This window comes from Myotis lucifugus, unplaced genomic scaffold, assembly GCF_000147115.1.
Source record: "Myotis lucifugus unplaced genomic scaffold, Myoluc2.0 scaffold_198, whole genome shotgun sequence".
Lineage (NCBI taxonomy): Eukaryota > Metazoa > Chordata > Mammalia > Chiroptera > Vespertilionidae > Myotis > Myotis lucifugus.
The window spans coordinates 1,037,155-1,108,630 of NW_005871246.1; the positions used below are offsets into that span (position 1 = coordinate 1,037,155).

At 47.0% G+C, this 71,476-nt stretch overlaps 2 protein-coding genes across 20 annotated transcripts in view; one reads left to right on the forward strand and one right to left on the reverse strand.

Moving 5' to 3' along the window:
- Nucleotides 1–2,504: 2,504 nt before the first annotated feature.
- CA5A (carbonic anhydrase 5A) lies at nucleotides 2,505–33,566 on the reverse strand. Its single transcript, XM_006097333.3, has 7 exons — nucleotides 33,410–33,566; nucleotides 28,633–28,830; nucleotides 13,305–13,423; nucleotides 11,110–11,205; nucleotides 10,894–10,956; nucleotides 5,122–5,277; nucleotides 2,505–2,745 (listed from the first exon to the last, which is right to left on the reverse strand). Exons 1-7 carry the CDS (start codon nucleotides 33,564–33,566, stop codon nucleotides 2,602–2,604), a joined length of 933 nt encoding a protein of 310 aa, XP_006097395.1. The 3' UTR covers nucleotides 2,505–2,601.
- Nucleotides 33,567–45,680: 12,114 nt separating this feature from the next.
- BANP (BTG3 associated nuclear protein) overlaps nucleotides 45,681–71,476 on the forward strand; it is a 140,948-nt gene continuing 115,152 nt past the window's right edge. For 7 of the 19 annotated variants that reach the window (XM_023761080.1, XM_023761089.1, XM_023761091.1 and 4 more), the window contains exons 1-4: nucleotides 45,708–45,800; nucleotides 47,573–47,657; nucleotides 57,348–57,587; nucleotides 58,330–58,416. The gene's annotated coding sequence lies outside the window, so the exon portion shown is untranslated. Of the gene's footprint in view, nucleotides 45,801–46,489; nucleotides 46,792–47,557; nucleotides 47,658–57,347; nucleotides 57,588–58,329; nucleotides 58,417–71,476 lie in introns of those variants that run through there. The other 12 variants (XM_023761084.1, XM_023761086.1, XM_014463116.2 and 9 more) reach the window with 9 other exon arrangements.

Genomic DNA, 71,476 nt, shown 5'->3' on the forward strand with positions numbered 1-71,476 from the left:
AATTAAAGAATATATAAAAAATAAATAAATTTGAACTAATTAAAATTATGTACAATCAAACGTCAGCTTCTCAATCACACTGACCACATTTCAGGTGCTCAGTGGCCCCTGTGTACACCGAACAGTGCAGCTCTGGATCTTGCCACCCTCACAGAAAGTGCTGTGGGGCAGCAGAGCTCCGGGACACTCAATGCCTACCCACTCTGCCCGGCTTCTTGCACCTTTCCCAACCCCTCCCCTCCCCCTGCTGCGGAAGACACTGGCCTCGGGGCTGCTGCCTGCTGCTTGGCTGACGTGGCCGCAGGCTGGTCTTGCATGTACAGCCCACTGAGTCGAGGCCCAAGATGTTCACACCCTGAGCCCTGGGACCTGTGCGACCTGACCTGGCAGAGGGGCTTTGCAGGTGTGATTCCGGGAGTGACTTTGAGATGACAGAGTGTCCTGGGTGTCTGGTCGGTCCAATGTCATCACAGGGTCCTGGTAAGAGGGAGGGAGGTCATCACGTGTGGTCACCTGTTACAACAGCCAGAGGAAACTCTCCTTATAGGCGAAAGCCCACTTCACTAGCGACTCAAGAATGGCTACATCTTCTCAAAAGTCAAGAACTATTTTGGGGTCCAAACCAAACTAAAAAATATCTCCTTCCCTCCCGGACACCATACGTCTCTGGCGTTGAAGCAATCCACCCATCCAGAGCCTGACACCCGTGCCTCGACCCACCACCAATGCTCCCAAACTGTCTTGTTTTGTGGTGAAACAAAAATGATTCGGGGCCTTTGTAAACCGACATGAACGCCCGTGGTGCTGCATCTGCACAACGCACTGGAATAGGACGGGTGCTCGCGAGCACTGCACTCCTCCAGTGAAGCACGAACGTAAGGAAGTTGAGGACTGCCATCTCTGTAGTAGGTGCCGGAACACTGAGTAGCTCAAAGCCAGACTCTAAATTGTTGGTCCCATAAGAAGTTCTGTGATTCGGTGGGGGGGGGGGCGGGGGGGGGGGGGAGGCAATGTAAATCTCTGCCACAATAAACCACACTCATAACACAGGTCCTCTCTGATTTTAGGTGTTATCTGTGGACTGTAATGAGTGTATTTATTCTTTACCTCCCCCGACTGAGACGGAGTGTATCCCTGCCCCGTGGTAGACAGAACAGCCTTTGCTTATCTTCCTGTGCTGTTTCTCACTGTTTATCGGACTGTAAGGTAATGTTCCAAGAGAACCTGATTAGGTGTTTGCAGAGCTGCATCCCTACCAGAGGGGAATGTTTTAAATGTTCCAAAAATAAAAATACTTTTTTACCAATTAGGATGTTATTCAGACTTAAAAAGAAAAAGTAAGGACATCCTGACATACACTACGACGTGGATGAACTTGTAGACATTATGCTGAGTAAAATAAGCAGTCACAGAAGGACAAACACTGCGTCATTCCTGTCACATGGAAGCCTAGAGCATTCAGCATCGTGGGGACAGGGTTTCAGCTTTACACGGCGAGCAGAGCGATGGTGATGGTTGGCAGTGATAGCTGCACAACATTATGAATGCATTTAATGCCACTGAACTGTACACTTAAAAATGGTTAAGATGACAACTTAATGTGTATTTCACCATAATGAAAAACATAGAGAAACCATTACACACTTTCCAGAATGGTGGCATGTCCTGAACAACCAAACACTTTGGAGAAATCTTTGGCTTCGAAGATGGAGGAAGGGGCCTCAAGCCAAGGAACGCAGGCGCCTCGAGAAGCTGGAAAAGGCAAGGAAATGGGTTCTCCCCTGGAGCTTCCAGAGGAACCGCCCTGCCCGCACCTTAAATTTGGACTTCCAGCCTGCGGAACTGTGAGACAGTACACTTCTGTGGGGTTAGGCCCACAGTTTATGGTTGCTATGGGCTGAATTGTGTCACCCGCCCCGATTCATATGTTGAAGCCTTAACTTCCAGTATGTCTGTATTGGAGATGGGACTTTTAGAAGATAATTAAGGTTGAATGGGGTCATAAAGGTGGGGTCATAATTCGATAGGATTGGTGGCTTTATAAGAGGAAGAGAGAGAGGAAAGGCCCTGTGAGATGGTGCCTCCTGCAAGCCACGGAGAGAGGTCTCACCAGGCCCCGGCAGTGTCGGCACCTCGACCTCGGACTTGCAGTCTCAGAACTGTGGGAAAATATATTTCTGATGTTTAACCCCTCAGTTTGGGGTCATTTATTATAGGAGCCCCGGGACACTGACACATCGAGACTCTGTTGCCTGGGAACTATGGGAGGCCATGAGTGTGGAGAAACAGAGGACACCACCTGGGGAGGGGGCAGCATGGAGCTGAGAGGGGGCTGGGCGGATGACGTCAGTCGGGGGCTTGCTCGGCCCCGTGAGGCTGCCGTGACCTGCTGCGAGTCCCATGAGATCCTCCGGGTCCCGGCTATCCATTCCCTTTCTTTGAAGTGATTTTCATTGCAGCTGAAAAGTACATTGACTAAAACAATGATCTCTGTCTTTCTTTTTAATGTCAGGGCTTGCATATGATCAGACCATGAGGCTTGGGAAACAATACTTCCTCTCTTTACAGTTAGTTCAGCCCATTGACTTGGACGTAATGAATTTAGGATCTGGTGCCCCCTTCAGTGGCCTGGAAGGATGCACGGAGCTTCCGGTTCATCAGGGGTTGAAGTGGGCGGTAGTTGTTCACCATCGTCTTCTCTTCTTCACCAAGTGCCGTGAACAGGAGCGTGCGAAACGCGGCCAGCTGGAACAGAGAGCCACCAGTCACCTGGGTGCAGGGACAGTGAACAGCTCCCAGGGCCTGTGTAGTCCCCTCCCACCGTGAATCAGGGATGGCCTGTGTGGCCAATACTACATGGCAGAGGTGACTCCTGAGCGATGCCAGGAAAGGCATTGCAGCTTCCACCGGGGTCTCTGGGGACGCCAGCTGCCATGTTGTGAGGACACTGACACAGCCCGTGGAGAGGCCCACGGGCGTGCATTCTTGCAGGCTACTCGTGTGAGCCACTTTGGGCATGAATCCTCCAGCCCCCGGTGAGATTTCCGAAAACTGCAGCCCCAGCTGACACCTGACTGCAACTCCATCAGAGATCCCGGGCAGAACCACCCCAAATTCTGGCCCACAGTAACTCTGAGAGATAATAAATGATTTTTTTTTAAATCACTAAGTTTTTGAGCTATTTGTTACGCAGCAATAGAGACCTAATGCATAACCTTTGATTTACTTTTCACTCAAGGAACTAAAAGATTATTTTTTATGTATCATCTCATTTGTTCTCAGAATATACTTATGAGCTCTGTGAAAATAACTCACATGTTTAATTAATGCAGAAGTGACATTTTATCTATACTTACTGAGCAAGACAGATCTGTGTGGTTGATGAAGCGCCCGTGGAGTTCTGTGGAGCGTGGTGCACACAGTCTCCCAGGCATTCAAGCTCACTGCACGGTTTTTTTACTTTCTCAGAAATGCAGCCTCTCTCCTCTCCTCCACTTGGCCATCTCTACCCACTGCCCCGGGGGTGCACACACACCTCCCACTTCCACTGGTCAGGGTAAGGGGCTTCTGATCTGTATTTTTGAATAACACCCAACCCTGTTTTCATTTCCCTGCAGACAGCAGTTTGCAGAGACTGATATCATTGTTTTTGCACCACCCTCTCCTTTCCTACCCCTCTCCCACCCTCGCCTGCTCCAAACCTGACCCAGAATGGGTGCTTATTACATGTTTGTTGAGTGACAGAGGGGTCTTGGTGACAGGGGTCATTCTTCCACCAAGGCCGTCCTGATGTCTGCAATAGTTCTGGTTTGGGGGTAGGATGGGTGATCTGCAGCCTGCATCTCAAAGTTCAGACTCGCAAGGCAAAGGGCATCATTCCGTGACTTTTAAATAAGAGAATATTTTCAGACGTGTGAGGCTGGAAGTACCTCTAAGAGTGCATCTAGAGCCCTCAGAAAAGGACAGTTGAACCAGAGCTGATAAATACTGCTGAGATTGATCAGCGGTGTCTGCCTGAGGCAGGGGTGGGACAGTGACACCGTGCTTGCTGTGTAGTTATCATCCCTAAATCTAAACTGCCCTCAGCAGACGGACTTTCTCCTGATTCTAGATTTCCAAAGAAAAAGATACTGCAACTTAAAAAATATATATGTAATATCTACTTATTTTAGAACCATAGAATATTTAGATAAGGAAAAGGAAGAAAATAAAAACCACTGCAGATCTATGACCCTGGGATAATGAGTAGTAACTTTTTGGTGTGTATCTATGTGATAAACCGGGGTATTGTTCAGTAAATATTCACTCCCTTCCTCTCTGCCCCACTGACTTTGGCCTTGCCATTGTGACTTGCTTTGGCCAACAGGATGGGAATGGGTGTGATGCCAGCAGAAACCTTAAGTGTGCATGTGTCGTTTGGCTTGTTTTGTCATTTACCATGAGAACCAGCCCTTGGTAGTCACTGGTCCAAGGAGCATGAGAGACACTGGGTCCAACCCAACCACTGACCACCTTCAGTGAAGCCCAGTCATCTACAACCTAAAATAGAGCCTCCCTAGCTGACCAGTGATTCTCTCTCATCATTGATGTTTCTCTCTCTCTCTCTCTCTCCCTCTCCCTTCTTCTCTGAAATCAATAAAAATATATTTAAAAAGAAAAGAAAATCAATAAACCCACAAGCAGAAAAAAAAAACAAATGTTTGTTATAAGCCACTGAGTTTTGGGGAGGTTTGTTACACAGCATTATTGTAGCAATAGCTGACTAATACAATCCTTCTGGAATTTTATCTCAGCATATATAGTTCTGTAGCTTACTGTTCTATCACCCAAACAGTGGAACAAACTAAAATTTTCTCTTCCTCTACCCTTTCCTCCCCCCACTCCATCTCTGTCTCTGTCTCCCTCACACACTAATATCTCAAGGTCAAAGAGTTGTGATTTCAGGAATCTCTGTTCAGTCTCAACAAGCTTGTACTTCAACTGGAACTTTCTTCTGGTGCAGGAACATCCAAAATGCACCAAAAGGTAAAACTCCACGATGCTCACTTACAATATCTTAGTGACACTGCCACACAATTTCGTCAACACAGTCCCACTACACCAGCTGCAGGCACAGCTCACCTGGTTCGCGGCCACTTCAATGGGCTTCTTCTGGATGATCCAGGTGACAGACTCGGTCAGTGGGGGAGTGGTGAGGGAGCCCGGGTAGGTCCAGTAATCCCGGCAGGTGGGCAGCAGGCAGGAGGGCTCGAAGGGGCCCATGGCCACCCGTGCATCCTGAGAGACAGAGGCCACAGGCCGCATCAGGCGGAGGTGGGAGGGGCAGAGGCTCAGGGAGGAAGGCAGCGGCTCTATCTTCCTCTCAGAGACGTGGCTTCGCATGGCTAGGAGGGAAGTGTGTTCCCCGAGATAAAGGCTGTGAGGCCGCGGTTGTCACATTTGGAAGCAGTGACAAGAACATATGACCCTTGTCGCAGAGCATGAATCCTCACCCAATGCTTATATATTTTCTTTTAAAGTTATCTATTTTCCCATGCCCAGGCTGTGAAAATATTATACTTTAAAAAATGTGGTAAAATAACATGCATAACATAAAATTTACCATTTTCACCATTTTTAAGTCCTGTGGCAGTAAGTGCACCAACACTGCTATGCAACCATCACCCCCATCCATCTCCCGGACTTTCTCATCTTCCCAAACTGGAACTCTTTCCCCATTAAACACTAACTCCCCGTTCCCCTCTCCCAGTCCCTGGCACCCACCATCCCACGTTCTGTCCCTAGGAACCTGACTCCTCTAGGGACCTTGTATGAGAGGAATAATCCTGCACTATTTGTCCTTTTGTTACTGGCTTATCTCACTCAGCAAAACGTCCTCAAGGTACATGCGTGTTGTAGCATGTGTCAGGATTCCCCCCTTTTTAAGACCGACTAGTACACCACACCGCGTTTATCCATTCATTCGACAGTGGACACTGGAGAGCTTCCACTCCTTGGCTATTGTGAGTAATGTTGCCATGAACATGAACATACCACTATCCCTTTAAGACCCGGCTTTCAACTATGTTGCATATTACCCAGAAATGGAAATGCCAGATCCTATGGGAATTCTAAGTTTAGTTTTGAGGAACTGTCACACTGTTTCCACAGTGGCTGCCCCTTAAGACAGCTGAACTTCTCTCTAAAGCAGCCGTCCCTGAGTGTCAGGGCCGCGGTGATGACATACACTCAGGAGGGCGCCCTGTGGGGAGCATATGCCAGAATTGTCCTTCTCACGGGGAACGGGCAGGATTGGTGGACGTGGACAGCTGTTCTCGACCACGGTGTCCCCAGATTTCTGCGTTGCTCCCACAAGGGACTCCCATCAGCATGTCCTGCTTGGGAGCCCCGTGTTCAGAACTCACAGTTTGCTCGCTTTCTGTGCTTTATAAAAGGATAAGGAGAAACCTGCCTCTCTGCATTCCAGGGGACACCGATGGGATGTCACGGTTGATCCATTCATTTATTCACTCACTCACAGCTTTGCATTCAGCACCCATGGTAAACCCAATGCTATCTTAGACTCTGGGGTACAAAACCACCCACCTTCATGGAGCTCACCCTTTACCAGAGGAAAGCAGGCAGTACCCCAAATAATAAGTAGATTTCTAGCATTTGCACAGTGATGGAGGAAAATAAAGTAGGGAGTGGGGGTGGAGGGTGGGTAAGAAGGATGGTCACTGGGAAGGTGACATTTGGGCAAAGACATGCAGGTTCCGGGGGTGGACACAGGCAGTGCCAAGGCCCTGAGGTAGGGTGCGGCTTGATGGGCTAGAGCAGTGGTTCTCAACCTTGGCTGCACATTAGAATCACCTGGGAATCTTTTTAAAATCCTGATTTCTGGGCCTCATCCTCCGGAAATTCTGTTTCTTTGTCATGGGGGGGTGGGGGGGCCACAACATTAGTAACAAAGAAAGAGAATTTCCGGAGGATGAGGCCCAGAAATCAGGATTTAAAACGACTCCAGGTGATGCTAATGTGCAGCCAAGGCTGAGAACCACTGGGCTAGAGCACAGCAAAGTGACCACGTGGCCGGAATGAGTAAATGACACACAAAGGCAGGAAAAAGAGACAGGGTGGGGTCCTACAGAGGGGGACACCCTGCTTCTGTCCGGCTGAGGCCACGGAGAAAATCTACCAGCAGAGGCAGGAGAAGGGGCGCTACCTGGACGCTGCTCAGCACGGCGCCTGGGGTGGAAAGAGGAGGGAGGGCCTCTGCCAGTGTCTGCCTCCGTGTAAGGCAGAGGCATCCGACAGGCTTTTGCTCGGAGAGGAAATGATCCCTCGGGTCCCTCGGGTTGACGGCCCAGGATGGTGGGCTCCACCCTCTATAAATCGAGTGAGACTGAGAGGTAGGGACAGGCCCGCACGCAACGTAGCACATCCGGCCTCAACACCGGGCTGGGCACGAGGGAGGATTTAAGCACGAAGCAGACACCCTCTCATTCCCAAAGAAGAAGGATTCTGCACATCGAATCCTTCCACCCAGCCTTCAAAGGCACAGGCACGGGGCCCGGACCACCTGGCTTGTACCCTGGTTGCTGGCATTCATTCATCAGAAGTGGAGAGATGTTGGGTAAGCTGCCCACAAGAAGGAAATTGGGCCCTGGCCAGTTTGTCTCAGTGGATAGAGCATCGGCCTGCAGACCAAAGGGTCGATTCCAGTCAAGGGCACATACGTCGGTTTCAGGCTCCTCCCCAGCCTGGGTCTTGGTTAGGGCTGTGCAGGAGGCAACCAATTGATGTGTTTCTCTCACATCGATATTTCTGTCTTTCCCTCTCAAAAATCAATGGAGCCCTAGCAGGTTTGGCTCAGTGGATAGAGCATCAGCCTGCGGACTGAATAATCCCAGAGTCGATTCCAGTCAAGGGCACGTACCTCGGTTGCAGGCTCCATCACCAGCATCCCTGGTCAGTGCGTGTGCGGGAGGCAACCAATTGATGTGTCTCTCTCACATTGATGTTTCTCTCTCTCCCTTCCACCCTCTCTAAATATCAATGGAAAAATATCCTTGGGTGAGGATTAAAAAAAAAAAAGGAAGTTGGTTCACACCAATGGGCGATTATGAGGCGCCTTGCGTGAGCAGGTGTTGTTCCACTGTGTGATTAATTATCTAGGAGTGTCTTCAGGGCAGCGTGATTGAAATGTAATTCACATAGCGTAGAACTCACTGCTGTAAAGTGCCCAGATCTGTGGCTTTTAGGATATTCACAGACAGAGATGTGCAACCACCATCACAGTCAAGTTAGAACATTTTCACCTCAAAAGAAAGAACCCCAGTGAACCCTGCGGCTGTCACCTCCCTCACCGCTCCACCCTGCCGCCCCTGCCACAGGCCCCATCTGCTTTCAGTCCACATGCATTTGCCTACATGGACATTTCCTACAAATGGAACCACACAACATGCGGACTTGTGTGTCCGGCTTCTCTCAGCTTAATACCGTCAAGGCCCCTCCCGGCTGCTGTGTGTTGGTTGGTGCTTCTCTCCTTTTCATGCCGAATGACATTCCATGGTTTGGTCTGCATAACTCTTGAAGGAAACAGGTCACAGAGGTCGTGGGACAAAAAGCAAAACGTACCAGTGGGTTTGTGGTGACAGATACATCCCCTCCTGCTCCCCTTGTCCAGCCCCAAAGGCTGCCAGGCACCTTCTGAGACCATTACCTTGAATTTTTAGAATCACCCTTTAAGGGGTATGTTTATGTTATTGATGAAGACAGTAAACAGATATAAGTGACTCTCCCAGAACCACCAGTTAGACAGTGGCCAGACCCAGATGCTGGGAGGCCTGTCCTAACCCCCTCGGGGCTGCAGGGTGGGTGTGAGGCAGCGGGTCACACGGAGGAGCAGCTGGTGGGCTGCTACCACCCACTGCCAGGTACCTGCCAATTACAATTTTGAGAGGACATCTGTGTATTTCTAGCGATGTCCTCGGGAGCTCTGTGTCCTGCCCCTCAAGCACACCAGGGTTCAGAAAGCTGTTCCCCCTCGGAGCCCCTAAAGCGAGCTAAGGCCCCTTCCCTCTGTGTCTGTCAGCCCCGCTGGCTAGAGGATTAGCTGGGAACACACGCGGGTTTGCACCAGCGTGCAGCATGAATACGGACAAGCCGGCTCCTGTGGTGGGTGCCCACTCAGAAGTCTTCCCGTTCTCTCTTCTAACATGCACATCCCATTTGGGAAAGAGGGAAGGTAGTGGACAAAGGAAGCTCCATTCGGTACAACATGGGAGAATAAAATGGGAGAAAAGGCAAAACCATAGGGTTTGGAACAAATCAGTGGTCGCCCAGGCTTGGGGGCAGGGGCATGACTGTGTGAGGGCCACAGGATGGGACGTGCCGGGCGGGAACGGTTTTGTGTGGGCCTGGCTGGGTGACTCCACTGATGTGTCAAGACCGATAGAATGTACACCACAGAGATGACTAGTAACACTGCAAAATTTAAAAAATCTGCCAGAACCCAGGACGGAGTGCAGACTGTGACAAATGACTGATGGACGACACCTCCCATCCCATGGAGCACGGCTCCTGCCCACCGGGGCTGGGCCTTTTACCTCTAAGAGTCTCTTATGCTTCAGGTGAGGAAACTGAGGCCCAGAGATGATCCTCAGGACCAGACTGAGCCCAGGCAGCGTCTCCTGTCACCGCACGTCAGACACCATTCCTCCCTGGTGGTTGGCCCAGGAGACCCTGAGTTAGCTCATGTGAGTGTGTGAATGGGGGGGGGGGGGGGGGGAGAACTCTCCAGAGGGAAACACCCCCTGAGCAAACAGGACCTCACAGCCAGCTCCTTTCTTTCCCACCGGGAGGCGGAGGCCACCCCATGTAGGCGGTGGATGCTGGTGGGGAAAACATCCCAGGTTTACTCTGGCCGGAGACCAGCGAGGAAGAGGATGCTCCGAGCACCTTGTCCTTGTGGAGTTCCTGAGCTGGCAGCCATGGCGGCGGGGGGTGGGGAGGGTGATCTGGGCTCGGTCCCACGAGGCCCACGCAGAGGCCCACATCAAGGGGAAGGCACCACACAGATCAAAGGGCCCCCGTGAGCCAGCCAAGGAAGGGCTGACCCCCAGCCTTCCTGTGGGCCGAGCTCACCATTGTTAAGACAGGTGGGAGCCCCATCCGTCCAAGGACCACGTTCAAGGACCACAGCGACTCCTTCCCTCTCAGAATGCTTTTGTTTGGTCCCGAACAAATAAACTGCATTTCTTTGGAATGTCCACTTCTCCATCAAAGTCCTGTCTTAGCCGATGTTGGAGAAAAGCGACATTGTTGGCCTTGTTATCTTTCAGAGTCGTGCTTAACGCGACAAGGTGTCCAAGGGGAGCTGAGCCAAGATGCGCTCTGCCTCCCACGCGTGGTGGGTTGTGGGGTTTTCCCTCTTCCCATGGTCTCCATGCTCTCAGGGATGGGTGGTCCTGTGTCCCCCCAGGAGTGTGCCAGGTGGCACTTGGGTAGGCACTCTTAAAGGTTAATAGTTAGTATTTATTTCCATCAGCTTTCAAACAGACGTTAGCATTAATGGATGTCATTGCTCGGGACAGGACCAGTGCAGGGCGACATGGCGAAAATCTTCAAGATGCTGCCTGAATGACTGAATTTGGGGGGAAACCCAAATCGAGTCCAACACCCCATTTATACTGAGAAGACAGGGGCCCCGGAACAGCAGTGACACAGTGACAGCAGAGCGTGGGCCAGCGCGCGACACACCTGGAGTCAGCCCCAGCGAGCTCCATTTCAGGATGGGACTCAGACTCCCTCGGCACGCGCACCAGCTGGCCGTCTTCCCCTTGCAAACGAGCCAGTGCCCTGCCCGGCCGTGCTTCTCCGAGGACGCTGACTCTGATATGTGCGGCTTACCTTATGCTTTATTTCCGGCAAGACGTCCACCAGCGTCTGCAGTGCCTCGTGGTGGGACCCCAGCTGCGCGGCACAGACACAACATGTTCATTCGAAAAGGCAGCGGGCAGGGCGGCAAGCGCACCTCATCCTGCGGGGACTGTTCAAACAGCAGCCCCGTGGCCGCACACCACTTCTTCACCAGGAGGGCGGCGCCCCAGCCCAGCGAGAGGTTACCTTTAAAAACACGCCTATGACAGCCAAGCCGTTCTCTCCCATTACAGCTTCTTTGTAGTTTGGGTATTTCACAGCATTCCAGTGAACTAAATGCAGCTGAAACACAGGAGGAAGAGGCCTTGTACCCATCACAATGCAGCAAGAAATGACACCGTTGCCCCCTGCTGTGTGGCAGACCTAGGTGTCCATTCAATGATTTTAATGAATTCAGCCTGAGCAGCCGGGGTAAGGAACGCGGGCGCCACCAGCATGCTCGGAGCCCCACGTGGCTGATAGAATCACAGACCGTAAGGGCCTTTGAGTTTTTGGTGGGAGAGAAAGAGGCTCGTTTTAACTTTATAAAATAGAAATGGGGGTTGGAGAGAGTGGGTTATTTGCTATTTTTCATATTTTTTTCAGATATCCTTGAAAGTGTTTGCCAGATCAAATGCAGGAGTCCCAAACTTTGAATTTCACATAAACAACAAATAATTTTAATGCCCCCAATATTGCATTTTTCTCTCCCTTTGTCGCCCTCGCTTGAACTTCCTGTGTCCTGATTTCACACCCTTCCTTCTGGCATCAGGACTGGCCAGATGACAAGGGTTTAAATCAGGGGTAGGGGACCGGCTTGGGAAACAGGCTTTCCTGGGTCACTGGCCAGCAGGAGGAACCCCTGGGCTGGCTCGGGGTTCTCTGTGATGGGAGTGCATGGTGCTGGCCATGCCAGGTCTGGCTCAGAACATGGATGGGGCCTGGGTGTCCTTACAGATTTCCTTCTACAGGAATGAGCTGTGGTGAGGTCTTTCTGAATGGAGACCCGAACCCCGAGGCAGCAAGCCCTCCCCAGGCGCTGCTGGATTCCAAGGCCCTGGGTCCTCTGCCGGGGTCCACGTGTGCTCCAGGTGGCACCTCACTCCCAAGTCCCCGTGTTCCCAGCCATGTGCACTGGGGACCATGGGGGTGGCGAGGCCTCCCATGCTTCTCTGTAGCTTACCTGGAACCCCCCACCTGCTGTCCTATTGCAATCTGCCAGAAACAGAGGCAGCTGGCCCACAGCCCTGACTGCAGCCTCCTGCCTTCAGAGACGCCACCTTTGGAGCTGGCTTTGCCCTCCACCGCCCACCGGAAACGGCACCTTACAGCATGCGTGGGTCCCATTGCTGATCTCGCCTCTATGCTAATAAATGACAACAAGCTCCTCTGTTAAAATACCTGTAAACATTAAAAACCGTGGTGCGGACCCACAGTTTGTGTTGTCAAATGAAAGGGAGCATGTTGCAAGCCGCTGCTCTTTCATTTTTGTCACGTTTGTAAACGTGTGTAATTATATCAATAGATGTAATCGCCTCTTTATAAACTGTCCCCAGAGATCCCGCCTGGGTGTGTGGTTACTGGTCATTTTTATTTGGGGGGCTGGCTGGACTCTAGTTCGATTTTAACTATAGTATTACTCCCATAACAATGGCAACAGAAAGTTGAAACAAAAACAGCTCGTAACTTGAAATGCATCCGAAAGGCAGGTGGTGGGTGGGTGGATAAAGGGATGGGTGGGTGGACAGACGTGTGATAAAGGGAACATGGCAAAACATTAATCTTAGAATCTTAGTGGCAGACTCACGGGTTCTCACTGTACAGTTCTTTCCATTTTTTGGTTTGTTGGAAAATTTTCATAATAAAATATTGGGGGAAATCTATACATTACCACTTATCACCCCATCATAACTACAAAACCCAGTTCCTAGCATTAATCTCTGCTCATTTTTTCCCTGACTCCCATTTTATCTTAATGTTTCAGAGGTCACTTTGTTTTAGGATGATCTCTATTGTAAAGATTTTCAGATTCTCGATAGGTGGCCTCACACCCTGAAGGACAGGAAGGTGCGAGTCGGAAGTGGACCAGCAAGCGCGGGGCTGAGGGAGAGGCTTAGAGCACAGATTGTTCCTGAGCCCCAGCTGCCTGGTTTTGGCAAGCTACCCAACCACTTAGAACTTCCGCGTCTTCTTCTGTTAAATGAAGGTGCTAAAAACACCCTCCCTTCAGGATGGTTGTGTGATTGAACGGGTGGGGTGGCCGACTGTTCTGGTTGGAGCACGGAGAGGCCCACATCCCAGGAAACCCTCCGTTTCTGGGCCACTGGGATGGATGGCCACCCTACAACGGGGCCCGGCACGTAGAAAGCGTCCACATGTGGGCCGCTCGGACATCTACACACCTCTGCCGGGTACACGTGGTCCTCCACCGTGTGCTCGGAGCCCCACTCGTTCACTGCTCCCCAGTGGAAGTGGAACTGCTTCAGGCGGTAGTGGTTTTCCAAGGGGCCACCGCTGATTCCTGAAAAATGAAACCCGTGTGTGTTAGTTTGTCTATTCTTTGGATTGTGGTATTGCTGTGACACTGTCTACGCTGAAGCCGCATGATTTCACGCTCGACTGATGTCTTGCTGAAATGACAAACTGGAAGGTGGGGCCCCAGGTCGGCCCACATCAAGCTCACAGTAATGATGCAGATTCCAGTGCTGCCACCAGGTGGCGGTAGGGCCTCAATCCCTCCCCGCAGCAATGAAGCAAAGAAAAACCATTTGAGATGTATGCCTGTCCTATTAGATTTCCAGGCTACCTTAACTAAGAAAAAAAAAATATGTCTCTTGAATGAAAAAAGGCTTAAATCCGATCACCAAATAATTTCATAAACTAATACGTTAAGAGCAAGATTTTAAACAAATTCTGAGCTACAACATGCTACCTTTTCTACCAGCTCTGGTCTTGATGCAGCTCTAGCTCAGTCTAGTCCCACTACTTGACCAGGTTTTATAGGAACACTCCTTTCTAAGTCACTCTAAATACCTGGCGGAGCCTCCCCAAGAGCTGTTAGCCTGATGCACTCGGGCTCAGACCTGAGCATCCGTCAAGGAGGAGTCTGGCTCTCAACTGTGGGATTGTGGGTGCCATCCAGGGGCTCAGGGTTAGGGCAGGGACTCCGCATTTTAACTGTCTCCTGGGTGGCTCCGATGTACATGGCTTTGCCTGCCCCTCACTGCACTTTGCTAATAGATTTCCATGAACAAATGCAGTGGTAACTGTTGGACATTTCACTTTTGGTTGAAGTGAGCTTGTGCTACTGGGGTGGGTGGGACAAGTCTGGAAGACATGGCAGAGCGGTGGAGTGAATTCCAGGGGCCTTGCTTGCATCAACCCCTCTACATGTCAAATACTACTGGCTAGTGGCGTTTTCTGTTTGGTCTTTACCATAAAAAGTATTTGTAGCAGGAAACACTGAACTATAAACAAGAAAACACGTTCAGCTCATGATTCTGCTCCCAATCGAGTTGTAAAGCTTCCCGCCATCTTTCTTGACTCCAGATGAGGGTGTTGGTCAAGGTCATTAGGGTCTCGTCCAATCATAAAGCTCTATGGTTCATGAGGTAATCTTCTACTCTCCTTAACACACTCACACACACAAATTACATCCCTGATTTTAAAAACAGGCAGAAATATCTCTTTCTCTCCCAAGTATATAAGAACATTTTATCCCTGGCCAGGTGGCTCAGTTGCCTGGAGTATCTTCCTGTTCATCAAAAGGTTGTGGGTTCAATTCCCAGTCAGGGCGCATATCTAGGTTGTGAATTAGATCGCCAGCCGGGGTGTTTCCAGGAGGCAACTGATCTCTCTTTCTCTCTCTCCCCTCCCCCCTTTTCTCCCTCAAATCAATAAAACATATCCTTGGGTGAGATAAAGAAAAACAAGACCCCACATTTCAAATCATAAAGTCTGAATCCATTAGTGACCAAGAGAACTGTGACGTGAAGGAGGAGAGCCTCTGAGGTGGTTCAAACTGCAAGGCTTTAATGGAGATGTTCGCGGTTAGAAATACAAGAGGGGTGATTGTTTTCCTTCGAGGGGGTGAGGATGCTCGCGCAGACTGGCCTTTGTAGTTTTATGTTGCATTTTAATTTATGGTGAGTAGTTAAATAGGTTGTGAGAAATCCCTGAGGTGCAGCAATTGGAGCTAGGATTCGAACCCAGCCTGATGCCAAAATGTGCGCCTTTCCCCTTTTTTTCTTCAAAGTACAAAATGTAATCTAAGGAGTTACAGAACCATGAAGGCACGCAGAAGTCATCTTTGTGCACTTCTGCCTGGTGCCTTGTATCTGTGCTGGAAAGGGAGTTTGTAGCATTGGGCAGCCGGAGACCACATGCAACCAAAGTACATAGCTTAGTGACCGAGAGGTGAGCCTGTCACCTGACCAAACGTCCTCCAGGAGGTACCCTGGGACTGAGAGACCGAGACTGGCCATGTGCTCGCGCACGCAGAAGGTAACCACGGGGATACAACGCACATCTGTATCATCTTTTCCAGAACATAAGTGCAGAAGGCAGGAATGATGGGTGTTTCAGCTAAGGAACAAATTGAATGGGACACAAACTGGTGAACAGTTAGAAGGCTATGAGCTAAGTACCATCCACTTGATTCCCAGGACTGGGGCCATTTCATCCTGCTCATCATTGTATTCTCAGCACTTAGTCCAGGATACATCCATTGGAGGCACCTGGTGGGTGAATGAATGGGATTACTCAGCTCATTGATTGGTTCAGTCAGTCACTCAGTAAGCAGATCAGTGTATTACAGCAGAATTCAGCCTTTCCCATGGTAGCTTGGGAACTGCCTAAGATTCCTAGGGAATTCCACCAAACACTATAATTATTTCAAGAGCTGGATTTGCAGCTTAGCTCTAACTTGCTGTGTGACCTTGAGCAAGTTGCTCAGCCTTTCTGAGCCCAGCCTCCCCACCTGTGAAATGAGGAGTGTTGGCAGGATAAATGGAGATAATGGCAGGGAGATCACTTTGTAAAGTGTTGTCAGACGACAATGATGATGATGCCGGTGACTAAATGTCATGTAACCTTTCAGGGACGCAGCTCCTTCATCTATTAAAAAAGAAGTACTACCTACATGGTTCTTGTGGTCCCTTCCAGCTCAAGCATCTTAGACTGCTACGTAGGTCCATAGGTGAGGTCTCCAAAAAGAAAGATACCAACTGCATGAGGCATACATTCACCGCTAGCTGGAAGTCTGCCAGATCCCCGCCAAAAATAACCTTTAGCAAAGTCACTCCCCGCTGTTGCCGGCCACAGAGAGCCAGAACCAGAGACCGCTGGGATGGGCGGGGACCGTGAGCACAGAGCGTGGCTCCTTCCTCTGTAAGGTGAGGAGGTGCAGGGGTCAGGAGACTTTCCCAAGTTCACACCCTGAGCAGGACTGGAGCCCATGACCACACTCCACTCCCACATCAAACTGCCCCCAGGACCCTTGACCGAAGCAGCCTCCCACCAGTCAGACTCCCGCCTGTCTGCCCCTGCTCTTCTTTGCTTTATTGCTGCGGGCAGCCCGAACATAAATGGAAGTCTGTTCTTTGAAATCCCGGGGCTCTCCCACTGCAGGGAAGAATGTCCCTTTTCAGTGGGGCCTCCAGAGTATAGGTCTCCTCCCGTTCAAGCTGATTCTGGTCATTTGTACATGAACCAGGGACTTGCTGGAAACCTGGGCTGGGACCAAGCAAAGCCAGAACCAACACCCCAAAAGCCTGCTGCCCCTCGCTAGCCTGTCATGTGCAAATGTAAATAAGGAGATAAGCTTTTCTAGGAGGGTAGCGAGGAGGAAGAGGTCTGGGGCGGGCAGGCGGGGCTAGGCTGTAACATGGGATGGGCTGGAGCGCCCCCATGTGGCCGATGGGTGGAGACACACCGGGATCTGCCATTTTGAGGGTTGCAGCCTCACTCTTTCAAATGCATTTCCGAAGAGAAAAAGAGGGCGTCATAAAGCCCGTTATCAGGAACGTCAGCAGACATGGACCACAGAGAAGAATCTCACTGTAATAATGTCTCTTAACTTAGACCCGACCCGCAAAGACAGCCCACTAGCAAAGTGCCTGTGTATTTATTTAAAAACTGGGAAATCGTATTTTGTCTCCCTTTCTGTGGGAGCAGGGTCTGGAGTCAGATGCCCGCACCATCTCTTCCAAGCTGAGTGATCTTGGTCCAGTTACTGAATTGCTCCCAGCCTCAGTTTCCCCATCTGTAATATGGGGATGACCCTAGTGCTTACTCGGAGGACACTGCAAGAATTAAGTGATGCAGTAAATACAAAGGTCTTAGCACGATGCCTGGCAATTTGGAAGCGCTCAAAGACAAAACCCAGCAGCCATCGACATGTCTCTGTCTGGGATGAAATAGCCGATTAAAGAGGAAAGGCTCTCACTGCTCAGCGTCTCCTGTGTCCTGGGTGCTGTGCGGGCAGCGTCCGCAGCTTGTGTACCGTCAGCACCTGAGGGGCAGTGAGTGCATGCTGGAAGCTACCACCTAACAAGCCGGCATTTATCGAGCACCTGCTACTGCTGGGCATTGTGCAAAGCGCTTCAGGTTCCCCCAGGGAAAGTGGGACCTCCTCGCAGCAGGTACTAGTAGCTCATTTTTAAGATGAGGAAACTGACTCGGGAGTTAAGGCACCTGCCCCAGGTCACCCAGTGACCTCACCCCAGGCCTGCTTGAAGGTTCAGACCATCAGCTCGAGTAGCAGGATTCAAGCCAAACTCTGCGGTTTTTCTGGCCAGGAAAGTTAGGAGCCCGATTTCAGATTGCAGCCCTGGGTTTTAAAAATCTCAGCATGACTTTTCTTAGTGACAACACTGTGTCAAAAAGTATCCCTTCAATAAAACATTTTAAAAAGGCAAGCCCAGCCCTGACCAGTTTGGCTCAGTGGATAGAGCGTCGGCCTGCGGACTCAAGGGTTCCAGGTTCGATTGCCGTCAAGGGCATGTACCTTGGTTTCGGGCACATACCCAATGGGGAGTGTGCAGGAGGCAGCTGGTCAATGTTTCTCTCTCATCGATGTTTCTCTCTATCCCTCTCCCTTCCTCTCTGTAAAAGTCAATAAAATATATTTTTTTTTAAAAAAAGGCAAGTCCAGTACAGAAAGGGGCCTTTAGCTTGCCAGCCCCCAGGCCCCAGGCTCTGCCATCGACAGGGTCTGTCCACAGAGAGGAGGCTGTGCATCACCGCAGACTTCTCCATGAGCAGGTGCTGTATCCGCGACTGCCAGACCCTTCAAACCCCCCGAAGACAGATGACGTTGGAGGATGATCCCTGCTGCCCTTGGCTGGTCCCAGACACGACCGTCTCTGTGCTTACAACAGCGGCAGTTAGTAGCCACCTATTTGTAGGTCGGTGGTTTTCCTAGGATGAGCAGGCTTTTGCTGGGCACGGCTGTTTTAAGGCTTAAAATAAATGAAGAGACGTTTGAGATATTCAAATTGGTCAAAACGGCAACTAACACGACATCACCGAGGAGCAGCCGGTCCTTGGTGCCACTCTGGGGTTTAACCAATATTCTGAAGCTGTAAAGTTCAAGGTCAAAGGTTTTCCGTGTGTTCTCCAGACCAGGAAGCTCTCTGTAACGCCCCCCCAACCCGCCCCCCCCCCAGGCAAGTGGGAGCCACAGCAGGCACCAGCACACTGTCAGTGTGGGGGTCACAACCCAACCCCAGAACCCCGGAATGAGGGAATCCAGATCACTCCCTGGGAGTTAAACTCGGAGATCATCACCTATCGGCTCCGGTTTTAAAGTCATACAAACTTGAGCTCACAGCCGGTTTCACACAGTGCAGCTCTGCGTGGGTTGTTTTCTCTTTCTGTGTCTCAGATTTGGCACTTTTAAAAGATAATGACACTAGCCCTAGCTGGTTTGGCTCAGTGGATAGAGCGTCGGCCTGTGGACTCAAGGGTCCCAGGTTCGATTTTGGTCAGGGGCACATGCCCAGGTTGCGGGCTCGGTCCCCAGCAGGGGGCGTGCAGGAGGCAGCTGATCAATGATTCCCTGTCATCATTGATGTTTCTGTCTCTCTCTTCCTCTCCTTCTCTGAAATCAATAAAAAATATATTTAAAAAAAGAAAAAGATAATGACACTAGTTCATCAGAACATCGGAGGAACTAATACAGTGATGCTGACAAAACACTCCCCAGCACAGCCCCCAACACCATCAGGTCTCAACTGGAGGCAGCACTTCCTGTTATTATTACTGGTATTATTGTTCTTATTAAAATGCTTATCACCATTATCATCAAAGCAGAGATTTTCAGTCACCTGAAACAGCCACTGTTTCTCCCAAGATAGGACCTTCCCATAAAGACACTGAAGAATAAACATTATCTTAAGAGATTGTCTTTTAGAAGGGGCTCAGCCCTAACCGGTTTGGCTCAGTGGATAGAGCGTCAGCCTGCGGACTCAAGGGTCCCAGGTTCGATTCCGGTCAAGGGCATGTACCTTGGTTGCAGGCACATCCCCAGTAGGGAGTGTGCAGGAGGCAGTTGATTGATGTTTCTCTCTCATTGATGTTTCTAACACTCTATCCCTCTCCCTTTCGCTCTTTAAAAAATCAATAAAATATATTTTTTAAAAATAGAAGGGGCTCAGTCAGCCACAGATGCATAAAAGAGGAAAAATCATTCATTCATTCATTCAACAAATATTCACTGAGCTCCTACAGTGTGCCACAGCCTATGCTGAGTACTGGGGAATCTCCAGAGGATTATACAGATGTCATCCTGACCCCCGGGAGCTGGGAATCCAGAGAGGCAGGCAGACAGCTAACGAGGATGAGCAGGTCTGCGTGTTGTGACCGGCACGGATTCAGTGCTTTGGGGGGACCTAAACTGGAGGGAGAGGGAGTAGGCCACCAGGATGGCACAGATGGATGGTTGGAGTGTCCGGGGAGGAGGGAGCAGTGCAAATGGGGTGGGGTGCAAAGGGGTAGGTGCTGGCAGTGGCTAAGTAGGGGAGCCTTCACCACAGACTTTGAATGTTCTGGTCTTTAAAAATGGATGCATCATGCAAGATTTGCTCCAGTTTGATTCCTCAACTCCCGGCCTGACTCTAACCTCAGCACGGGTAGGCGTGCGGGAGAAACCACCTTTCATGTGGGCTGGGCGTCCACCACCCTGGAGCAGAGGAACCCGAGCACAGCTGGGTGCCGGAGGCTGTGTGCCCTTGCCATTGACCTTGTTTTCGATCACATTATGAGCCCTGAAGAACGACAGTCTCTGCGGTTGGCTCTCCTGAGTGTCACAGGAATCTACTCAGCATCTCCTTCAGAAAGGCCTTGAATTCACCTTCCAAGGCCTCCACCGGGGCTCCTTTCAAAGCTCTTTCTTGCCCCTTTCCATTCTCACCCACCATCTCCTTCCCGTCCTCTCCCCAGCCACACACAGCCCTCCTTCTCCCCCACTCCTCCCCCTCCTCCTCCTCCTCCTCCTCCCCCTCCTCCTTCTCCTCCTCCTCCTCTTTCCAACATGCCACACACAACCACGGGTTCTCTGCCTTTCAGAGCCCTGGGAAGCCCAGCGGCCCACTCAGCTCTGCACCAGCCTTGCAGGCGTGGTTGCTAGGCCCTCCGGCTGCGGCTCTCCCTGAGGGCAGCAGGTGCCACGCCTGTGGCCTGAGCAGGGACTTGGGAGGATTCGGGACCCACAGATATGTCTTCCTCGAAGGGACTGGGGGGTGGGGAATGGCAGCACTCACATTCTCCCCTCTCCATCCAGGACTTGGTTTATCTTTCACTTTACCTTTCCACGTATTTCCTCACTTGAGAGCTTGTGAGCAAGGACGCCTCTGGGAGGGTTCTGTGACTCAGCGCATTTCCACCCACAGTGAGTGCTTAGTAAGGACTTGCCAAGAGAAAGCGGCCTGCGCTGCTGTAATGCAGGGTTACAGTTGTAACCTCTGATACGGAACAAGTACGTTTGATTCCTGGGTGCTTCTGTGGCAGCACCAGGGAACAGCTGCGTGCCTAGTGATGGAGACGGAGAGCAGGCTCGGGACCACGTGGGCCACGTGGGCGTTAACAGCATGACAGGGTTTCAGAGGGTCCTCAGAGGATCGCCCATTTCCCAGGCGATTCCTGCTCAGTGGAGCACTGTTGGCACCAGCCGGGGTGCAGACTCGCCACATCCCTCTTCAGCCTCGCCCGCACTCCAGATGTGGGGGAGCTGGGAGGACGGTGTGATCAGAGTGTGGAAGAATGCCAGGGAAGAGGAAATGACGAGTGCAGGGAGCAGTGGGGGAGGGGAGGCGAGAGGGTGGGAGAGCGGGAGGAGGAAGCGACCATCACAGGGACTGGCTGCAGGGGGTTGGGAGTGCCGTGGACTCGTGGGTCCCAGAGGGCAGAGCGTTTTCCTAGGTGGGAATTATTATTCCCGTGGGTGGAGAATCACACTTCCCCCAACCTCCAAAAGGACCCATATCCAGGACCAGTAGGTAAGTAAGGTAGCAGATAAAATACATCTTCATTTTTAAATGACGATGGAAAGTATATGGTTTTAGGAACCAGACTGCCAATTTCCACATTTGCAGGGAAAAATAACTGCCCCCCGGATGAGTGAGATAATCACAGTCTTTCATCCCAGGCAAAGGTGTCGTCTTCTGACCTGCAGCCACAGGCCCCTTCCTGACAGCACGGCTTTCCCTCCCCTCCAGGACCCCCTCCCCTCTGCATAATCTTAGGACCACTAGCTCATGCCTCACTGCAGGCGCCCAGCCAGCGGAGGGGTCCCTGGGAATTGGGTCCTGCATGGAGAGATGGCAAAGCAGTTCTTGCTGCTGAGTGCCAGACCCCTCTCCAGGCCCCACCTGCCTGTCCGGGGGAGCCCCAGATGCTCCCGGCAGCCCCCTTGTGGCTACACCTGAAGACTCCACCTAATGGAAGTGAAGTCTGCAAACGTGGAAATCACATGGGTGTGCAGGTCACACGTTCACTCCAGGAGCAAGCACACGCTCACCACCTGCGTGTGCGCCAGCCGCTGATTCTGCAATGGTGAACGAGGGCCAGCCGGGATCACTTGGCAGCGGGGACAGGTATCAATTGTCGTCTAGAGGACAAAGGCTGTGATTGGCCCCACTTTAGAAATGACTTAAGATTCACTTCCATGTCAAAAGGATGTTAGGCTGTGGCTTCAGTGCCTGTTGCCTTCGCTGCCGATTACTGTCCTTGCGAGTGAGTGACCTTTCAGGAAGGCTGCTTGCAAGTCCCGGTGGAGCCTCCAGGCTCGAGGTTTCCGTTTGCCCTCCATCTGCCCACTGGTGATGCAAACACAGAGGCCTCGGTGGTCAGAGAGCCAGACTCCGCCTGGGGCAGCTCCTCTGCCTTCTCCGTGCTCCCTCTAGTGGCAGACAGTAAACGAGCACACAGCCAGGCCTTGCTTGACCATCTCATTTGGAAGGCACCACAGTAGGCCAAGCTATCCCTGACCAAGTGCTTGATTCTCGGCCATGGAGCTAAGCGCGTCACACGGATCCTCTTCTACTCTTCCCACAGCCAACGGAGTCAGAGCTTCAGTTCACAGAGGAGACCGAGGGTCAGAGAGGGTAGGTGACATGTTCACGCCACCCAGATGGTAAGCGGAGGAACTCGGCCTCACACCCTGTATTTTTTCAACTTGAGAGTGAGCCCCTCAACCCCATGCTGTCACCCCACCCTTGAAGAGTAGGATGAGGTGCCAATTGGGTGCTGGAGGGGCAGCCCAGGACCCTGTCCCCCCAAAGAAGACGGACCTGGCAAGGAAGACAGAGGCATGGAAGCCATCTGCTGCTCTACTCGCTCCCCTCAGCTAAGGGTGGGATGGGGGACAGCAGGGCCTCTAGCGTCCTGGAGTCAGGCCCCGCACTGTCAGCAAGAACAGATGCACCGGCTTTTTCATGTGGTGGGAGGGAGGGAGGAGGTTTTGGAAACAGCCCTGGGTTTGACTATTGGATGTGGGTATCCTCTTCCAATAAGTGGAAATATTTACCTCTCTTGGGATTTGTGAGAATTAAATGCCTAGACAACTGTTCCCCGATTAGCACGTTGAGTGGTCACAGCCAAGCAACAGGGTCTGCTCAGCAGGGGTCTACCCCCGGCCTTGGAACCTGGACCTCGGATACATTTTCTGCACTAAACATGCCCATCAGGTGGAACCGGCGCTGTCACTCATCACGCGAAGGATCGCGGCGCTGGCTCAAGGGGTCTTCTTTCATGTGTGAGGCGCTTAATGGGTTTGACGGCAGGGGTCTCTCCCCCTTCCTGTAAAGTCCTTCATGGCTCCACCAGCCCCTTCGTCCTGGGCCTCAGCACCACTCACATTCCTTGGAAGGAGCCCCTGCCTCCACCTCTGTTATTCACCCTCGCTGGCTGGCGTTCCTCTCCGAGCACTTGTGTCCCTCACCCGCTGGAAGCACTGCTGGAACCTTCCACGCTGACGGAAAATGTCCTTGGCCTCCCAGTTGTGTTTCGCTTTGAGTTTTTGGCTCCCGCCTGTTGGTGTTACCCAACCTAAGGGATCACATTTTATGCAGAATTACTCTACCCCGAGCGCCTTCTCCACTCACTTCCTCCCTTGCTCGTGGAGCACTTCCTTTTAGTACATCCAGGGTTTGTCCTTTTAGTACATCCAGGGTTTGTTCTCTTTTAATTGTGGGAGAATCTCATTAATCTTCATTTCTTGCTACAAAAATTTTTTTTTTTTTTTTTTTTTTTTTTTAGTACTTCTCGTCTTTCAGCTGTGTTTTCCATTTCCTTTCCTCCCACGGCTCCCGATATCCAATAGAGGTGAACGGAGAAGACAGATCATCTGAAAAGGTGGGGGCTAGAGGCTGGAAAGGGAGCTATAGAGATGGGTGTGGGAGCCTGGGAAATTGAGTAGGAAAGAAAGAAGAGGGAAACTGGGTTTTGGAGAAAATAACAAGTAAAGTAAAACCAGATTGGCCTGTGTGGACATGAGCCACAGGGGGAATTATCCAACTAATTTATGTGGCCGGGGAGAGAGACCCAGATAATTCTTTCGGTCTGTGGCAGGGTGGGGTCCCTTTGAACCAGATTGAGAAGGTGGTGGAGGAGCCAAAATGTGGGGGTCACGGCCAGGTCAATGTAGAGGCCTGGCTGCAATAATGGGTGCAAAAGCCTTGGGCTTTGAGAGCAATGAGGAAAAGGGGTGAGCCAAGGTCAGCTCAGGGTCAAGAGCAAGGATGTCAGGCCCAGTGGAGACAGCACTGCGCCTCTCCAGCCTCACCTCACTTCTGGGAAAGCACCCCTGTGGTCCTCCACTCTGACCTCACCTTGCTCCAAGGCAGCCAATCACAGAGAATCACAGAGTCACTGTGATTGGTTTACCCAAAATGAGTGACAGAAGCACGGCCATGGCAACCAGCCCTGAGGCTGATGCTGCTGTTGCTGGGACAGAGACATGGGCTGTCCCTTTGTGCTGCTCTTTTGGGAGGGTCTATAGGGCCACCATCCTTGCCCCATTCCAGGGGAAATGGAACCCACTAGGGGAAAGCAGAGCTGAGAGGGGAATTTAAGCCAATAAGTTTTCCTCTTCTTTGCTTAAGCCAGTTTGAGTTGAGTTTCTGCCACATGCAACACAAAGGAAGTCTTAACCAATACAATGAATGCCGTGCAAAAATGAGAGCAAAAATAAGATCTGAGGCAGCAGGGACTGAAGAGAAGAAAGAACAAGAGAGTGACGTGTGGGACAAGCTCATACCGGCTCCTGGGAACTGTGTGCGTCTCTTTCTAAATCATGTCAATGACTTTGCACTGGAGCTTGAAATAGGCGGGCAGTGCAGGAGTATTTACACCACGGGAAGTGGCAAACACTACAAATTATGGCTTCTTGTCTCCCCCATCTCCATCCCACAACCCACACCCCAGCAGGCCAGTTGCTAAACATTTACCAGGACTCCATATACAGTGGGGCCTTGACTTACGAGTGTCCCAACTAACGAGTTTTTAGAGATACGAGCCGTCTCTAGGCCGATTTTTTTGCTTTGAGTTGCGAGCTAAAATTCGGGTTATGAGCCAGCTTCAGATACCCCACCACTAGTTGGCGCAGCGAACATCACAGTGAACGCCACATCAGCCCAGCATCACGTGTCTCACTCGTTCACTTTAAGATTTGACTACGAGTAATTTGAGTTACGAGCTCCGTCACAGAACGAATTAAACTCGTAAGTCAAGGCCCCACTGTACTCAGAAGGGCCAGGTTTACGTGGGCCTGGCTTCCCAGACAGGTCTGAGAGTCTTAAAGCATGATGCTCTTACTAATAATCTCTCTGGGTTAAGTTAAACAGATCATTGCACAGACCCAGCCTACAGCTGAATTACATTTGAGCAAAGATTAAAAGGACTGAAACTGGTGATTCTCCAGCTGCCTCCCTTCTATTTCTTCTCTCTTAATCTAGTCACTTTTTGTTTGTTTACTTGTATTAGGACTCTTGAAAATAAGTGACTGAAAGATCAATCAAACTGACTGAGGCAAAAAAGAGATTGAATAGTCCAGCAGCTGGTTTGGCTCCAGGCAGATCTGCAGTTAGAGGCTCTGACAATGGCCTCCGGCCTCAATTGTTATCCATCTCTTGACTTTGCTCTGCCATGAAGACTCACAGATGCAGCCTGACAGCTGGCCTCAGCACAACCTTAGCAGAAAGAGAGGTTCTTTTTTTAACATTTCCAAGAAAAACTCTTTGGCTCTCATTGGCTTGGCTTGAGTCACATGCCCACCCCTGAACCAATCACTGAAGTCAGAGAAAGGGTAGCTGGGACTGGCCACGCCCACTCCTATGATTCAAGCTTTGGGTAAAAATTCAAGACACTGCTGAAACCGGTTTGGCTCAGTGGATAGAGTGTCGGCCTGCGGACTGAAAGGTCCCAGGTTCGATTCCGGTCAAGGGCATGTACCTGGGTTGCGGGCACAGCCCCAGTAGGAGATGTGCAGGAGGCAGCTGATCGATGTTTCTCTCTCATCGATGTTTCTAACTATCTCTCTCCCTTCCTCTCTGTAAAAAATCAATAAAATATATTTAAAAAAAAAATTCAAGACACTGAAATTCCTGACCAAAAAGAGGCCTTGACTTGTGATTCTGGGGATGATTGTCACCTGTAATAGTCTAGTTTCCCAGCCTAAACTCTGACCCTGAACTCCCCTGGGACACAGGAGCAACTAGGCTCCAAGGCACCCATGCTGTGAGACACCCAAATAAAAATATAATATAAGCCATCAGGGCCTTGGAACACCGAGGAGATTCCCTGTTCCACCTGTCAGGAGGGTCTGGGTGTGGGCGTCTTCTTGCTGGTAGGTGAGAGACAGGAGCGCAGGCTGACCTCACTGCCCCTGGCCCTCCCGCTGGGGTGAGCACGCTGGACACGGCTTGGCTGGGCTTGAGCCAGGAGCCCACCTGGACCCTGAGCTGGCTGCTGGCTCTCCTGGGGACTGACAGGACCACATTCCTCCCGTGTGCTAGCCCTTTCCTCCCCTGCGTGCGGTTAGCACCTCTGGCTTCATGCCTGAACCCTGTGGGCATCGGCTGCAGGTTCCTTCCACAGAGGATTCGTGCTCCTGAAATTCCCTTCTGCGGAGAGCAGAGACTCTCGCTGTGCGGGCTCTGTGACCTCCTGCTGTGGATCTGAGCCCTGTGTTTCTCATCTGTCAAATGGGGAATAATATTTGTCTCACTCGGCTGTTACAAGGAATATTTAAGTTTGTGAAGCCCCTGACAAGGAGAAGGAGCCAGTCAACGACTGGCGGGGGCGTTAGAACCAGCAGGACTTGGCCTTGAACCAGGACCCTCCTCCTTCCCTGCCACTAGATCTTGATGAGTCACTTCCCTCCGAGCCTCCATTTCTTCTTGCATAGAATGAGGACCCCAGCACTCCCACAGTGGAGCCTGTTTGTGTGCTGTCATAGTGGTGCTTTTTAAAGAGGGTGTTTGCTTGTCTGTACAGCATAGCCTCCCCTTCCAGAAATAGCACCTGAGCATGTGGTCTTGGTGAGGACATGGGTCAGGGTGCTGGGTTCCCCACTGACCGAGAACTGGGTAAGTGCCAAGCTCAGCCACCAGACCTTTCCCTCTGGGAATCTGAATTACTTTTTCAAATGTATCTTAACTCTATTCATACAAAAGTCCCAAGTAACCTTTGAAGTTTTTTTATATTTTAAAACTTAAAGGAAAAGAAATCTGTTTATAGATATCAGCCAGACTCATAGCTACACATAAAAATTATATAGGAGGATTATGAGCTCATCTACATCCATATCTGTTTTTCTCAGTCTTATTAGAATATGTATCACACAACTATTAACCAAGCAAAAGTTCAGGAACTATTATTCTTTATTTAATCTTTTCAAGTGGCTGCATAAAATGTTTAAAATTAATACAAACCATATTCCTGAAAAGCCCATTTTAGTTGCTCCTTGGGAATTTGAACTCGGAACAGACCAACAAGGGCAGAAAAACAGTTGGTGTGCTAAGTAAATAAATGCAGAACCCCTGCTCCCGGCGCCCGGAGCTGGCCTGGTGCCTGTGCTTTCCAAGATCTGCGTATCCACCTTCCCTCCTCTTCTTCCAGCTAGGCCTAGCCTTCCGAGCAGTTCCTCTTTGCTTATATTGGCCAGAGTTAGGGTTCTCATTCCTTGCATTTGGGGAATCGCACCTGAGAAGTGCCCCTGAGGGTTGGATTTATTACAGAGAGAGGATCCAAGCAAAATCTGCAAAGGGAAAAGGTGCCCCCGGCGATGACCGGAGACCAGGCGCCAGCTTCCAGTGTCCTCTCTGGTGGAGTCACAGGGACGCGCTGACCCCCCAGCAATGAGCTGTGACAACACGGGCGAAGTGTTGTCTACCAGGGATGCCCACGGGAGACTTGGTGCCCAAGGTTTTCACTGGGGGCTGGTCACAGGGGCACCCTCCACCTGGCATGTACAAATACTCTCCATTCCCAGAAAGAACATGGATGTGCGGCATAATCAAGCTTACAATCCTGATGAGTTTGGAGGTAGAAGGAGCAGCCCCAGCCTGACGGAGTAGCCATCCCTAACTCCCGAGCATCCTGGCGAGGATTTAATGAGCTGGTTCATGGAGCGCGGGGCCCCAGAAAGGGACGGTGGCTTTGGGGGCTTCTCTCCCGCCACCCTGCCCACCTGCCCCTCAGCTCTCCATCATCCCACAACCTCCACCCCGTCCCCCTCCGCTCCCCTTCCTCTTGGCAGCTGGGTGTTCATGTAAAACCTCAGCCAGCTCAGTGTCTGCTGGCCACCCGTCTCCCCTAAGAACCAGCGAGGTGACCAGGCTCCAGATGCCATTCCCTCCTCCTCTCCTTCCAAGCCCCCTCCTCGGCCCTTCTCTGGTTTCCTCTCTGATGGGCCATATATTTGTGTTTTCATTTGCTTAGAGTTTCTTCCTCCCCAGTCCCTGCAACGTAACCCAGAAGGAAGGGACTTAACTTCATTCATAGTTTTGTCCCCAGCAGAACCGTGTGGTTGGCATTATAATCTGTAACATAAGCATCCCTGTCCCCACAGAGAGCCATTGAGAATTCATCCTGTTTCTGCCGCCACCGTGCTGTTCCTTGTCCCCAGACTTCATACTTAAGGCTCTCAGGCCCTTCTCTGCTAAGTCCCTGACCCCGCTCGTAGGATGTGACAGGAGAAGAGAAAAGCCTCAAATCCCACTCCAGGCTCACCTGCGCCCTCGATGGCGTCGTCAAATTCCACCTGGAAGAGGTAGCCGGTGTTCCAGGCGTAGCGGCAGGCCGCGGCGTCATAGGAGACCCGGAGAGGGTGCAGCCCGGGGTCATAAACACTGTCCCTCCAGCGGATGTTGATGGGGGACTGCCGGGAGCCCCCGGGCTTGGAGGCTGGGCCCTTCCAAAGGGGATGCACTGGGGACAGAGAGGGAGAGAAGGAGATCCTGTTGCTGCACTGGCCTCAGTGAGCCTGTTTGCATTGATAATTAATTTTGTGTTAAAGTTTTTACCATTATGTAGGGGGAAAGACACATTTGTGACCAAATGAGCCACTTGAGTTATTGGGTATGTTATTTACCTTCTCCCTGTTGACACCTCCCCACCCCCCCCACCCCCCACACACAGCCTCATCTGTAAGAACAAGAATAATCCTATATAGTAAAAGCCTAATATGCTGTGTCTGGTCAACCAGTTGGCCGTTCAACCAGTCAAAGTGTAATCCTATCTAATAAAAAACAAAAAGGGTAATTGACTGTACCTTCGCTACACTTCCCATTGGCTAATCAGGGTGATATGCAAATTAACTGCCAAGAAAGATGGCGGTTCATTTGCATACGTAGGCGCCAAGCGACGGAGCGAAGCTGGCTGGCCCCGAGCAGGAGCAGCGAGCAAAGGCCGGCTTGGTGAGCGAAGAGCAAAAAGGGAAGCCCGCCGCGCCAGCCTCCGCCACGCCCCCAGGGCCCGTGTGCGGTGAGTGAATCTGGGTAAGAAGTTAATTCTGTGGTTTTGTGTCCTGGCTCTCCTGGGGCCAGGGGTGGGCAAAATGGGAATCTCTGCTCTGAGAGTTCAGGGTCATGGGGAGCACACTGCCCCCTGGTGGAGCACACGAGTGGTGCCGGTGGCAGGGACCCTCTCAGACCAAATGCTGGTCAGAGACCAGGGTGGCTGGTGGGGTTAGAGAGCCCCCCTGATGCAGACACTCCGCCATGCCTCTGGGGCCCGCGCGCGCCGTGCTGGCTTTTGCCATGCCCCCGGGGCCCGGGCCCTTCCCAGCGAAGAGTGAAGGCCTGGGTTCCAGGCGTCGGAGGAAAACTGGTGCCAGCAGCCAGGGGAAGGGACCCCCGAGGGGCCCCAGACTGCAAGAGGGCACAGGCCGGGCTGAGGGACCCACTCGTGTTCACAAATTTTTGTGCACCGGGCCTCTAGTATGCTAATGATATGCTAAGGCCACTCAACTGCTCGCTATGACTTGCACTGACCACCAGGTGGCAGATGCTTTGACTGTTAGGTTAGCTCGCTGCTGGGGTCTGGCAGATCAGGACTGAGTGAGATGGGCCGGACATGTCCTGGAGCCCTCCAGCAGTCCCTCCCTGCTGGCCAACCTCCCGCGTTCCTCCCTAGCCCCAATCGTGCACCGGTGGGGTCCCTCAGCCTGGCCTGCACCCTCTTGCAATCCAGGCTGAGGGACCACGCCCCCCGCCGAGTGCACAAATTTCATGCACCAGGCCTCTAGTAGTATATAATAACAGCAGGTTGTGGAATCCATGTTAGCTCCCACTCTGCCCAGTGCCCTAAAGCAATGACTGGCTGGGCTGAGAAAAAGAGCGGCCCGGGCACCCTGCATCTGTCCAGCGCTCTGCCTCTCCAGTTCCTGATGATGAAAGGATGACAGCAGACTCAGAGCCGGATAATTGGCCTCGCCTTTGTCTGGTGTCCTTTGTTCAGCCTCCTTCTGCTCTAACCCAGATCTGTACCCGAAGTGCCTGGTCTTCCATTGTCTGTTCTCTCCCAAAGCCCTCTGAGCTGCATAAACCATGATTGTGTCTGATGGGAATCGACATTTAACACACACTGCCATGCACTGTTATGTTCACACCCATCCTCCCTAAGGGAAAACGGGGATTTACATGGCTGCATGACCCTTAGCATGGACAGACACGGGAGCAGCTAAGTGCCACAGAGGCAGCCTCCCCTGACCGGGGACTCAGCTGCCCCCCACACAGAGATGCAAGGTGCAGAAGAGTGGAGGTCTTTAGGGTGCATTTGTGACATTTCATGAAGGCTGAAGGGGCCGCCAACGATGAAACCTCGGCGTGGACACCGTCCCTGCCACCGAGGAAAAGGTGTTGCCCATCACAGCCTGCAAAGGAGTGACGCCACTTAAACCGTTCAGTAAGTGTTCACTGAGCTCCTCCCGTGGGTCCCAGGTTGGCCCATGTGCAGGAAGGATGAGAGGCATGTTGAACAGATCCGACGACCCAGCTTGGAGCCCAGCCCAGCCAGGGTGAGCCGAACCCAAGCCCTGCAGACAAATGAGCAAGAACGGCTTGTTAAATGTTTGAGAGCACGCACTAGTGTGCTGCTGAAGGTTAGTGACCAGCTCAGCCGGGGAGAAGAAGCTCTGAGGTGGAAGGCTTGTTGATTACCACGGGGGATACTCCCTCCAGGGCCAACTTAAGCTACCAACACGACAGTCACTGATCACAGACTTCGGAAGAGATGCCCGCTGCTGGTAAAAGGTAGCTCACACACACACTGAAACATGGTCCCTAATTATTTCTGAACATTTCATAACTCTGACTCTCTTGGGACCACACCACTAGCGATTCTCAATCATTTTTAGTAGCAAGTGTTCTTTAGTAGCAAGTGTTCTTTCCCCCACAAATGAAATGTTTTGCCAAATCCCAATAAACAAAACAGTGTTTGAAAACTACAGCATAAATACAGCATAAACCGATTTAGGCACTCGATACTCGATACAGTTACTTTGTTATTCTGTCCTGCACACGTGTGAAAGATATGGGAGAGTATGGTTTGTATGAATTAAAAATTGAACACCATCAATGTCTCCCAACAGGGTAATGGCTAAATACAGGGACATGCATATGATGGCCCATGACGATAATAACAGTGCTCAGAGAGTTCTCACAAGATGCCAAGCACTGGTACAAGCCTTTCTTTTCTTTTCTTTCTTTTAATATATTTTTATTGATTTCAGAGAGGAAGGGAGAGGGAGAGAGAGATAGAAACATCAATGATGAGAATCATCCATCAGCTGCCTCTGGCACGCCCCCTACTGGGGATTGAGCCTGCAACACGGGCATGTGGCCTGACCGGAATCAAACCGTGACCTCCTGGTACATGGGTTAATGCTCAACCACTGAGCCACACCCACGGGCTTATTACTCACCTTTTACAGGTGAGAAAACTGAGGCTCTGAGCGGGTAAGAAACGTGCCGAGGGGCTGGCATCCACAAAGTGGTGAGGCCAAGATTCCATCCACGTGGTCTGAGGCTCTTAATGGTTGAACTAAGCACTCAGAGAGGACAGTTACTGAGAGACAGTGTGGAGATGTGTACAGCTAAGAAAGAAAACCAAATGCAGATAAGCATGCGCAGTGCAGTACTTTTTGCTTTTTGGAAAGTTTTGTGATGCATGGATAGGTTTCTCTGTGCATGGGGAAAGCTCAGGTGGCTGCACTGCAAAGCACTCTGGGAATCGGGGCGGAGGGGGACCTGCGGGAGGGTCTTCTCTGTGAGTGAATATGCTGCTTATGGTTTGAAATCTCAGGTAAGTCTGGGGTGGGGCCTGAGGTTCCTCATTTCTCGCAAGCTCCCCGGTGGTGCTGCGGCGGCTGGTCTGGGCACCCCACTCTGAGTGGGGGTAACTGAAAGGACTGGGGCTGGGGGTGGGACCAGGCTTCCATCCCAGCCCCTGCTGGTTGGGAGCTTGAAGTGCATCCTGGTGACTTTGGTTTCCATCTCTGTGCCACCCTCGTCCTGGAGGACTCCGTGAGTTCCCTGCTCTCGGAGGCCTATAGCAGCTCCTGAGCACCACAGTCCTCTCAAAGCTTGAGCCCGGGCTTACCCAGGGCGTGCGGTCCGGCACGGCCCAGGCTGCCTGCCCTCGCTTCACGGCCTGAGTTCTGGCCTGGCAGAACCCCAGTGGAGCCTGGAGTGCTCCTCTAAAATGCCCTGTGGTTTCGAGACAGAGTTCAGCATCGTCCTCAGGGTGGACCCACAGACTCATGGGGAAGAACTAACAGTGCTCACTGAGAGCCTGGGTGTGCGGGGCTTTCCACGCACCAGTTCATCTCGATGCAGCCCCGTGCGACACCGAGTCATCCCATTGTATAGATGAGGACACCGCCCAGCTCCCCCTGCAGACAGGTGTCACCACTGCCTGGCCCCAGGACCGACTGTCTCTGAGGCCCGGGCTCTGTGAACTACCCAGTCCTGGGAAGTGTGGACTATTTACATCAGAAGCCACCTTATCAGCCCTCAATGCAGGCCCTTTTTCTGAGAGAGGGAGAATCTGAGACCCAGAAAGTGGAAAGGATGCATCCAAGTTCACAGAGCATTAAGCACGCAAATGCTGGAGTGAGGCGGACAGAGCGGGCAGTCCCTGGACAGAGTGGGTGGGTGTACTTACTGCCTGTTTGCCGAGAATGTTCTCTGCTGGGGAGGTTTGAAGGTCTGATAACTGGCTCATTTGATCCTTCGAGGCTGGATGTTTTATAATAACAGCTTATCTTGGGGAAGAGGTGCCTGTCTCGTTCCAAGCCTCTGGCCCTCCAACCGCCCCCCTCCTCCCCCCACGGGTGAATCAGGTTAAAGAACTCGTCTAAGGTCGCCCACAGGAAAAGAGACGGAGCGGAAATCTGAACCCAAGCCTTCTGGCTCCAGGCTGCCTTCATTCTGAAAGACACCCTAAAATTAGCTAAAAGTCTAATTGCATTTGGGGAAACTGGAGGATACTAAGAAATTCTACTTACAAGCGTTATTCCTACTTCTCTGCGCACAGGGCACCTGGGAGCACGATCGCTCAGGCCTCAGCCGATGGCTTCGTAGAGCCCCCCACGCCTGCTTGGCCAAGACGGAGAAGCCTGAGGACTTCGCATGGTTCCTGCCCAGCATCGGGGTCCTGAGCATCTTGGGTCTGTCCCCGCGGAGCCCAATAAAGAGAGGGTCTTTCCTGCTATCCTCGCTTTGACTGGGAAACCGGTGGAGTGGATTGGACCCACTTCTTATTGTAAAAACTCACCCAAACCATGAGCCCTGGTAGTTAAATTTCAACCCAGGCCCGCCCTGGCTTCTGGGATGACACTTGGTTTGGCTTAGGGATGGGTGCACCGGGACAAGTGGCCTTCACTGCGGCCAGGCCCCTGGGGTCACTGTGCTTTGATCTGGTAAACAGTGAGGTGAGCGGGACAGGGAGGCAGGCCTGCTGTGAGCCGGGGGAGCAGGTGAGGGCACATGGGGAGGGCGAAGTCCCTGCTCTTGGCATTGACCTCTAATCTGGAGTGAGCAGCTCTCCAGCCTCGGGCCGCTCCAGACCAGGCACAAAGCCACGCTGTGTGTATGTACAGGGAACAATAGGTTCAAAAGTGCAGGGATGGGACTCAAAGCTGCGGGTGGGTGGGGCAGGTAAGCACGTGACTCTCTGCCTGGGATTCCTGGGAAAACAGCCAGTCCCCTTCTCCATAAAACAGACATGATTCGATACAAATGTGTTCTGCCCAAGTAAGCTGCCCTGGTTAGCCCGGGACTCCCGGACTGCGGTGCCCCTTTCATGCACAAACTATCCACATTTGGACAAAGTAGATGGTTCCCCTCATTATTCAACTTATAATAATTGCACGTGCCAGATAACAAACAAACTTACTTTGGACTACATGGCGTTTATTTCCCACTTTTACCCGAGAAATGATGACTACAGGGCTGGAGAAGTTTGTACCTTTTTGGTGTGTGTGGGTGTTAAACTTAGAAACTTCAAGGGGACAAGGAATATCACAACTTATCCCAGGGTCTCAGGTCTGAAAGACCCCGCAGAACGAGTTCTAAGCCTTGCGTCCACTTTGGGCTCCGGGGACCCAAGGATCCCGTGATCACACGCATGGTTGGTCTACAGCTTTGGCCCAATTCTCTGACACACCCGTGGTTCATTGCCCTTGTTGCAATCAACAAAAAACAACTCTGGAATATAGGGTGTCCCTCAAAAATGTCTACACGTACTTTAAATAATTATAAAGGCAGAGTTTATTAAAATACATTTCATTTTCAAAATTGAGCTATCAGCTGTTGAAGTCTGTATACATTTTGGGGGGTCACCCTGTCTTTGCTTAGATTCCTAGAGTCACTTTAGAAATGTAGCTACCCCAGGTAGCTAGCTTCCTTCCTCCCTCCCTTCCTTCCTTCCTTCCTTCCTTCCTTCCTTCCTTCCTTCACCTCTGCCTCTGTTTCATCATCTGTCAAGTGAGGAAATAAAACCCTGTTGGGTTTTTGTGAGGGTTTAATGGATTATATGCGTAAAGTGCTCAGAATGGTCCTGCTGCCAGTACCACATGCCGAGCGCCATGCAGGCCCCAGATGAGTGCCGGCTTTCCGGCATGAACAAGCGGTCAGCTGACACACACAGGGCCTCTTTGCTCTTAAGGGCATGTCCTCGGCCATCCAGGCTGCCCTGCCACCTTCAGCCGCCTATTTTAGGTAGATCGCATCCCTGGCCAGCCCTGCAGGTCTGTGTCTACCTATTTTCCTCGGAGCCACATGGCAGGGCTTTGCTTTGCTTAAACAGTGGTTCTCAACCTTCTGGCCCTTTAAATACAGTTCCTCATGTTGTGACCCAACCATAAAATTATTTTCGTTGCTACTTCATAACTGTAATGTTGTTACTGTTATGAATCATAATGTAAATATCTGATATGCCGGTGGTCTTAGGCGACCCCTGTGAAAGGGTTGTTCGACCGCCAAAGGGGTCGAGACCCACAGGTTGAGAACCGCTGGCTTAGAAAATATTATCAGCCCATATCAACCTGCACATCCCTCACAGCTGACTCCTACATCACTTCAACTGTTAGCGCTAGAAACCGAAATCTCTGCCACTAAAAATACCTAAAAGCCATCTATTGTACCAGCAGTTCAAAGGTCAAAAGTAAACGTCTCTCTTTCCCAGAGTGAACTGCTGATTGCAGTGTCTTGTGGCTCTTTCTGGAAATTTCCATGATATTTAAGCTTACACGGTCATGCTCCGCTTAACGACAGAGATGTCTTCTGAGAAATGGGTCGTTGGGTGCTTTCATCGTTGTGCAAGCATCGCGGAGGGCACTTACACCCAGGTGGCAGGCCTGCCGTGGCTGTATGTGCTGTGCGTCTACACCACAGGGAGTCTGTTTGCACCAGCAGCACCACAAACACTGAGGAACTGTAGTGTGCGCCCTGACAGTGGCTTTTCCTTTTTGTAATGCAAGTGTCGGAGTGAAGCTTTGACTGCCCTGGCATTCATTTCAAAGAGGCGTCCACTTCAAAGACGGCTGCCTCCAGTAACTAGGACACCAGCCACACACTGGCTGACGAGCCTGGCACCCGCACTGAGGCACCTTGTTTAGAGATCTTGGTTGACTTAATAACTGGCCCTTTGGGCCACTTGTTTTCTTCTCTTCCCACACCTCACCTTCTTGCTCTTCTATTTTAAATTCACCAATAAAAAGTGAGCCCGTGAAACCCCAGGCCTCTACGCTCGACCCCAACAAAGGAGAACTCCAGGCCCCTGCTCTCTCTCCACCAGGGGCCTTGCTGAGTGCCCCCTGGTGTGAGTAATAAACTATTCCCTCCAAGAAGCCTAATGGTTATCACTGAAGGGCATCTTGCTATCATAATAAGAACCACCAGGGTCGGCCAGTCGATACATTAGTTAGAAAGAGGAGATATCTGAGAGAAAGTGACACGGAGAGACTATGACATTGTTCAGCCAAGCAATTCCTATTCCTATATCCTGAACTCCACTTCCAAACTTTTCATTTATGCGAATCTTGAAGTTCCTTTTATTAAGCTTGTTATTTTTTTCTCTATATTCCAAAGGGTCCTAACTTAGTAGATAGTTTAGTTTTTATCTTACAGATGAAGGAACCAAAGCTGACATGCATGGTCTAAGTCAGTGATGGTGAACCTATGACACGCCTGTCAGAGGTGACACGCGAACTCATTTTTTTGGTTGATTTTTCTTTGTTAAATGGCATTTAAATATATAAAATAAATATCAAAAATATAAGTCTTTGTTTTACTATGGTTGCAAATATCAAAATATTTCTATATGTGACACGGCACCAGAGTTAAGTTAGGGTTTTTCAAAATGCTGACACGCCAAGCTCAAAAGGTTCGCCATCACTGGTCTAAGTCCTCCCTGGCTAGAAAGTGGCCCAGGCAGGACTCAAGTTCGTGGCCTTGAGCTCATTATCTCTTTGAGCCCGACCACATGGCTGTTGGTTGCTTCCACGGGCATACACGTAAGGTGCACAATCAGTGCACGTTGTTTTGTAGGCAATGGCCAATCATCTATTCTAACCTATCACCTGGTGCTAGAGTTTTAGTTGGACTATAAAGTGTGTGTGAAAGCCTATGCCCCAATTATCTATTGCTGCTTAACAAACCACCCCCAAACTTAGTGGCTAAAAACAACACGTGTAACGCCCTAACCGGTGTGGCTCAGTGGATAGAGCGTCAGCCTGCGGACTGAAGGATCCCGGGTTCGATTCCGGTCAAGGGCATGTACCTTCGTTGCGGGCACATCCCCAGTGGGGAGTGTGCAGGAGGCAGCTGATTGATGTTTCTCTCTCATCGATGTTTCTAACTCTCGATCCCTCTCCCTTCCTCTCTGTAAAAAAATCAATAAAAAGAAAATATTAAAAACAAAAACAAAAACAACACGTGTAATGTGGGCAGGGCTCACTGGAAACAGCCCATCTCTGGTCCAGGAGGCACCGGCTGAGGTGGCTCATCTGGGGCTGGAGGATCCACCGCCAGGATGGCGCGCTCACACGGCTGGCGAGGCGGTGCCGGCTGGCGGGCGGCTCCTCTCCATGTGGGCCTCTGAGCCAGGAAGTCAGCTTTTACTCACCCAAAACATTTAGGAAGTCAAGCAGCTTCTTCAATAAGTTAAACTCAGAGTTACCATGTGACCCAGCAATTCTATTCCTAGGCTTATACGCAAGAGAAATGAAAACATACATCTACACAAACACGTGTACACAAATGTTCATAGCAGCTTCATTCACAATGACCAAAAGGCAGGAATAACCCACATGTCTATCCATGGACAAATTAAAGTGGTATATCACCTAAACGCAATTATTCAGCCATAAAAAAAGAATGAAGCTACAGTAATCAAGACCGTGTGGTATTGGTGAGAGAACAGACAAACAGATCAATAGGACAGAATAGACCCACATAAATATAGTCAAGTGATCTACGACAGCGAAATAAAGGTAGTGTGATGGAGAAAAGAGTCAACTAATGGTGCTGGAACATCTGGACATGCACACGCAAAATAAATGCAAGCAGATATAGACCTTACACCCTACACACACACACACACACACACACACACAGATCACAGAGCTCAATGTAAAATACAAAACTATGAAACTCCTAGAAGATAACATAGGAGAAGACCTACATGGCCTCAGATTTGGCAATGACTTTTCAGACATAACACCAAAGGCATGATGCATGAAAAAAATCATAGATATGCTGGACTTCAATAAAATTAAAAACTGCTCTGTGAAAGATGCTGTCAAGACAAGTCACAGACTGGGAGAAAACAATAGCTAAAGATACAAAGAGTGTGCAACAGGAAGAGTGAACTGACGGGCCCTGAGTGATGATGTGTCAATGTAAGTTTACCTGCAACAAATGCATCACTCTGGTGAGGGATGCTGATAACGGGGGAGGCCAGGGGCATATGGGAAATCTCTGTACCTTTCTGCTCAACTTTACTGTGGACTGAACACTGTTCTAAAAAACAAAGTCTATTAGTGTAAAAAAGTGAAATGCTGACACATGTTACAACATGAACGAACCTTGAAAACATTATGTTGAGTGAAAGAAGCCAGTCACAAAAGGTCACGTATTGTATGATGCCACTTACATGAAATACTCAGCATAGGCAAATACTATGAAATAGTATGTAGAGATAGAAAGGAGATCAGTGGTTTCCAGGGGTTGGGAGAAGGGGGCAAGGAAGAAAGGGGGAGTGACTGATAAAGGGTATGAGGTTTCCTTTTGTAGTAATAAAAAGTTCTGGAACGAGTTAGTGGAGATTCTTGCACAACATTGTGAATGTACTTAATGCCTGTGCACTTTAAAATGGTAAAATTTTATAAATACAATAAGAGAAAAACAGAGAAAAAAAGCAGTCAAGCAGGTTTGGCAAAGTATAGACCAGGGGGCTATCACATGATTTAGGCAAAAGCACAGAAATTGGGATCTAGAGAGCAATCAATCATGGTGGCTAATGATATTTCTTTTCATTGGTAGTAGATTGGTAGTAGTTTTATTGTGTAAGTCATTTGTATAGATACATTTTTTTTTTTTTTTACAGAAAGTATCAGGGTCTCTCCTTTGTGTCAAATGCTGTGAGCAAGCACTTTCCATAGTCAATTTCAAAACTTAGAAACAACTCTGTGAGGTAGACTGTATTGTCTCATTTTACAGATGAGGACATTGAGACCAGGGATACTGTGCTACTGGTCCAGTGGAACCCACTGAGTCTGTACTCAAAGGCACGCTACTCACAGCTAACTTTCATGAGGTCTTCCTACCCTATTCCAGGAAACAAAGGCCCAGGGAGTTTAGGTGGCTTTCCCAGTTCCGCAGGACATCATATTCCTGCAACAGTGTTTGGGTCAGGTCCTTATTGCTTTTATGTTTTCTGAAAGTGTTTATTTTCTAGCTTTCTAGAGGTATAATTGACAAATAAAATGATGATTTAATAAATGTGTAAATTCTGAAAGGATAACCACAATCAGATTAACTAACACCTTCATCACCTGTGATGAGAATAGTTGAGATCTTAGTCAATTTCTAGTATGCTATACAACAGCGATTTTCTGTTGGGGTCCAGCCCCAACAGGTCCAGGGGTTCCCAAAGGTGTGGACGGAGTTGGCTAAGAAGGAATGACACAGAGACAGCTTTCAGTTGATCATCATAGTGAGGTTCTCCAGCCAGGTTCTCTAGCCAGGTTCTGTGTAGGTTCTCTTGCCATGTTCTCTTGCTAGGTTCTCCAGCCAGGTTCTCCAGATTCTCCAGCCAGGTTCTGTGTAGGTTCTGTCTCTAGGTTCTGTGTTCTGTAGTCTTGTTACATCTGTATTTATACCAGTTGATTTTAATCCTATCAATTTCTATTCCAAAGGTTAAGGCATTTCTTATCTCCATTCCAGGGAGTAAAGATTATGTAGCTTGAGCATGATTGTTCGTAGTTAAAGTGATTAACTACCCGCCTGGCACTTAGTTAAGGGATTTTATTCCCTCCCTAACTTCAGGGAAAAATCCCTACCTGGGGAAACAACCTTTCTCGGAGAGGTGACCTTGGTTAAAACACATAGTGCCAAGAAGGGGAGCAAACATATTAAGAACAGTATGCCATTTACGCCAGGTCCCTTGAGACATATGCTGTGCAGATGTTTCTTCCCTGCAGCAACTGTGTCAAGCAGCAAGGATGGACCGGCTTCCGGCAATTTTCAGCTTATTTCTTCTCATGGCACACATAAAGTAATTACTAAAATTCTGCAACACACCAGAAAATATATTTCTTGTCCACCTGACAAAAATAGGTATTATGTGAATTGACCAATAATATGCAACTCTATTATATGACCTATATATTTATGGTTCAAGACAAGGCATTCACACCAGATGGCTATTGTGTTGGCTGTTGCCATTTTTTTATTTGACAATCTAAGGGAAAAGAGGTCAGTGCCCCTAAGTAGCATGTTTTAAAAATTCTTGTGGCACACCAGTTGAAAACGCTGCTATACAGTATTATTAATTACTAGAGGCCCAATGCATGAAAATTCATGGAAGAGTAGGCCTTCCTTCTCCCAGCTGCCGGCACCGGCTTCCCTCAGGTACCAGGGACCTGGGCTGGCTTTCCTCCAGCCTGGCTTCGTCAGGAAGGATGTCCGGAAGACGTCCGGTCTAATTAGCATATTACCCTTTAATTATTATAGTCACTATGCTGTACATTTGATCTGCAAAACTTATTCATCATATAACTAAAAGTTTGTATCCATGGACCAATCTCTCTTATTTCCCCACCTCGCAGTCCCTGGCAAGTACTCTCTGTATCTGTAAGTTTGACTATTTTAGATTCCACATATGAGATCATTCAGTATTTGTCCTCTAGGGCTAGGCCCATCCATGTTGTTGTTATTGGTGGTGGTGGTGGTGGTGGTGGTGGTGGTGGTGTGTGTGTGTGTGTGTGTGTGATATCTCACATCTTCTTGTGCATTCATTCATTGGTAGACACTTAGGTTGTTTCCCTGTCCTGGTGAATGTGAACAATGCTGCAATAAACACGGGGGAGCAGATATCTCTTCAATGTACTGAGTTCTTTCCTTTGGGTAAGTACCCAGAAGTGGGATTGCTGAATCATACAGTAATTCTATTTTTAATTTTTTGAGGAAACTTCATGCAGTTTTCCATAATGGCTTTTCCACCAGCAGTGCTCAGGGGCCTTTTTCTCTACATTCTCACTAAAACTTGTTATCTCTGGTCTTCCTGATTATAGCCATTCTAACAGGTGTGAGAAGGTATCTCGTTGTGGTTTTGATTTGCATTTCCCTGATGATTCGTGATAGTGAGCACTTTTTCATGTAGCTATAATAACTTCTGTGGAAAAATGTCCATTCAGTTCCACTGCCAATTTCAAAATCAGGCTGTTGGGTGTTTTTTTTTTTCTTTGCTGTTTAGTTGTATAAGTTTTTTATATATTTTGATATTAACTGATTTTCAGATATATGGTTAACAAATATTTTCTCCCATTTTGTATGTTGTCTTTTCATTTTGCTGCACAGAAACTTTTAGTTTTTGCTTTTGGTGTCATAGCCAAAATAATCACTGCCAAAGCCTGTATGAAGGAGTTTCCCTTATGTTTTCTTTGAGGAGTTTTACGGTTTCAGGTCTTTAATACACTCCTAGTGCTAATTTTATGTATGGTGTGAGATAGGGGGCACACTTCATGCTTTTGCATGCTGATATTGTTTTCCTAGTAGCATTTATGGAAAAGACTATTATTTCTGTCCTGGCTGGTGTGGCTCAGTTGTTTGAGTGTTGTCCTGTGCACCTAAGGTCACCAATTCAATTTCCAGGAAGGACACATGCCTAGGTTGCAGGCTTAATTCCCAGTAGGGGACATGCAGGAGGCAGCCAGTCAATGGTTTCTCTCTCACATTGATGTTTCCTCTTTGTGTATTCTTAGTGCCCTTGTCAAAGATTAGTTGACTGAATACATCTGGGTTTATTTCTGGACTTTCTATACATAATTCTATTGGTCTATGTCTATTTTTATGCCAGCATCATACTGTTTTAATCACTATAGCTTTGTGATGTAGTTTGAAATCAGAAAGTGTGATAGCTTTGTTCTTCTTTCTCAGGATTGCTTTAGCTTTTCAGGATCCTCTGTGGTTTCATACAAATTTTAGGATTGTCTTTTATATTTCTGTGGAAAACACCATTGTAATTCTGCTAGGAATTGCAATGAATCTGTAGATGGCTTTGGGTAGTATGAACATTTTAACAATATTAATTCTTCTGATATATAAACATGATATCTTTCTGTTGATTTGTGTCTTTTTCATTTCTTTCATTCATGTCTTACAGTTTTCAGTGTATTGACTTTTCACCTCATTGATTAAATTTACTCTAAGTATTTTACTTTTTTGGTGTTATTGTAAATGGGATTATTTTCTTCATTTCTTTTTCAGATAGTTTGTTGTTGGTACATAGAAATGCAAGTGATTTTTGTATATTTCTTCCATATCCTGCCACTTTACTGACTTTGTTTATTAGTTATAACAGTTTATTGATAGATTCTTTAGGGTTTTCTATGTATAAGATTATGTTATCTGCAAACAAAGACAATTTAACTTCTTCCTTTCAGGTTTGGATGCATTTCATTTCTATTCTTGTCTAATTGCTCTGGCTAAGATTTCTAGTACTATTCTATTTATTATTAATATTATTATTATTATTTTATTAATCCTCACCCAAGAATATTTTTTCCATTGTTTTTTTAAAAATATTTTTATTGATTTATTACAGAGAGGAAGGGAGAGGGATAGAAAGTTAGAAACATCGATGAGAGACATCAATCAGCTGCCTCTTGCACACCCCCCATTGGGGATGTGCCCACAACCAAGGTACATGCCCTTGACCGGAATGGAACCTGGGACCCCTCAGTCCGCAGGCTGACGCTCCATCCACTGAACCAAACCAGCCAGGGCTCCATTGGTTTTTAAAGCGAATGGAAGGGAAGGGGAGAGACAGAGAGAAAGAAACATCGATGTGAGAGAGACACATCAATTGGTTGCCACCTGAAACTGAGGTATGTGCCCTTGACCGGAATCGAACCCGGGACCCTTTAGTCTGCAGCCAACACTCTATCCACTGAGCCAAAATGGCTAGGGCTTCAGTACTATTTTAAATAGGAACAGGCATTTTTGTCTTGTTTTAAATATATTCTTATTAATTTCAGAGAGGAAGGGAGGGAAAAATAGAAACATCAGTGATGAGAGAGAATCATTGATTGGCTGCCTCCTGCACGTCCCCTACCGGGGATCGAGCTCACAACCCTGGCATGTGCCCTGACCAGGAATCAAACCATGAGCTCCTGAGACATTAGCAGCTGCTGCGAAGGTGAAGCCAGGGCAGACTGTGCTTCTGGAGCCGCTGGTCCGTCCCTTCTCAGGGATCACCGAGAGCTCAGCAGCAAGGCTGAACTGTAAAGAATGGAAGCTCATACATCTGTCGACATGTTTTCAAAAGTCCTGGTTTTTATAGCCCATAGTAACAGGGGCTTCTCTTCCCAGCTCTGGAACCCTGGGCTGAGGGTCTGGTGTGGGGTGGGGACCCCTTGTTCTTCACAGGCAACCTCCGCAGAGATGATCTCCCTTCTGATTAAAAAAGTGGCACACGTGCCCGGCAGGCGTGGCTCAATGGTTGAGCATCAACCTATGAACCAGGAGGTCATGGTTCGATTCCCGGTCAGGGCACATGCCTGGGTCGCAGGCTCGATCTCCAGTGTGGGGCGTGCAGGAGGCAGCCAATCGATTATTCTCTCTCATTATTGATGTTCCTATCTCTCTCCCTCTCTTTTCCTCTCTGAAATCAATAACTTTATATATATATAAAAGTGGCACACATGGGTGCCAGACCAGCCCGTTCTGTGCCTCCATCCCTCCTACCAGTCTCAATATGCTTTCTTTACTTTTCTAGTTGTAGAACTTCTATTCAGCCAGCTTTCAGGTGGTTCTGAATGATGGTTGTTCTGTATTTTAGTTGTAATTTTGATGTGGTTGTGGGAGGTAGTGAGTACAGGCGTTTACTTACACCACCATCTTGGTTCCTCCCTGATTGGTTTAATTTCTGATCATGACTTTGTCATCAGTGGCTTGAAGCCAAACAGTGTGCAAGGCTGGGCAGGAAGGAGCAGGCAAACCTATACCTGGAAGGGAGCTACAAGCAAGGACTTTGTGATACTTTGAAATAATATGAAAAATATTACCCTACATTTACCTGCTTTCCTGTCAGATGCAAAATGTTAAGAATTCTTACATAGTTAAGTGTATAGATTTGGCTGTGATTGAGGCAGAAGGATAGAAGGCAGAGCTCTCAAGAGGACACCCCCTGCCCCTCGCCTCGGGATTTTTTGTGGTTAGTTTTTAGAATCTCCCAGATGAGCAGACTCAGGTGTTTGGGATTGCAAATCCTGCTTTGGTCTCTTTCCAGCCATGAGGCCTTGTTGAGAAAAATTTTCCAATCTCTTTGGACTTTTCATCTCTACGTAGGACATATCTAATTTCCATAACAATACCTTTTCCAGAGGACCTTCTGTGGTTCTTCTTCGGAATTTCTTTAAGGCACATTTCCTGGAAAGGAATCCAGTGACCAGCCTTAGCAGAACCCCTGAGTGTTAATTCTGGAAGAATTATATCAAAGAAAATGCAAATTCATCTCAACAAGGTTGCCCAACATTGCACAACTGCTTGCCACCCCGAATCAGGGTTTTATTGTTGGAAAAAAGGAAATGATCATGGTAAATCATTTTCTTTTCCAAATGAAAATAGTTCCACAGTCTTGTATTTGAATGACCAAAGGAATTCTTGCTCAGTGTAAACAACTCAGAAAATAGGGGAGAGTATAAAGAAGAAAAACGAAAAGTAATGGTAATTCCAGCACACATGAAAAGTAATGGTGATACCACAGGAATAACATTCCTGGGAATTCTCCATAATGGTGATACCACAGGAATAACATTCCTGGGAATTCTCCATAATTTGGGATTTCCACATTCATGCTATATTTGCATTCATACAGCTTATATTTACATTGGCACAGATGTGATGTATATTCATACAGCTTATATTTACATTGGCACAGATGTGATATATAACATAACATTAATTATATATAAAAATATATCACAATATATTTTTTCCACTCGCGTGCACTCAAGACTGTATTAATGACACTGGGAACCCCTGATTACACCTATTTGGGGTGGGGAGGGAACCCCGCCAGAGCGGGAGCCAGAACACTCGGGAGCGGTGAGCCCGAGCATATGAACTACAAGTCCCAGCAGCCCAAGGCGCGGGCCGGGCGACCAGAGTATGTAGAAACTACTAGTACCGGCAAGCATGGACCAGACGCCGGGACTACAAGTCCTAGAATGCACTGCTCCCGGATCGCGCAGGGCCCTCCGGGATATGTAGTCGTTGGGGGAGAGCTAATTTCTATTCCTTCAATATCAAAGAAAATGCAAATTCCTACAACGGCCCACCAACGCGACTTCTAACCGGCAAGCGAGAAGCCCGGGCGCACCATAGGGAAGTAAAAACTCTTCGGGATCCCAACTGCGGCGCGGGAGCAGGACGCGTGCGCATGCTCGGCGGCTATGGGCGCGGGAGATGGCGCGCCCTGCAGGCCTAGAGCGACAAACCCCGCCCCCGCTCCCAGCGCGCCCGTCCGGGGAGTCTGCGCAGATGATGCAGGGTGGAGGGCCGCGGGGAGCGTCTCCCAGCGCCTGCGCAGATCAGCGGCTTCTCTCGCGAGGACGGGCGCCATTATCGCATCTCCCCGACAAACACCACGAGAATTCCGCAGCCCACACGGTAATTGCAGCTCCCGCAGCCGGTCGCGTCTCCACCTCCCCCTTCCCGCGGGGCGAGACGAGAGCGAGATCTCCCCTCCTCCCTCCTCCCTTCGCCCTCCTCCGGCCGCGGCGCCCGCGCCCTCCGCCCCCACCCGGACGCCCTGCTCGGCCCGCCAACGGCCCGCTGCCTCCGTCCGGTAGCCCCTTCAGCGCCCTCGGGCCCCGCCTCCCCCGTGAGCCCGGCGGGCACCCCTCCTACCCCCGCGTTCCCCTCAGCCTAGTCGGCCCCTCCGGACGCCCCACAGCCTTAGCGTCCCCGGGCACCTCTGCCCCCTGCAGGCCTGCGGGCACCCCCTTAGCCCCGCCGCTCCCTCCCCCCGGGCGCCCCTCCACCCTGTCAGTCCCCCGGTTTCTGAGGCCCCCGACCCCCGCGTCCTCGGGCGCCTAGCGCTCTCCCGCAGCATTCGGACACCGGGGAGCCGGGTAAAGGGCCGAGCGCAGGCTGGTTTTCTTCCCGGAGAAGACGGCTCCTTTCTTTCCATCAGTTTTCTTTCGCACTTGCACTCATCCCGCCCCGCCCCCGCCCCCGCCCCCTGCCCCCTGCCCCGCGGCGTCTGGGTAGGACTGTCCGGGTGACTGGCCCGGACCGGGGGCCACGCCAGCTGCATTGAAACTTGGGGAACAGCCCTGCGAGAGGGGCTCCCCGCAGACGGCCGGCTCGCAGCTGCGGGAGGGGCAGGCTGGCCTCACTTGTGGGGAATGGGAAACTGCAGACGCCCAAGACCCTTCGGTGGCCGCTCCTGTCAGCCCCCTTGCCGTTCGGTGGGCGTCCCGAGTTAACCGGCGGGAATGGAGCCCCGAGAGCCAGGCCGCGAGCAGCGTTCGCTGGATTCGCCCGCGGCTTCCCGGAGGCAGAGGGGGGCGTACGGTGCCTTCTGGGGAGCAGGCAGCGTTAGCTCCGGGGAGGACCCGACCCAGGGCTCCCCACCTGGATGAATGAGGATTTCAGGGTGTGTTTTTTCCCCCCTCCCTATACTTTTTTTTTTCTATTTCTGTGGGTTTAATCCTTTTAAAATGTGACCTTTAGTTTTTTGCTTTGAAGACTTCCCCCCGCCCCCCCCCCCGTGCCTGTGCCTTCCACCTGTGCCTTCCACGTCCACTGTGACATTGCCGTAATAGAGGACTGATTTGTCTGATGAGATGGCAGGGATTGTCTTGATATTGGAGAAATAAATATTCCCCGAAGAACTGTCAACAAGAGTGACTTCCGAGGATGGAGAGCTTGCCTCTCCCGCCTGGAAGTGGAACAGGTGGTTGCTCGCTAGTTGGTGTGACCTGTTCTTCCCAGATGTCCGCCAAGGGCTGTGCGCTGAGACCCACTGCGCTGGTAGAACGAGCACTAAACTACACCAGTTGATGAGAGGGTGGAGTTGTAACTGGAAGTTTGGGAAACAGAAAAATAACGGGATAGTTGAGTGGTCTTCAGTGAGGGAAACGGTACATTAGAAAATAGATGATTGGATAACTTAACGTCCAGCTTTTAGGACAACCCTGGGTACAGATATCCAGTGGTAAAAGGAAACTTGAGAACTGCCTGTAAAGTTCTATCTATTCAGCTCCGTTTCCCCTTTGTCTTGCAGTTAAAATAATATGTTGTTGTCATGTATTCTATCATTGGCTTTAAAACACACACACACACACACACACACACACACACACACACACACACACACCTGCCATTAATGTGCTGTGGCAGGGACTGCTAATCATCTCCAGTGTTTCTCATCACAGCGACCCAGTGAGCTACTGTCCTGTTTTATGGATGAGGTGACAGATCCAGAGGTTAAGTGACTTGCCTACGACACACAGAGCCAAGGTTTGAATGTTCTTAAAAAATTAAACATACGTGTATTTAATATTTTAAAGAAATGTACACAATGAAAAACTTACAATGAAAAGCAACAGTCCCCTGTCCCACCTTTCAGTCCCCCTCCTTATATCTTTTTGTTGTTTCTTCAAGAAGTTCTTAATAGCTCTAAATGATAAGCTGATACTAATTTTACACATCTTTGACGTTACGATAGTATGATTTAGCTCTTAATATATTTTTTCTATCTGCTGAATTCACTATGTTTCAGTTAACTCAAATTTTAACTATGTAAATACTGTTTGTTTCATGGCTAAGTAATGCATTTTCCTTCTAATACAGCTGTTTGTTTTTTCTGTTGTTTGTAATGGCCTTTCTCTTTGCGTTTCCTGCTTCCATTGACTCCTTACATTGTTTTAACCCTTTGAGTGCCAACCAATATCCTAGGAACTATGCTAAAATTGCCAAGGCATTTTTGCTGATTTTACAGCAGTTTAGGAAAAAAATTATGAATCGCAGGTAAATGAAGTTACATATTTAAAAACCTAAGGAAACCTTTACTACATTTGTTTTCTGCACTTAAGTGCCATCTGTCAATAAAGAGTGAACTACTAGCATCTAACGGTGACACTGCAGGAGGAGCGCAATAGCGCTCCGGGCGTGGTTGTACTCTAGGGGTTAAATTCTCAATATAGTGTCAAATCTCTTCAACCTTCCCGGTCCCCTCCAACCCTCTGTCCTTTTTCTAACCTGGATTAACTACTCCATGCCAGCACAGGTATCATCCTGATATTTTCCTTTGTTATACATCTGGACTTGTTCAGGACTCCATATTTTAATCTTGGCTTTTTTCATTTCAATGAGAACCTTTGTAGCCTTATTCCTTTTGGCTAACTTTTTAGGATCCTCTTTCGTTTTAGGACATTTCCAGCATGCCAAAGGATGTGCTCTTTGATCCTGGGGTCTTGTCCTTCAGCCCTGGGAAAGTCTCTTCTTTCATTTATTTGAGAATTTCTTCTGCTCTTTTCTCTTTTACAAGTTCCTGTTAGTTTGATAATGGACATCTTGACCTCCCGAATCTATCTTTATCTTCTTCCTGTGTCATTTTATTCTTATATCTGAGAGAAGGCTTCAATTTATCTTCTAATCCTATTTTAAATTAGAGGTCCGGTGCACGGATTTGTGCACCGGTGGGTCCCTTGGCTTGGACTGCGCCCTCTCACAATCCAGGACCCCTTGGGGGATATTGGACTTCTGGTTTTGGCCTGATCCCCACAGGCCAGGCCGAGGGATCCTAGCGGTGCATGAATCCGTGCACTGGGCCTCACGTATGCATATAAGACAGGGGTGGGCAAACTTTTTGACTCGAGGGCCACAATGGGTTCTTAAACTGGACCGGAGGGCCGGAACAAAAGCATGGATGGAGTGTTTGTGTGAACTAATATAAATTAAAAGTAAACATCATTACATAAAAGGGTACAGTCTTTTTTTTTTTAGTTTTATTCATTTCAAACGGGCCGGATCTGGCCCGAGGGCCGTAGTTTGCCCACGGCTGATATAAGATCTTTGGTTAATCTCTTCCTGCCCTCCCCCTCCCCCCTTCCCTCTGAGATTCATCAGTCTGTTCCATGTTTGCATGCCTGTGCATTGAGCGTCTGCCCCCTGGTGGTCAGTGCATGTCATAGCTACCAGTTGAACAGTCGCTTAGGCTTTTATGTATATAGATTTTTTATTTCCATAATTGAAATGTTAATTTCCAAGAGTATATTTGTTTTATTCCTTTTTCATAGTAGCTTATTGTGTTTTAATGCATTATCTTCTTGACACTGAGGATACAAATAAGGATTGTTTCTTTTTTTTGTTTTCTAATTTCTTGTTTCATTTAATGTCGCTGTTGTCTTTTAAAAAATACTGGCTTCTTGCTTCGTATGGCAAGTATTCCTCAATTATTGGTAATTGTTGTCTAAAGCAAGAGGAAACCGGCAGATCTGAGTCTGTGGGGCTGGTTTTGAAAATGTGTGGGTTTCCCTTTGGGTGATTGGGAACTTGTGTTTGGACCTGGAATGCCAGATGGCTTGAGAGATTTTATCTGGGTCTTTCAGCAAAAGGAAGACCTCTTTGGTTGGGGGTGTCCCACTTGGTCTAGAGCAGCGGTCGCCAACCTTTCAGACCTCACAGACCACCAGTTGTTCCACGGACCACTGGTTGGCAACCGCTGCTCCAAAGGTTTCCTTAAATCAGCAGTCGCCAACCTATCAGACCTCACGGACCACCAGTGGACCACCTGTTGGCAACCACTGGTCTAGAGGGCCTGTTGTACAGCTCTTCTGTACCAGGACTGTCTTCTCTGTGCAGGCGCAGACTTCGAGTTCTGCTGAGAGTCCTGGGTTTTGGGTCCCAGCATGCTGCATGTGGGCTTAGAGCCCTCCTTTGGTTGTACCCACTCTTGTATGCTCTACCTTGCTGTTTCCTATGTCATCGTTAGATTCTCTTAGTTTGCCAGAAATTTGCAAAGTCTCTTGTCTGCCTTCTTATTTTCTTTCTTGTGGGTTTATTATATGCTGTTAAATTCATTTTAATGGGATGAGCAGTGATCACATGTGAACAGCCAGTTCCTTACTATGAGCAAGAATTCCAGAACCTGTTCTCCTCATCACTGTGCTCCTCCTCTCTCCTGCCTCCCAGTGGTCTAGGTGACGATGCCCACTGTCAGTGGGACATGGGGCCAGCCATGATCCCCATGGCTGTTTCCATATTGCAAGTGTGGGTGGATGGTGTTTGTTCCCTGTGGAGGTTCTTCTGGCTCTGCAGCCTTCGAGTGGGTGCCAGGCTCAGCTGGGGAAGGTCAATCATAGATGGGTCTTGTAGCAAAGATTGTGATTTCAGGTTCTTTAGTCGGCTTTCACCATCAGTGTTCTAGGAGAGCCTTTCAGCATGCCAAAGTTTAAGGAATGCTTCTAGTTAAGCAGTGATGACTGAACTCAAAGTGTAATTGTGATGCATTTTAGTCTATTGCCCTTTGAAAGTTGCACACAGTGAAATGCATCAGCTGTGTTTGCCAAGGCCTTGCTAGTGAAGTGGTCCACAGGCCAGCAACATCACCACACTAGGCATTTTAGGGAAATGCATGTTCCCAGGCCCTGCCCAGACATATGGAATTAGAATCTGCAGTTTTGTAAACTTAATTTTGAAGTAATTTTACAAAAGAGTTGCAAAAATTGTTTAGAGAGCTTCCCTGCTCCCTTCACCTACTTCCCCTAATGCTGACACCTTACTAATCAAATATTCTTAGGAAAACCAGAAAATTAACATATCGGCACAGTATATTAACTAAATTGTAGTCCTTATTGAACTTCATCAATTTTCCACTAATATCCTTTTTCTGTTTCAGGATCTAATCCAGGATCCCACAATTTATTCAGTTGTTACGTCTTCTTAAATCTCCAATCTGTGGTATTACATAGCCCAAAAGTATCTTTCCCAAGATATTTGTAAATTGCAAAGGAAAAATTAGTAGATCACAGTGAAAAAACCCAGCAGATACCGCCTTAACATCACCACTAATAATACATAATAATATCAGGTATGATCCACTGAGACGAAATGCATACCCTCAGTCTAATCATGAGAAAACTCAGAGGGACATTTGCCAAAATACTGCCGAGTGCTTTTCAGAAATGTCCAGGTTTTTTTTGTTTTTGTTTTTCTTAAACATTTATTTTCTCATAGTTTTGGAGGCTAGAAATCTGATATCAAGATGTCAGCAGGTTTGGTTCCTTCTCCAGCCTTTCTCTCTGGTTTGCAAATAGATGGCCACCTTGTATCCTCCCATGGTCTTTCCTTTGTACATATTTGTCTGATGTCTCTTCGTTTGTCAAAATTTTCTTATAAGGATACCAGTCAGGTTGGATTAGGGTCCACCTTAATGGCTCATTTTAACTTAACCCCATCTTTAAAGGCCCTGTGTCCAAATACAGTTACATTCTGAGGTACTGGGACTAAGGTTTCAACATGAATTTTTTTGGGGGGGACACAATTCAGTCCATAACAGGTGACAATATGGCAGATATACTTTTCCTAAATAATATTTTCTACAATTTCTATGATGTTTCATTATTTTACAAGGAGCCTAATATTCTTCCTCTATAATAAAAGACAAATATGCTAAGTGTCCGGTCCTCTGTCCAGCCAATCAAAGTGTAATATGGTAATGATATGCTAAGGCTGCTCAGCCGCTTGCTATGACGTGCACTGACCACCAGGGGGCAGGCAGTCAACCGGTCGATAGGTCACTATGACGTGCACTGACCACCAGGGGGCAGATGCTCCGACTGGTAGGTTAGCTTGCTGCTGGGGTCCAGGCAATTGGGACTGAGTGAGACGTGCCGGACACGCCCTGGAGTCCTCCTGCAGTCCCTCCCTGGCTGGCCAACCTCCCGCATCCCTCCCCGGCCCCGATCGTGCACCGGTGGGGTCCCTTGGCCTGACCTGCGTCCTCTCGCAATCCGGGACCCCTCCGGGGATGTTGGAGGGTCAGTTTTGGCCTGACCCGCAGGCTAGGCTGAGGGACCCACTGGTGCACAAATTCATGCACCAGGTCTCTAGTCCTATATAAAAAAGGGTAATACGCAAATTGACCGAACAGTGGAACAACCGGAATGCCTGTGGCCCCTCGCCCTGGCCGGCCCAGCCTCCGAGTGGTTGCCCCCACCCCGGTCGGGGGCGGGACCCGCCGGCAAACCACCTGTGGCCCCTCACGCCAGCCAGCCCGCCCCTGATGGCCGCCATTGGGGCGGGTCAGCTGGAATCCACCAGTGCACGAATTTGAGCACCGGGCCTCTAGTGTGTGTGTGTGTGTGTGTGTGTGTGTGTGTGTGTACACACACACACATACACATACACATATACATATATACATATATGGCTAATATGCAAAGTGTCCCCTTGGGAGTTTGACCAGGAGACTGAGAGTTCGATCGCTTGCTATGATGTGTGCTGACAACCAGGGGGTGATGCAGAACATGGCAGGTGACCAATGGCAGCGGGGTGCTGAGGGAGCGAGGGAAGGAGGAGGCAGGGAGGCGGGGAACCTGATAGGTTCTGATTGCTGGCCAGGCCTAGGGACCCTACCTGTGCATGAATTTCATGCACTGGGCCTCTAGTTATTTTATAATTTGGAAAAGCAACAATATTAGAACAAAAATATTTGCGTTTACATTTAAAATACAGTTAGATTCTATGTGTGATAATTATAGATTTTTCATTTACATGAAATGTCTTCTGGGCATTTGAAAGTCAAGGGATGCCGGACAATTATTGTGAAGGATTAACCCAAGCATTACAGGATGTACAGCGCCCCCTCCCCTTACAGTTGCCAGTGGCACCTCTTCTCCATCACTTGGGCAACCAAAAAATATCTCCCATGGTTTAAAAAAACTCCATTGATCATCACCACTTTAAAGTATAATTTTATACTAATATTTGCAAATGTTTTCTCACCCCTTTAAAGTAACAGAGGAAGAAATCATGCTAATTACCTTTGGCTGTGCCAGTGGGAAGGTTGTGTCTCAATACTGGCAGTTTCATGATAGCTAAAGTTGTCTAAACACTTGGGTTGCGGGAAACGAGTTAAGTCAAATTACAGTCTTGATGCTCAGGAGAAAATATAATAATAGCAAATGGGTAGTGAACCCTGAATATATGCCAGGCACTGTGTAAACTCGGGCCGATTGTAACTGCGTATTACCAAATATTTCATTTCAATCGAACCCATACTTCAAAAGATATAGGCATTTTAACGCGCCATCTTATATTTTGGCGGGAAATTCACCCGACACCGTAGTGTAAAGACAATGAAGCCTCTTTTGCTGCAGTTTATCCAAATTACAGTCTTGATGCTCAGGAGAAAATATAATAATAGCAAACGGGTAGTGAACCCTGAATATATGCCAGGCACTGTCCTAGTTCTCTACATATGCAAAAATTCATTTATTTGCAATAACCCTGTGAGGTAAACGCACCTGAATTAAGCACTTTACAAATATTATGGCATGTGATCGGCACAGAAAAAATGAGATTGCTACAGATTTGGAAACTAAGGCTCAAATCTCTCCTGGGAAGCAGACAGCTTATATGTATATACTTTATTACATGTACAAAATAATGTCAAACAATCAAAGTTATTGCCACAATGAAAATGTAGAGTACCAAAGAAATGCTGTGAATATATTTTCTAAATCGATTTAAGTTAGCAGTCAACCACTTACTGAATATTGTGAGGTTCTGAGTTACTTATCTAATGAGCTGTATTGTGGAGAAGTGATATACTGGTTTTCCCCAGAAGTTATTGTAAAACAACTCAGTTGGGCTAATAGTAGCCCCAATTTTGTGAACTGGTATTTCTCTCCTAAAACAGAAGCAATATTGTGACAAATCCAATAAAAGGCTTTATTTTTATTTTGTTTGTTTGTTTGTTTTATTTTATTAAGAGAAGGCAGTTCCAGAGATTTTTGAGAAAACTAATTTTTATGCCCTGAATTTTTGGGGCATCACCTACTTGGTGTAATTGTTAGTATCAGCTGAAGTAAAATCTTACAAAGGCTGTCAGAAAATGCATAAAAGGCAAATAGGTATGGTTTCTAGCATATCCATACTCTTCTGTTGTGGCTTAAAGTTGATTACGAATAATACTTCAGGAAATAAACTTCAGGTTTTGATATAATTGGAAAAAATTATAAACTTTTCTTTTTAAAATAATATGTTTTATTGATTTCAGAGAGAGGGAGAGAGAAGGGAGAGAAAGAAAAAAACATCAATGATGAGAGAATCGTCAATCAGCTGCCTCCTGCATGCACCTTACTGGGCACTGAGCTTGAAACCTGGGCATGTGTCCTGACCAGAAATTCAACTGTGATCTCTGGTTCATAGGTCGACACTCAACCACTGAGCAACACTGGCTGGGCAAAAATTATAAATTTAATAAGCTTTTCCTGTTTTTTGTTTGTTTTTTTCTGTATTCCCCCTCACCACATAGTAGTCTGGGGATCTTTGTCTGATCCACTGTTTTGAGTTAAATGCATTTGCTTTTTTCTAGGTTGATTTTCAGGATAAAGCACACAGTTGTTTATCTTAAAACTTAGACTTTTCACAAACATTTTCCTTTTATTATTGTAAAACAACACATCAATGTAAAAGAAAATCCTGAAAAAACCCCTGTAGTCCTACCACATTAATGTTATATATCTGAGAATATTTTTCCAGTTTTTATCTGCAAAAGATAATTTTTAACATAATTTGTCTACATATGTACATAACATTTTCAGTGACTTTTACTTTAAAACATGACAGTTATTTTCCCTATTCCATACTTCTCATGATAATCTAATCCATTTCTTTGAGTGGTTGTACCATAACCTGCTTACTAGTTTTTTTATTCTTGGTCATTTAGGTTGTTTCTAGTTAATCTATAGATGGAATGTGGCCATTAATAGAAGTGCCAGTCTTGAAAGACAGGGAAAGACTCTCTTTGCATTTAAAAAGTTGTCAGGGTTGCATATTCACTTTGATGTTGAAGAAATGCTTCTGTGTTAGATGGTCGTCAAGGATATGAGACATAATGAACCACAAATCTTGTTTTGTGTGTTGGTTATTTAGGTGTGCTAGGGCCAAGTTCTAGATGATTTTTCATTAATGATTTATTGATAACATCTGTTATAGCTTATTAGCTTTAGTTTTTCCTTATGATCTTCATCTGTACTACATGTATCCTGAAAACATTAGCTATACAATTAAATATGTTACGTGACGGTGCAAGACTGACTTTAAAATGCCCATGTACAATAAACATTTTCTCATTTTGAAGAAAAGATTTCTGGGGGGAAATACACATTAAGGGTCTCAATGAGAATGTCTCCGATAAAAGTTTTAAAAGCCCTCCCAAAACCAGAATTAAATAAAGATTGTTATTGTGTTCTCTGATTTCACATAAAAACAAAATCACATAATGAATTGTTTGTCAGAAGTGCTCTGAACCATTCTGAAATATTCATTTTTGCGGATATGAGGAGTTTTAGGATTTTGAAAGCAAATATTGAGTGGGATTACATGGTTGCAATTTGCTCTTAAAAAGCTATACTTGTCTTCTTGTTCATGGACAGTTTTGGAGCTCATTTAGCACATCACAGAACAAGAATCTTAGCAGTCATCTCTGCCTTCGCAAATAGTTTTAAAAATAACTTCTAGGTTTCCCACTTTTGTGCAGGATGTGAAACCACTTAAAAATGAGAGCCTCAGCTACTCATCTCATTTATGCCCTCTGCCTTGCCTTTGGCTCTGTCCACTGTCCAGGGCTGTGCTCAGCCTGTCTCCATGGACGAGAGGGTGCCTGTCCTCAGTCCTAAAGTCAAGGAGCAGAAGGAATGCCCTTGACCCCTTCCCACTCCCCATTGCAGTGGCGAGGTTGGGCATCCACATCATAGTGCTCCAAAGTAAGTCTCTTAAGTGGAAGTGGAGCTTGGCATCAGCACCCAGGGCCTCCCATTGCTTGAAACCTGTGGATATTTTTGAATTAAAATGATAGAACCATTTACTTCTTAAGCCACAAGCAGATAGTTTGCCCCAAATGCTGTAAAATCATGAAATCGGTTCCTATTTTGAATTGACATCTCTGCATTTTCCACATTTACCCATAGTTAGGAACTGTCTGATATGATTAAAATGTTTTGGATTATCTACCTCCATGATGGGGTGACAGTAAAGTTCACTTTGTCTCTTTAAGAAGCCTCACATTGGGTACGGTGGGATGGTGGTGGTGTGCATGATGAGGTGCCCCAGACAGGTAACACATGGTGGGATTTCTTACAAGGTATGAGCATGGAAGAATAAAATCTGTCTAAAAGGCCAGAGAAAGTGAAGAGATAAGAATAGTTATTTTAGTTAAATCCCTGAAAAAGTTGATAAGTGGAATTGAATGTGGGGAAATTGACTACCATTACCTTGTCCTAAGTTATTTTTATATTAGCATTTTAAATAGTTGAGCACAAGTAAGGCATCAAAAGTGAAAGTTGGGCAGAGGGCCCAGGTTGGGGTGGAGGCCTGGCTATTCTTGTTAAAGAATTTACCAGGTGACCGAAAAATACACAGGGAGTACTCGGAGATTCAGGAAAACCCATTTATTTCTGAGTGAATACGGAGGATGCTTTCTCTTCATACCCTTTGGTTTCTTTGTCCCCCAAATATGGCAGGCTTCCGGATCTTTCGTGGGCTTTGCAAAAAGCCCCCTGTGTTGGGATGGGGGACGTGAGACCACACCCAAAGGCCTGGCCTGGCACAGTGCTGGTAACCCCCTTTGGGGGTTGTGTATGGTTCATGGTTTATGGCCTGTGTAAAATGGGACTGTTCTGGGAAACTGGTTCTGCAAGACAGGACAAGCATCAGTGGAGTTAGTTATCGGCTAGTAAGAGTGTGTGTTAGAAGGCAGGTTACTGGCACAGATTCAGATTGCTAGCCACCACCCCACCCCCATGTCTTATTTTCCCCTTCATTCTTACCAGAGCACTGTCGGGAAACCTGGGCCTGCGTCGAACCAGTCAGCCTGTGGACTTTGCGATTGTACTGACAAACCTTTTAGTAATAGATTTACATTGTGTGCTTCAAAAGCTGCTGCTTGTAGTCTCCAGTGATTTTTCCTTTTTCCTTAAGGTGGAAAATCATCAAATAACTTGAAGCAAAGGTTAACCTTTCTGAATTAGAAGTGGGTTTGGATAAACTGGCAGTGAAAACATGGTATGTGTGCTGCTGGCATTGCCTGATTGGTGTGAACTACATGTCCCCTGAATATGGCCTGGGACACAGGCATCTTAATCTTACTATATGGAGCAGGGAAGAACTCAAGCTGCAGTTCCTGCTGTCACCATGCAGTGCAGCCCTGCAATTCCGTTGGTAGGTGGGTGGCCAGGTTGGGACTTCTGTTGCCAAGCCCGCCTTATGGATACTCTCATCAGTGGGAGTCGGGCATGGGCCTTGGGGGCAAAGTACTGTGTTAGGCTTTTATGCCCAGAACACTTCTCTGAAGATGTCAAGTAGTTCACAACCCACGTGTTTAGACTGACTGACAAAAAAAGGCTGATGTTCTGTTAACCATTTAAAAGTTGCAGCTGTCAGGGGGCAAGCACAGTTTTCAATTAATTGAAATTACACATTTTAATATTTACAGGATTTAACTAATTTCACTTTTTATTTTTGCAAAATGAGGACTTACTATTTATTGTTATTTTAAATTTGTGTAATTTAAATTTGTATAATTTGTATTTGTATAAAATGCAGTCATACTATGTTAGGGAGGAGAAAGGAAGCTCAAGGACATACAATAAGCTGAAAGCAAATACATACTGCTAGGGGTTCCCTCCACACAGAGCTGTTAATAAAAAATTCAGTTCAGCTTGCTTCATGGATTCTCCCAGGATCATTCAAGAGTCAGTAAGGCTGCTTTGCCTTATTGGGATGTCTATGAATCCACTATAATCTGAATCATAAATTGCTCTTTATAGCTAACAGGAGGTGGATCAGCAAGAACCAATTCAGGCCTCTAGGTAACTGAACAATCCTATAATAGCGGAGGCACCTCTAAGGAGGTCAAGATTACTATTCTTCAATAATTGTCTTTAATTTCTTTATCCTTCAGCCTCAAGAGGCAGTTTCAAGATTCTGTAGATGCTGCGGACATCATTAAACACGAGGGCAGAGGCCAACAAACATTTTCTGTTACAGGGTCAGAAAATATTTTTGGTTTTGGGATCTCTGTCACAGCTGCTCAACTCTTTGCCCTTGGAGGGTGGAAGCCTGAATGGGGATGGTTATTTTTCAATGAAACCTACCTACAAAAACTGACACCAGTCTAGATTTGGCCCTTGGGCTGTAGTGTGTGAATTCCCAAGCTCTAGACTAAAAGTTCTGCAAGTTGGAGAAAGAAATCATGGTTGGAAGTTCAATAACAGTATGATGATAGTAAAGCATACTTCAGCTGGTGCCAAGCACTGTGCAAAGTGTCATTTAGGCATTACTCTCTTAGTCTCCTCTAGCATCCATGCTCGTCACTGCTGACTTGGAGAGTTTGGGGGCAATCTGGAGGGATGCACTGAACCATCTGAGAGTGAAGGTCAGAATCTTTTAGTTTATTTTGAGAAAATCTACTTGGAAAGAAATTGTCAGTGGCAGCCTCTTAGAAGTATAATTAGCATTGGCAAAGTCACCTTCAAATGAAAATGCTTCTATCCATCCTCACGACCACCTTTTTTGGAGAAAAAGCCTCAAAATCTCTATAGGATTTTTTTTTTTCAGGCTTAGAAGTTGTAAGAATTGTACAAAGAATTATATAGTTTCCTACATTCTCAGATGTTAATATTCTATATTTGCTTTATTTCTATAACTGTGTGTGTATACATATTTTTTTCCTGAAGTTTGACATACTCTCTTTTAACTACTTACATTTTTAAAAATTATATTTTTATTTATTTCAGAGAGGAAAAGAGAGGGAGAGAGAGATAGAAACATCAATGATGAGAGATTCATCGATTGGCTGCCTCCTGCATGCCCCATATTGGGGACCGAGCCAGTAACCTGGGCATGTGCCCTTGACTGGAATTGTACCTGGGACCCTTCAGTCCACAGGCCAACTGAAGCAAACTGGCTAGGACAAGTGTCTGTTTCTTAAAAAGGAGGACATTCTTATATAACCACAGTCCAATTATTCAAATTAAGAATTTATCATTGATGCAGCTCTATTATCTAAGCAACAGATCTAATTCAGATTTTACTAATTATCTCAATAATGTCCTTTATACTGAAAGAAAAGGGGACTCCTTTATGAACTTAGATGAATATATTTCCCCCCAAGAATATTTGGCCCCCATGATGATACTGTGGTGGATGTGTCTGCCAGGGCCGTGTGTGGTCAGCCAGTGTCTGCCACATGACCTTAGCAGGCCTCCCCATGCTTTTGTCCATTTGCTGCTTTAGATCATGTTAACTAGTTCTCCTTGGTTATCCACTCTGCCTCTGAGGGATTGCACTTGTCTGACATCTGTTGTGTGGGTCAGAAATGTCTGGAATGGTCCCTGCATCTGCATCTGCCACCTGCCATTGTTAACTTTGTTATTTGTTCTAATGACTGCTCAGGTCGGGAGCTAATTTTCTCTTGTTTTTATGTTGCTGGTTAGGATTATAAATTCCTTTAACATTTTGGCATAATCTAGTTGTTTGGTTTGGATTCTGTAAAATTGTGAGGTGGACAAAGGAGATTAGGACATTTAGCCCTGAACTGCTGACCACCTCCCTCTCCAAGCTTTGCAGTATGAGGCAATAAACAGGAGGAACAGATGGATGGTAAAAGGATTTCAGTTTTTAAAGGGAGCTGAGAGATGGATGGATGCACAGGCCCAAACTCCAGGGAAAGGAAACGAGAACACATGGTGATGGCTAACATGTGGGCTTAGTTAAGGACACAAAATGTGTTACTGTGGGAGTGTGCTCTGTTTCCCCCCATCCCACTTCACTGCTCTCTGGTCTCCTGTTTCCCTAATATTCATGGTGTATGTTTCAGATAAGGGGAGCATTTAGGGATGGGCCTATTTCTGTGAAATGGGAACACACCTGCATCAAAGGTTGGGAAGATTAAATGAGATAATGTTTAATATAGTGTTTAGGATTCAATAAATGGTAGCTCCTATAATTATTGTTATCATCAACTTTACCTGTCAGGTTATATATCTTTTTATGCTTGCCAACCTCAAATGGTGCTGATTTAATTGGTAGAGGTTTGCATATAGTCTGAATTTTGTCTGTGATAAACTTACATCATATAATTTTAGATAGTTAGAATTGGACAGGAGCTTAGAGGTATTGTAAATTTGTACAAGTTGCTAATTAAAAGCTTGGCTGTGATTGTAAAGTATACACTTGTTAACAAGTGCAAGAACCTACAATAATTGCACTTCTGTGAGGAACCTGCCAGTACCACATGTAGGCCCACACTCTGAGGGCGTGGAATCACAGCCCCCTGGCCCAGCAGAAGTCCTTAATAGTCTTTAGGGTTAAGACACCCTCCTGTTCTCTCCAGGGAAGTGACTTTTCTGTTGTACTTTATTGTAAATTGTGATTACTATATGGTGTTGTAATTTTGGTGTATTATTTGATATTCAGTGATAATTTTAAATTCTATTAGATGATTTTAGACAATTTGCGATTTTGAGTATGAATTCGTACTGTGTTAGGGCCAATATTTCTTATAAGAACAGCTGAGTGGTTCAGTTGGTTGAGCATTTATCCTGTGCACCAAAAAGTTGCCTGTTTGATCCCTGGTCCAGGACATGTACGGAAGGCAACCAATCAATGTTTCTCTTTCTCTTTCTCAACATGTCCTTGGGTGAGGCTTAAAAAAAAAAAAGAACATATGTCAGTGGAAAAATGACTTTAAAATTTTACCTCTAATTCAGTATTTGATTATAAAGTGAGCTATAGTTGAATTTAAGTATATAAATATCAAAATCAATATAATATCTCTCTGAAACATAACTTTTTTCAGTAGAGGTACAAACATTGACTTATGTCATCTAATTCATTTTCACATCTCTAAATGTTTTTCATTTTAACGGTAAAATATAGAGGTATAAATGCAGTGAAAGTGTAGGAGAGAGCATCAACTGTGGTCTCCAAATACAGGGGTGGGCAAAAGTAGCTTACAGTTGTAATACAAATATATAATACAATAATGAATAAATAATAATACAAGAATAAACTGTTTCATGTACTCACAACTGTAAACCTACATTCCCATCATGCCCACCACTGTATTTAATGTTTTCACTTAAAAATTTTTTTTACAAAAAAATTTATTTCATAGAGGAAGGGAGAGAGAGAGAGAGAGAGAGAGAGAGAGAGAGAGAGAGAGAGAGGAACATCAGTGATGAGAGAATCATTGTTCAGCTGCCTCCTGCATGCCCCACACTGGGGATGGAGCCCGCAACCTGGGCATGTGCCCTGAACCTGGTTCAGAGGTCGACGCTCAACCACTGAGCCACACCAGTTAGGCTTCTCTTGACTTTTTTAAATTAGAAGATAATTAAACCAAGATTCCTATTGTCCTTGCAGCAGAAGGTTTGAAAGAGCTGTCAGGGCATCAAGGCATGAGTTTCAGGATTATCTGTGTTTGCAGGATCATTTGAACCTGAAGATCATTACTTTCTTCACTAACGCATTTGTGGATGACTCCTGTGTGCCCAGCGTGGTGCTTGTGTTAGTGATGATTCACGGCATAGAGCAATTGTTTTTACATTAAAGTGAGACTTTCAGCCACTAGAGGAGCCATTACAGCCCCAAAGCAGCTGTAGACAGTATGCAGACAGCTGGGCATGGCTGTATTCCAATAAAACTTTACTTGTGGACACTGAAATTTGAGTTTCATATAATTTGACATTTCAAAATATTGCTTTTCTTTTGATTTGGCTCATGGGTTGTACAAAAACAGGTAGAGGGCCAGATTTGGCCCATACGGTCATTGTTTGCCAATCATTGGCTTAGAATGCATTTGTTGGGTGAGTGAATAAAATGAGATTATATACAGGCAGGCAGGAGGTAGCCAGACTAGGAAAGGCTTGAAACCTGGATGGAGGAGTTTAGATGTGATGCCGTCAGCAGAGGAGGGCCATGGAGGTGCTGAGCTGGGCTCTGAGAGGATGAGCCCTCCAGAAAAATCACTCTGGAACTTACAGGATGGATGAGAGAGGATTGGCTTCTTGCCTCAGCCATGTGTAACTTTGGGAGGGACAAAGGGACACTCATTCTGTCAAATCAGTGGACTCAGCTTTAGAGTGTGTCCCAGAAAGATGATGCCTACACATCAGACTGGAGGCAGGGACTGGGCAGGAGGCCAGTTCATGGATAATGAGGCACTTAGCAGACCAGGTGCAGTGGGAGAGAGGTTGGAATCAATAAGCGTGAAGAAACTATAGGATAGGGTCTGGTGATGGTTGGATACTTATGGGTAACAGAGCAGAGAGAGTTAAAAAAAAAGTGCAGGGTTCTTTCTCAGAGGGGTTGTTATCTCCTTGATCAATATTCTTGGGGAAAAGAAGCTAACAGGGACATGAGAAGAGTTCATCTTTGAAAATATTGGAATAGATTTCATTGTCTGTTGTCTAATGGGCATAGGGTGGTTTGAAATACTGGACTCGGGAAAGTTGTTGGTGAGAGTTTAAGGTGGCAAAATTTTGGGAGAGATGGTTGTCAGTTCGGTAATCAAAGTGAGTGCCTGCCAGCACCCTCTGGGAGACAGTGCCTTCCATTGTGCTGCTCTGTTTCCTGAAAGCCCGGAAGGGGCCGCACAGGCACCTGCAGCCTGTTGGTTAGTCACTGCACTGCAATTGGAGTGGCCCATGTGACATGGAGCCAGGGGGTGGACATGCTCTGCAAGGGACAGCTTTCAGAGGAGGACAGAGGTCTCAGGTGGACCCTGGAGCAAGGCCCCAGGAAAGGGAGGAAGACATGGATGGGTGGCCTGAGTGAAGAAGAAAAAGAAATGCTGATGCTAAAAGGCAGTCAGAAATTGTTTACAGGGCTCTTGTCTGGTCTCTTGGAGAAAAGGTCCAGTCCAACAGCGAGTTTGGAAAACAGATTTTTTTGGGGGGATTCAGAATGGAGTGGGAAGAGGCAATGTTTGTGGATGGGCTTGGGCTCTAGAACATGTTCTAGGAGTTTGGCACAGGAGAGATGTGATGATGGTGGCTGGTGGCAGGCAGAGTGGATTGGAGAGTTTTATTTTTGTTTTTTTCTAAAGACTGACTTATTTTAAAATCTTTTATTTTGTAATAATTTGAGATTTGCAGATAATAGCAGAGATAGTACAGCTTGTTCTTGTGTACCCCACACCCAGTTTCTCCCCATTAACAACATGCACCACCATGATGTGGGACAGTGTTTGCCAACATGAAGCTCTCCAAGCTCTGCTTGATGGAGTGTGAGCATGTTTTACTAAATCAGTGATTTTGTGCTACTTCCTCCTAACTTTAATCTAGAGAAAAGTTGCTAGAAGAGCACAATGAATATACAGGTGTATAGCCTTCATCTAGATCAGTGGTCCTCAACCTTCCTAATGCCACGACCCTTTAATACAATACAGTTCCTCATGTTGTGGTGACCCCCAATTTCATTGTTACAAATTGAACATAATTAAAGCCTAGTGATTAATCACAAAAACAATATGTAATTATATATGTGTTTTCCGATGGTCTTAGGCAACCCCTGTGAAAGGATCGTTCGACCCCCACAGGGGTCGCGACCCACAGGTTGAGAACCGCTGATCTAGATTCACAAAGGGTTATTAACATTTGTGTGGGTTTTTTCCTGCATTTGAAAGTAAGTTGGAGAGATCACCTTATTTTATCCCTAAATGCTTGAGCACTCATATCTGAGAGCAATGACATTCTTTTACAAAACTACACATAAAAAAATGAACAATAATTCAGTGTTTTACTAAAGATTCTGTCCATATTTAAATTTCCCTTGAAATCCTTTTATGGCTGAACCCCACCCCATCCCCAGGACCTTACTTCATCTGGCAGGTCTCCTTAGTTAATTGAGAGCAGATCTCTGCTAGTTTGTTCTGTGCCATGGACTTTTTAAGACTCCCAACCAGTAGACCTGCACCTCTGACCCCTTCGTTCTTGCTCTGTCCCCTCCTGACTCTCTCAGATCTCCTCCAGTTCTGGGCAGCCTTCCTTGATCTTCCAAGGCCAGGGTAGCTGCCTCAGTCTGTGTTCCCCTAATGCTGTTTTAGCTATGGCTAAGCAGTAGATCCCAAGTGTTACTTGTTAGTATGCATCTTAAGGGTAGGGTTACATTCTCCTCCCTTGTAGCGTATGTTTAGTTGTATGTATGTGCAGTGTGTGCCCAATGATTATTTGTTAAATAATCTATGAATGAATGCAGTAAGATCACAATACTAATTGTGTAAAAGAGTTCATAGAGACTTATTAAACTTTGTCTTGGAACTATGAAATAAGGTTAAGGTGTTTTAGCCTATAGTCAATTGTACATTATTAGACTTCTGCATCTTTGGCAGTTGTAGTATTTTATTTGATCAGAACAGATGATACTTCACAATGTAAGTAATTTAGTAGCTGTCAGGGAAGAATTAAAATATGGGTGTTATATATGTAAAAATCAAAATTTTTGTTGCAAGATATATTCAGGCTTCTGCAATATTAGTTATATTTACCGTTGGCAGTTGGTAAACCAAGTAAAAGTTGCTTTTAAATGCATTTATAGTTTATATTTTATAGTAGGATTAATCTGGAATTCACATTAATTCATATGTGGTTCTTAGGTTTTCTTTCTAAAAATGTACCTGAAAGCAGTGGTTGTCAAAGTGTGGTCTACAGAACCCCAGGGTGTCCTTGAGACCTTCCCAGGGGTTCTGTGAGATCAAAGCAGTTTTCATAATGATCGTAAGTGGTCATTGCCTTTTTTGCATGTTGATGTTTGCACTGATGGTGCAGGGTCATTGGTGGTAAAACTGATGCTGCTTTAGCACAATTGAGGCTGAGGCCCCAAGCTGCGGTTGTACCATTTTATTCTTTACTGCCATGCAATTTTTAAAAAATTTTATTCACCTAAGAATGTACTTGATGAAGCAGGGTAAATCTCAACCCAGTACACCTCTTTTTAAGACAGGATGTATGTGGAAAGCAGTTGTGCTGCATTTTGGAGTTAGAGGATTCCCTCAAGGACAAGTCCTGCAATTATTTGAGTTGCTAGCTGAACTAGCCACTTTTTTTCATGGATCACTAGAAAAGAATAATTGACAAACTACAATTTTCCTACTTAATGAACAAATTCAGCTTGCCACTTCAAGGAAAGCAACTAACACAATTGCCAGTGATACAAATTGAACTTTCAAGTGAAATTGGAATTTCAGAAAGCTTGTATCTGCTGCTATGAGCCTGATAGCTTCCTAATACTTAAAGACTTTCTGATGAGATCAGTGCTCATATCAATGAATGTAATGCTTTTGATAGTATATTATAAACAACATTCAGAACTCAGTGAATCAGTATTTTCCAGATGACAAGTGCATGGTGTTTCAAAATCACACTTGTGTAAAGGTCCATTTAAAGGGCAGTACAGACCAATGGATTTTAAAGTAATAGTGTACAAAAAGTTCACTCATATGGTTTTAGATTTCACATTGCAGCAAGCCTTTAGGAAAAATAAAACACTTGTTGAGTTTTGGTATTGTATTAAAGAAGAATATCTACAATTATCTGAAGGTTATTAAAATATATACTCTTAAAAAATAAAATAAAATACATACTCTTCCCTTTCCCAGCAGCACCTCTTTGTGAGGCTGGGTTTTCTTCATATGCATCAACCAGAACAATCTATTACAACAGATTGAAAGCTGAAGCAGATATGAGAATCCAGTTGTTTTCCATTAAGTCTGACATTAAAGAGATTTGTAAAAATGCCAAACTGTGTTCCTCTTCTTTAGATTTTGCTGCTTTTGTTGTTTTGGAAAGTATAGTCTATTTTCATAAAAATGTTTGTATGTTAATATGTAATGTGTTGGTTTTTATAATTTTAAATGAATAAAGAAATATTCAAACATTTTCTGTTCTAATTTCAAATGTGATAACTATTGATAGATATACCTATACAAGCACAGGTTTTGGGCCTTTCTAATTTTAAGATGATAAAGGGGGTCTTTAGACCAGTGAGTCTGTGGATTGTGACAGTGAGTGCTGTGAGATCAACTTAAATCCATTTTCTTCTCTTTTCTGCATTTGTGGTTTATATTTGAGGAGGTTTACATATTTTGGAAAACGAATAAAAGTGACTAATTTAATCAAACATTAAATTAGCTCTCTCAGGCTAGTTTGATCTTTTCCTAATTTTAAACTAATTTTCCTAATTTTAATCTTATGCACGGTCTTAAAGAAGAAACAATATGGCCTGAATTTCCCTAATTGGAAACCATAGGAAGAAGTATTTCTTGCTTCCTAATTTCCTAGTTTATCTATTACCAGTCATTTAGTCAAATTGCTCTTTGTTCCCTATTTCATCCTTTGCATATTTCCCCTCCCACCCCACACTGATTTTGGGAGAAAAATAAGTAAACTGAGTCTTTCCCCTATATCTCAGTTTAATAAAAATTTGTTTCTTTGCTTACTTCATACTGGCTTTTAATTAATTATTTTATTACTATACTTATATAAAAAAGATTTGACTAGATGGAATGCTCTTTAGTTTCTTGGAGGTTTCCCTGTTCCTGGAGATTTAGCTTTTTAACTAGGCACCACTTAGCTACTTCCTCACATGGGATTGGAAATTACTGTTACGATTTTTATGGCATTGTGGACTTGACATTTGGGTGGGGTGTGGTGGGTGATGTAATGTCAAGAATACAACCATATACCTATACAAGCACAAGGTTTTGGGGCCTCATTAATTTTAAGGCTCCAGGGAGGTGGAGTCTGCTATAGGACCTTGGTGATGGTCCTTCCTCATCACTTCTGTACCAAGCGTCTTTTCTGTAGAATTGTACTCAAAGACTTGTATTTAGGCCCATCTCCCTCTTGTACTTGTTCATGGACAGTTATAACCCTCAGAGTAATACATTCAGATTATATTTTTGTCATCTGTAAAGTGAAGTTAGGTTAGCACTAGATGACTTCCAAGGCCCCTCCAAGATATGAAAAGGGTATATATACCAAGCGTTTTACCCATGACTTGTGGACTGCGTCTCTTTAGTCACTCTGCATGTATCTGATAGCTGGTAAATAAGTCTAGTAGAGCAGGTCACTGCCCTGGGAGGTTATACACCTGGCTGCATTGTTCTACCTCCTGTGGAAATCATCTGATCTAAGTCAGACTCAGCAGGGTTGGTATAAGAAACTGCTCTATGAAGACCGCCCTAAAAAACTGATGGGAAAATTGTCCCATATGTTGTGACATCCCTAATGAGATGATCCAAGTGATGTCATTTTCACAGTAACTGAGAATATCCCTGTGTCCATACAGCGAGGCTTTGTTTGGTTATTTTTTTCTTGCTGCCATTTTCACATAATGAGAGCTGATAGTTTATAGTGTTTTCTTTTTTAACCTTTACTGCTGAAGCTAAGTTTATTGCTCAATCACAGGAGCCTTTCTTTTTTTCCTGTTTTAATGACCTTGTGAGTTTATTGTATGGGTCCAAATTTAAAGTTTATTTAAAAATTAAAAATAAATTTGCAGTTCTGTATTTTAGCTGATGAATAGCTGCAATGTCTTTTGCTGATGGCTGACAAGCAGCTTGTTGTATTTTCACTGTTAGCGGAAAGTGTAATTCACATGAAGTTCACAGTCATAAACTAAATAGCTTCGTGACTTAATTATGGTACATTCCTATTGAAATCAAAACATAAATTGAAAGAACTTTGAAGACCTAATCCATGGTTTTTAAGTAGAAATGCTGACCTTCATAGCTCTGCATTGCTGTGTAACTCTATAATGGGTCTTCCACTAGATTCATCACATGTGTGTTCATTGAGGGCCAGCATGTGCCAACCCTGTGCTAGACAGGAAGCAAAATGAAAATTCCTGCCCTGATGGAGCTGATCTTCTAGTAGGGAAGACAGATTTAAACGAAATGAACATTTAGCACATGTAGTAAGTTGGACAGTAAGTGCTTTTCGAAGAAGCAGGAAGGGAACAGGGAGGTGGGTGCTGGTGGTGGGTGTAATTGAATGGGCGTAATTCAATTATGGAATTGGCAGTAGGTGGTGGAGGGGTAGGCGGGTGTCCGGGTGTACCTGCACTCGAGAGGCCTCTTTGGATGGGGGTGAGTGAGGAGCAGCAAGGAGAACCTGAGGGGCATTGTGAGGTGCTGGCTGGTGGCTTCAGGGTTCTGGGAAAGCCATCCTGAGTAAGCAGAATGCCTTCAGAGGGCTCTAAACAAATGAGGGACAGTCTGACATGTGTTTGATGTGATCCTGAAAGCCTTTTAACCAGGCATTGGGAATAATTAATGGTGTAAAGGCAGAGCAGGAAGGCCCTTGTGAAGTCTGGTGCACGACTCCAGATGAGCCCATGCTTATTGAGAGAATTTGCCCATAGATGGGACACGAGAGAGAGAAAAAAAACCAAGGACTGAAGGTTTTTGGTCTAAGCAACTGGTGTTACCATAAATTGAGATGGAAAGTCTGGGAGGAGCAGTTGGTTGTGGGGTATCGGGTTCAGTTTGGTACCTTGCAGTTGGGACTAGATACCCAGAGGAACTGTCCAGCAGGCTATCTGTAGTTTACGTCTGAGGTCTGAGTTGAAGGGTGAATCTGAGCCATCAGCACATAGATGGTATTTCAGAATGATTGAGAAGAGGTCCAGCACCTGGCCCTGGTCCTTCCACATCAGGGAGATCATGCACACCTTCAGAGAACCTCTGCAGGACAAGGCCAGGAGAGGAGCCAGGCCAAGAAGGCGAGGGAGGGAGGCTGGCTGTGGAGGAGGTGGGAGTGAGCCCTGGGCAGGTGCTTGTGGTGGGCAGGGCAGGCTGGATAGGGGCAGTTTGGTCAGTGGAAAAGCCAGAGTCTGATTGACTGGCTCTAGAGAGAATGTGAAGGGAGGAAATGGAGACACGTGTACAGGCAACTCTTGGGAATTCTGCTCTGAAGGGGAGGTGGGGAAGTAGCAGTGCAGTGTGTATTGGGAATGACCTGGGAGGCAGATGGTAAGGGACTCGGAGAGAACTGCTGAAGTGCGGGAGCCCCTGGTGGTAAAGAGGGGAGGGCATACCAGTATCTTTGGATAGGAGCAAGGCCAGGTGGTGCCCATAAGCAGCCACGGGTGGGGTGGCTAAGTTCAAAGGAACTGATGGGGAAGAGAAAGCACTGAGGAAGGAGGAGCTGGGGTTTGGAAGGGAGAGGAGAAAGTATGACACAGTGGTCCAGGAGAATGAAGTGTTCAGGGAAGGGCTGCTTTGTGTCTGCAGCCTCGGACACATCAGCACTAGTGGTCATGGCTGTGTGTGATGGATGCACACAAGTTGTAGGTTATATACTTGTTACTTTGTTTTAGAAGAACAATTTCACAGGTGATAAATGAATATGGGCTTATAGAAAATTCAACAATCCTGAAGGATCAAGAATGAAAGTCAGCTCATATTGTCTATATTCCTTCCCTCATGGGTAACCTTCAGTATGTATCATTTCAGACACACATGGACATGTGACTACACATACATGCATTTTTAGAAAACAGAATAGGGATCATATACTGTTTTGCAATTTTCCTTTTACGTTCCTTTCTGTTAGTAGTATATTCTGGAGACCTTTCCATTATGGTTCATGCAATCAAACCACTTTCACTGACATTAGTGTCTACAGTATTTTATAATAGGGTGTACTTTCATTTACCACTCCCCTAAGATTGAGCACTTAGGTTGTTGATTCGGTTGGTGGGCTCTTTTTTCATGTGCACCCTAGAAGAGGCTCTCTTCAGCCACTTGAGAGGTTAGGATTCAGGATTTTATGGTGAGTTTGGAGTATTTTCTTAAGCCACTTGTAGAACTTTTAGAAACCAGGAAAAAGCTTGAATTGGGCCCTTGAAAACTTTCCACTAGCCTTCTCTGAGAGACATTTATTTAACCTGGAAGCCTTGGATCATGAATGGGCTTCAGGGTGGCTCATGTGACAGAGTCCAAAATACGTTAGTTTAAAGCAGGGTTCTAACTAGTCATTGCCATTAAAGACATTATTGAACATTAATCTCAGTCCAGTTGTTTTATTATATTAAGACTGGACTGTCTCCAGGACTTCTGAGAAATGGCAAATTTAATTTGCCAAAATGGCAACGGCATGTATTGCTCTGTTCCAGTTTTCTTGGGCTTGTTGCCCTACTTTTCTATTCAAGCCTTCACTGTTAGCAGAAATTTAAATGACTCTTTATCCTGGCCAGAGAATCATTTTGAGTAAACAACTTGGATAACGTATGTTGTCCTCATTTGGAAGAGGTTAAGATTCAGGATTTTATGGTGAGTTTGGAGTATTTTCTTGAGCCACTTGCAGAGCTTTCAGAAATCAAGAAAAGGCTTGAAAAAGGCCCCTGAAAACTTTCCACTAGACCAGTGGTTCTCAACCTTCTGGCCCTTTAAAACAGTTCCTCATGTTGTGACCCCCAACCATAAAATTATTTTCGTTGCTACTTCATAACTGTAATGTTGCTACTGTTATGAATCGTAATGTAAATATCTGATATGCAGGATGGTCTTAGGCGACCCCTGTGAAAGGGTCGTTTGACCGCCAAAGGGGTCGCGACCCACAGGTTGAGAACTGCTGCACTAGACCTTTATGAGAGATAGGTATTTAACCTGGAAGCTATGGATCCAGAGCCATCATGAATGGGCTTCAGGTGTATCACTTAGGTTAAGCTTGGCTGCATGTGACAGACTGCAAAATATACATTGTTGTAAAGCAGGTGGTTGTTTATTTTCCTTATGAGAAAGTCTGAGACAGGCAGTCCAGGAGGCGTGGCAGCTCCATAGATGTGAGGACCCAGGCTATTTCCTTCTTGTTCTTTGCTCCAACGTTCTAGCTCTTGTCCATCCTCATCCCTAGAGTCTAGCAGCAGCAGGAGGGCTATGGTCACTGCCAGCTTTCTTTTGATGAGGTGCTGGCGCTGCCATGCACCGTGTCTGAGCTCATGTTCCATAGGCTTAAACTTGGCCAGGTAGCCACAGTGTGCTGTAGGAGAGGTGGGAGCTTTCCTTTGGTGCCCACATGGCCCTATAAATTAGGGCTCTTACA

What these genes read in the sequence shown, in the direction of transcription:
- CA5A (XM_006097333.3), bottom strand. Translation starts at nt 33,566, where the DNA reads ATGCTCAGGACCCCGATGCTGGGCAGGAACCATGCGAAGTCCTCAGGC. An exon ending in GAGAAGTAGGAATAACGCTT is followed by an intron (nt 28,831 to 33,409) that starts GTAAGTAGAATT and finishes CTCTGTCCCCAG; the next exon opens with TGCATCCCCTTTGGAAGGGC. An exon ending in CGACGCCATCGAGGGCGCAG is followed by an intron (nt 13,424 to 28,632) that starts GTGAGCCTGGAG and finishes TTCATTTTTCAG; the next exon opens with GAATCAGCGGTGGCCCCTTG.